The sequence below is a fragment of the Cynocephalus volans genome, chromosome 3 (assembly GCF_027409185.1).
Source record: "Cynocephalus volans isolate mCynVol1 chromosome 3, mCynVol1.pri, whole genome shotgun sequence".
Lineage (NCBI taxonomy): Eukaryota > Metazoa > Chordata > Mammalia > Dermoptera > Cynocephalidae > Cynocephalus > Cynocephalus volans.
Window position 1 is genome coordinate 9,208,438 of NC_084462.1, and position 72,089 is coordinate 9,280,526.

General features: G+C 41.0%; 1 pseudogene; it reads left to right on the top strand.

Moving 5' to 3' along the window:
* Positions 1–16,825: 16,825 nt before the first annotated feature.
* LOC134373837 (leukocyte immunoglobulin-like receptor subfamily A member 6) lies at positions 16,826–23,380 on the top strand (annotated as a pseudogene).
* The last annotated feature ends 48,709 nt before the right edge of the window (positions 23,381–72,089 follow it).

Here is a 72,089-nt window from a genome sequence, read left to right on the forward strand (position 1 = left end):
AACAACTGCAAACAAATCAAAATCATATCAAGTATTTCTTCTAACCATAAAGGAATAAGACTATAAATCAATAACAAGAGAAACTTGCAAAATGAAACAAATACATGGGACTTAAACAAAATGCTCTTGAACAACCAATGGGTCAAAGAAGAGAATAAGAAGGAAATCAAGGGGATCCTAAGATGGCGGTGTCTGCGGCGGTTGGCGCGGAGTAGCTGAGGTGGAAAAGGCGGCCACTGGGCCTTAGGCAGCTGGGAAACTTGTGGACCTTTCTCTTGCCATCTCTTAAGGGAGGACTGCAGCTGGTGGCCGGTCGTGGGGGCTGACCACCACTTTACCCTTGGCAGGAGAGGCTGCCTCATTTACAGGCAACAGCTTTGAAGTGTGGAGCAGGAAAAGAACTGTTTCTTAGCTGCAAAAGCGAGTCTCTAAATAGGGAACACGGCACCGGGGATGCTGTTGATGCTGCCAGGATCCAGGAGGCCGGGCTGCGCTGAAGGCGGCCAGCTGCCCTATTCAGGATTCGAGGTTTCGGGCCAGCATAAAAGAAGATTCCTGGGAGCGCCCGAGCTGCGCTGCGGGACCGAGTAAGCAGCCCGAGTCGGCGGCCGAGAATGGGGATGGTGACAATGCAGAGGCAGAGAGGGAGCTGCCTGGCCCGGCACAGACCCGTGAGTGACCCCCGGCCCGGCCCTGCTTCAGGGGGCGAACGCCCGCCTGGCTTCCGCCTGCCCCACCGGGCCAGTCACTGGCCCTGGGGCTGCCTCCATTTTCTCAGGTGGTGGCAGCTCTGGCCCGGCTCGGCTCCTCACTGAGGCTTCCCACTTGCTTGCCCCAGTGCAGGGCTCCCCGGGGCCTGCGGACCGGCCTCCCCTCCCACTCCCTCCATGGTTCTCTGGCAGCGCTGGTGGCGTGGGGCATCCCCGGCCAGCATTGGGAGGGCAAGGAAGAATGGGCTGGGCCGACTGTCGCTCCACCACACCCTGGGCTCCGGCCCGCGGTAAACTTCCTGTTACCGGGAGGCAGATACCATCTCTGTGGCCACCAGTTTGGAAAACTGCCTAACCGACTTCTGGTTAGGAAGAGTGTGGTTGGAGACTTCCCGAGTTCGCTTGAACCTGCCAGAGAGCTGACTGCGGGCGGACACCAGACCCGGTCCATGCCGGGAGGGTTCAAAGGTGAACCGTGTACTGCAGGCTCCTCCCCCAAGTAGCTCATGCTCTGGTGTGGGAGATAAGACAAGTACACAAATAACCGCGATACCAGGAGGAAGGTGGTAAGTCCCGAGAAAGATCTACACAGTGCTACAAAGGCACCCAGAGTGACCGGTTATCTGCGCCAAGCAGAAACCTGGTAGACTTCCTGGGAAAGGCAGTGCCAAGGAGGGTCTTGAAGGCCCAGCTGATAGACGAGGGCTGCAGAAGACACGTCCCAGCCCAGCCCAGTGCACACAAAGCGGGGAGACGTCTGGCTACGGAGGCGGTGACTCGAAAGAAACCGCACACCCTGTGGGGTCACCACTGCGTGATCCAACAGCGCGGGCCAGAGCACACGGAACAGGGAGAAGTCCTGCCCGGGAAGTGGAAGCTCAGCAGAGACCACACACCCTGCGGTACCACCCCATGATCCAGTAGCCCAGCAGAGTCCAAGCTGACCAGAGAGGTGGCTCCCCGGAGAGGCCCAAGACCCAAGGCAACCACACACACAAGGCACTAGAGGCCAACTGAGCAGTCACGGAGGGAGCCATACCAAATGGGCAACCACAGCAACATCTTAGTCAGTCAATAGTCTCAAACCGATGGACTGTGAAACCCCCTGCCACAATGAATAAACATCAAAAAAAAGATACCAGAAATACAAAAAATCAAGAAAGTACACCACCAAAAGTTAATAAATCTCAAACTCTACATACTATAGAACAAGAAGCCCTAGAAATGACTGATAAGGAATTTTGAGTGATAATTCTAAGGAAACTGAATAAGATACAAAAAAACTCAGCGACACATCATGATGAAACGAGGAAAACTATACAGGACCTGAAAGAGGAAATGTACAAGGAAATCGATGTCCTGAAAAAAAATGTAGCAGAACTTGCTGAACTGAAGAAGTTATTCAGCAAAATTAAAAACACAACGGAGAGTTTAACCAGCAGGCTTGTCGAAGTTGAAGAGAGAACCCCTGAACTTGAAGATGGGCTGTTTCAAATAACACAAGCAGACAAAAAAAAAGAAAAAAGAATCAAAGACATTGAAAAAAATCTGAGAGAGATATCAGACAACCTTAAGCGCTCAAATATCCGAGTCATGGGTATCCCAGAAGGGGGGGGAAACGGAGATTCCATTGAAAACATATTCAACCAAATAGTGGCAGAAAACTTCCCAGGTATAGGAAAAATCATAGATCTTCAGATCCAGGAAGCTCAACGATTTCCAAACATATTCAACCCAAAAAAGCCCTCTCCAAGACATGTTATAGTCAAATTGACAAAACTCAGAGACAAAGAGAGAATCTTAAAAGCTGCAAGAGAGAAGCATCAAATCACCTATAAGGGAGCCCCAATCAGGCTAACATCAGACTTTTCATCACAAACCCTAAAAGCTAGAAAGGAATGGCATGATATATTCAAAATACTAAAAGACAAAGATTGCCAGCCATGAAAACTCTACCCTGCAAGGCTGCCCTTCCGAAATGAAGGGCAAATAGTATATTTCTCAGACAAACAAAAACTGCGGGAATTCACTACCACACGACCACCCTTACAAGAAATCCTCAAAGGAGTACTGGGTATGGTTCATGAAAAATAGCTACCACTGCCATGAAAAGCCAAGAAAAATCAAAACCCACTAGTATAATAAAAATGGCATTCATGAAGAGAAAACAAACAAACAAAAACGCTATCTACAACCTAAGGAACCAACAAACACAGAAAACAAACAGTAAATCAGAAAGCAAGGAACAAAAGACACCTAAGACAACCAAACAACCAATAAAATGCTAGGAATAAATCAACACCTTTCAATAACAACTCTTAATGTAAAAGGCTTAAATTCCCCAATCAAAAGACACAGACTGGATGACTGGATAAAAAAGCAGGACCCAACTATATGCTGCCTACAGGAGACACACCTCACCCATAAAGATTCACACAGACTAAGACTGAATGGATGGAAAAAGATTTACCATGCAAACAGAAAAGAAAAATGAGCTGGAGTAGCTATTCTTATATCTGACAAAATAGACTTTAAACTAAAAACCATAAAAAGGGACTATAAGGGACACTACTTAATGATAAAAGGACTGATCCATCAAGAAGACATAACAATCATAAATATGTACACACCCAATGTTGGAGCAGCCAGATTTATAAAACAAACTCTATTAGACCTAAAGAAGGAAATAGACACTAATACCATAATAGCAGGGGACCTGAACACCCCACTGTCAATATTAGACAGATCATCTAGGCAAAGAATCAGTAGAGAAACACAAGATCTAAACAATACTCGAGACCAATTGGAATTGGCAGATATCTACAGAACATTCCATTCAAAAATCTCAGAATATTCATTCATCTCATCAGCACACGGATCACTCTCCAGGATAGATCACATATTAGGTCACAAATCAAGTCTCAATAAATTCAAAAAAATTGCAATTATCCCATGTATTTTCTCAGACCACAATGGATTAAAATGAGAAATTAATAACAAACGAAACTCTGGGAACTATACAAACACATGGAAATTAAACAGCATTCTACTTAATGACATATGGGTCCAAGAAGAAATCAAGCAGGAAATCAAAAAATTTATTGAAACTAATGAAAACAATGATACGTCATACCAAAACCTGTGGGATACTGCAAAGGCAGTATTAAGGGGGAAATTTATTGCATTAAATGCTCACCTCAGAAGAATGAAAAGATGGCAAGTGAATAACCTAACACTTCACCTTAAAGAATTAGAAGAACAAGCACAATCCAAACCTAAAAAGTTAGCAGATGGAAAGAAATCATTAAGATCAGAGCAGAACTTAATGAAATTGAAACCCAAAAAACAATACAAAAGATCAATGAATCAAAAAGTTGGTTTTTTGAAAAGATAAATAAAATTGACAAACCATTAGCATGGCTAACAAAAAAAAGAAGAGAGAAGATTCAAATAACAGAAATTGGAAATGAAAAAGGCGATATTACAACTGATACATCTGAAATACAAGGAATCATTCGAGACTACTATAAACAACTATATGCCAACAAATTTGAAAATCTGGAGGAAATGGATAAATTTCTGGACACACACAAGCTCCCAAAACTGAACCATGAAGACGTAGAAAATTTGAACAGACCAATAACAATAAAGGAGATTGAAGCTGTTATCAGAAGGCTCCCAACAAGGAAAAGCCCAGGACCAGATGGATTCACAGCAGAATTTTACCAAACATTCAAACAGGAATTGACACCGATTCTTTACAAACTATTCCAAAAGATTGAAACAGACGCAAATCTCCCAAACTCATTCTATGAAGCAAACATCATCCTGATACCAAAACCAGGTAAAGATATAACCTAAAAAGAATACTAAAGGCTGATATCCTTGATGAATAAAGATGCAAAAATCCTCACTAAAATACTGGCAAATAGAATCCAGCAACACATACGTAAAATTATTCACCACGATCAAGTGGGATTCATCCCAGGGATGCAAGGCTGGTTCAACATACGCAAATCAATAAATATGATACACCATATTAATAAAGTCAAATACAAGGACCATATGATCATCTCTATAGATGCTGAAAAAGCATTTGATAAAGTTCAGCACTCATTCTTGACAAAGACCCTCTATAAGTTAGGTATAGAGGGAAAGTATCTCAACATAATTAAAGCCATATATGATAAACCCACTGCTAATATCATCCTGAATGGGGAAAAGCTGAAAGCTTTTCCTTTAAGAACAGGAACTAGACAAGGATGCCCACTCTCACCTCTCCTATTCAACATAGTGTTGAAAGTACTAGCCAGAGCAATCAGAGAAGAGAAGGAAATAAAGGACATCCAGATTGGAAAAGATGAAGTCAAACTGTCCCTGTTTGCAGATGACATGATCCTATATATCGAACAGCCTAAAGCCTCTACAAAAAAACTCTTGGAATTGACAAATAATTTCAGCACAGTAGCAGGATACAAAATCAACACACAAAATTCAGTACCAATTCTTTTCTCCAATAGTGAACATGCAGAAAGAGAAATCAAGAAAGCCTGCCCATTTACAATAGCCACCAAAAAATAAAATACTTAGGAATTGAGTTACCAAGGATGTGAAAAATCTCTGTAATGAGAACTACAAACCACTGCTGAGAGAAATTAGGGAGGATACAAGAAGATGGAAAGATATTCCATGCTCTTGGATTGGAAGAATCAACATAGTGAAAATGTCCATACTACCCAAAGTGACATACAAATTCAATGCAATCCCCATCAAAATTCCAATGACATTTTTCTCAGAAATGGAAAGAACTATCCAGACATTTATATGGAATAATAAAAGACCACGCATAGCCAAAGCAATGCTGAGCAAAAAAATAAAGGTGGAGGCATAACACTACCTGACTTTAAGCTATACTACAAAGCTATAATAACCAAAACAGTATGGTACTGGCATAAAAACAGACACACTGACCAATGGAATAGAATAGAGAATCCAGAAATCAACCCACACACTTACTGCCATCTGATCTTTGACAAAGGCACCAAGCCTATTCACTGGGGAAGGGACTGCCTCTTCAGCAAATGGTGTTGGGATAACTGGATATCCGTATGCAGGAGAATGAAACTAGATCCATACCTCTCACCCTATACTAAAATTAACTCAAAATGGATTAAGGATTTAAATATACACCCTGAAACAATAAAACTTCTTAAAGAAAACATAGGAGAAATACTTCAGGAAATAGGACTGGACACAGACTTCATGAATACGACCCCAAAAGCATGGGCAACCAAAGGAAAAATAAACAAATGAGATTATATCAAACTAAAAAGCTTCTGCACAGCAAAAGAAACAATTAACAGAGTTAAAAGACCACCAACCGAGTGGGAGAAAATATTTGCAAAATATACATCTGACAAAGGATTAATATACAGAATATTTAAGGAACTCAAACAACTTTACAAGAAGAAAACAAGCAACCCAATTAAAAAATGGGCAAAAGAGCTTAGGAGGCATTTCTCTAAGGAAGATATACAAATGGCCAACAGACATATGAAAAAATGCTCAACATCACTCAGCATCTGGGAAATGCAAATCAAAACCACACTGAGATACCATCTAACCCCAGTTAGGATGGCTAAAATCCAAAAGACTATGAACGATAAATGCTGGCGAGGTTGCGGAGAAAAAGGAACTCTCATACATTGTTGGTGGGACTGCAAAATGGTGCAGCCTTTATGGAAAATGGTATGGAGGTTCCTCAAACAGTTGCAGATAGATCTACCATACGACCCAGCTATCCCACTGTTGGGAATATACCCAGAGGAATGGAAATCATCAAGTCAAAGGTATACCTGTTTCCCAATGTTCATCGCAGCACTCTTTACAATAGCCAAGAGTTGGAACCAGCCCAAATGTCCATCATCAGATGAGTGGATATGGAAAATGTGGTACATCTACACAATGGAATACTACTCAGCTATAAAAACGAATGAAATACTGCCATTTGCAACAACATGGATGGACCTTGAGAGAATTATATTAAGTGAAATGAGTCAGGCACAGAAAGAGAAATACCACATGTTCTCACTTATTGGTGGGAGCTAAAAATTAATATATAAATTCACACACACAGCACACACAAAAAAAGAAAACCAGAGGGGGGAAGAAGATATAACAACCACAATTACTTGAAGTTGGTACAACAAGCAAACAGAAAGGACATTGTTGGGAGGGAGGGAGGAAAGAGAGGAGGGAGGGAGGTTTTGGTAAGGGGCAACAATAATCAACCACAATGTATATCGACAAAATAAAAGTTAAAAAAAAAAAGAAGGAAATCAAAAAAAATTCCTTGAAGTTAATGAGCATGGAAACACAGCATACCTGTGAGATGCAGCCAAGGCAGAATTGAAAGGAAAGTTTGTAGCAATAAACACAAACATCAAAAAAAAAAAAAAATAGAAACAGCCTAACAGTGCACCTCAAGGAACTAGAAAAGCAAGGACAAACTAAAACACAAATAAGCAGAAGAAAGGAAATAATAAAAATCCCAGCAGAAATAAGTGTAATTAAGACTTAAAAATGCACTGCAAAAGATCAGTCAAACTAAAAGTTGGTTCTTTGACAAGATAAGCAAAACCTACAAACCTTTAGCAAAACTAAACAAGAAAAAAAATAGAAAAGACTCAAATAAATAAAATCAGAAATGCAAATGGAGACATTACAACTGACACCACTGAAATACAAAGAATCATGAGACTATTATGCAAATCTATTAATGAATAATTGCAAAAACCTAGAGAAAATGGATGAACTCCTGGACACATGTCACCTAACAAGACTGAACCAAGGAGAAACAGAAAACCTAAATAGACCAAAAACAAGTAATGAAATAATTAAATTAAATCCATAATAAAAAGTCTCCTAACAACAACAATAGAAAAAGCCCAGGGCCAGATGCTTTTACTGCTGAATTCTACCAAACATTTAAAGAAGAATTAATACCAATACTTCTTAAATTATTTTAAAAGATTGAAGTGGACAGCATTCTTCCAAACCCATACTATGAGGCCAGCATTACCCTGATACCAAAACCAGGTAAGGGCACAACAAAAAAAAGAAAACTACAAGCCAATATCCCTAATGAACATATGCAAAAATCCTCAATAAAATACTAACAAACCAAATCCAAAAGCACGTCAAATAGATTATACAGCATGATCAAATGGGATGCAAGGGTGGTTGAACATATGCAAACCAATAAACATAATACATCACATCAACAGAATGAATGAAAGAAAAAAATCATCATCTCTATAGATACAGAAAAAGCATTTGATAAAATTCAACATCTCTTCATAATAAAGACTCTCGACAAATTGGATATAGAAGGAAAGCATCTTAATACAATATATGACAAACCAACAGCTAAGATCATATCAAACAGGGAAAAGCTTAAAGCTTTCCCCTGAATAACTGGAACAAGACAAGGATGCCCATTCTCACCACTTCTATTCACCATAGTGCTGGAATTAGGCAAGAGCAATTAGACAAGAGAAAGAAATAAAGGGCATCCAAATTGGAAAGGAGGATGTCAGCTTGACCCTGTTTGTGGATGACATGATTTTATATATACAGAAACCTAAAGACTCCACCAAAAATCTCCCAGACCTGATAAACAAATTCAGTAAAGTTGCAAGATACAAAATCAACATACAAAACTTGGTAGCATTTCTATATATGAACAACAAACTTGCAGAAAAAAAAATCAAGAAATCTATCCCATTTACAATAGCAACAAAAAAATGGAATTAAATATCTAGGAATAAATTTAACCAAAGAGGTGAAAGATCTCTACAATGAAAACTATAAAACACTGATTAGAGAAATTAAAGAAAACACGCAAAAAAATTGAAGGACATCCCATGCTCATGGATTGGAAGAATCAAAAATATTGTCAAAATGACCATATTCCCCAAAATGATCTACAGATTTAATGTGATCCCCATCAAACTACCAATGACAGGGCCGAGCCCGTGGCGCACTCGGGAGAGTGCGGCGCTGGGAGCACAGCGACGCTCCCGCTGCGGGTTCGGATCCTATATAGGAATGGCCGGTGCACTCACTGGCTGAGTACCGGTCACGAAAAAGACAAAAAAAAAAAAAAACTACCAATGACATACATCAAAAAAATAGAAAAGGACAACTCAAAACTTATACAGAACAACAAAAGACCCTGAATAGCCAAAGCAATCCTGAGCAAAAAGAACAAAGCAGGGGGCATCACACACCCTAACTTCAAAATATACTACAAAGCAATAATAATCAAAACAGCATGGAACTGGCACAAAAACAGATATGCAGATCAGTAGAACAGAATAAAGAATTCAGAAATAAATCCACATATCTCCAGCCCACTTATTTTTGAAAAAAAGAGCCAAGAACCAGTCTTCAATTAGTGGTGCTGGGGAAATTGGAGATCCATAAGCAGAATGAAATGAGACCCCTGTCTCTCACCATATACCAAAATCAACTCAAAATGATTAAAGATTTAAATGAATGACCTGAAACTATAAAACTTCTGGAAGAAAACATAGGGGAATCACTTCAGGACATATATCTGGTCAAAGACTTTATCAATAATATTTCTTAAGCACAGGGAACAAAAGCAAAAATTAACAAATGTGATTATATCAAACTAAAAAGCTTCTTCACAGCAAAAGAAACAAGAGCAAAAAGACAACCTGCAGAAAGGGAGAAAATATTTTCAAGCTATGCATAAGACAAGGGATTAATATCCAGAATATACAAAGAACTCAAACAACTTAATAGTAGAAAACCAATAATCTGACTTAAAAATGGGCAAAGGAACTGAGTATGCATTTTTCAAAAGAAGGCATACATTTCATATGCCAACAAGCATATGAAAAAATGCTCAACATAACTAATCATTAGAGAAATGCAAATCAAAACCACAATAAGAAATCATCTCACCTCAGTGAGAATGGCTGTTATCAAAAAGACAAAATAACAAATGCTGACGAGGATATGGAGAAGGGGAAACTCTTATACATTGTTGGTGGGAGTGTAAATTAGTACAGCCTTTATGGAAAACAGTATGGAGGTTTCTCAAAAAACTGTAGATAGAGCTACAATGTTATTGGGCAATCCTACTACTGGGTATATATCCAAAGGAATAGAAATCAAAAAGTTGAAGGGACACCCACACCCCCATGTTTATCACAGCTCTATTCACAATAGCCAAGAGTTGGAACCATCCTAAATTTCCTTCCATGGATGATTGGATAAAGGAAATGTGGTATATATACACAATGGAATAATACTACTGAGCCATAAAAAAGAATGAGATTCTGCCGTTTGCAGCAACTTGGATGAGCTTGGAGAAAATTATGTTAAGTGAAATAAGCCAGGTACAGAGACAGAAATACCACATGTTCTCACTCATATGTGGAAGCTAAAAAAGTTGATCTCATAGAAATAAAAAGTACCAGAGACTGGTGGGGGTGGTGAGGGGAGGGAATGGGGGATGGGAAGAGGGTGGTCAGTGAATACAAAACAGTAGAAAGATAGGAAGAATGGGATCTAGTGTTTTATAGCAATATGGGGAGACTACAGTCAACAACAAGTATTGTGTATCTTTGAACAGCTAGTGGATATGGTTTTGAATGTTCCCAACACAAAAAGGTGACACATGTTTGAGATGATGAATATACTAAGTGCCCTGATATGAAGATTGCACACAGTATGAATGTACCCAAATATCAAATTGTACTCTATAAGTATATACAATTATCATGGGTCAATTAAGAAAAATACATTAAAAAGAGAGAGAAATAGCCAGTAGAATAGTGGTTACCAGAGGCAGGGAAAGGCAGGGGGAAGGGAAGGCTGAGGAAAGGTACTGATCCAAAGTTACAGTTAGACAGGGAGAATAAGTGCTGATGCTTTAGGGTGACAATAGCTAGTGATATTTTACTGTATATTTCAAGATAGCCAAAAAAGATCTTGAATGTTATAACCACAAAGAAATGATAAATGTTTAAGTGATAGATATGTCAACTATTCTGATTAGATCATTATACAATATATGCATGTATTAAAACAACAAACTGTATCCCTCAAGCACATAACAATGAAAAAAATAAATCTTTTTTTAAAAAGAGAGGTGCAAGAAGAAAGGTATGGTTCGCTATAGATTCCTAATGCCTTAAGAAGTTGCAACATGACACAGTTGTTTCTTATATAAGGTAAGATTTCTTTTTTTTTCTCTCTTCTTTACTAAATATATATGTTTCTTAATTGACAAATAATAATTGTATATTTTTATGGGGCACATTGTGATAATTGGGCATACATATGCGATGCACAGTGATCAAATCTGGGTAATTAGCACATCCATCACCTCAAACATTTGTCATTTCTTTGGGTTGGGAACATATAAAATCCTTTGAGAGATGCCCTAAGTCTTATAGCATTAAGCTGACCTTCTCACCTTCACTTGGATACTAATTTGGCTAAGTGTAGAATTCAGAATGAGTACCAGATCATGTCGAAGAGTTACCTACACCCCCGTGTTTATCGCAGCTCTGTTGACAATAGCCAAGAGTTGGAACCAAACTAAATGTCCGTCATCAGATGACTGGAGAAGGAAAATGTGTTATAGATACACAATGGAATATTACTCTGCCATAAAGAAGAATGAAGTATTGCCAGTCACAGCAACATGGATGAACTTAGAGAAAACCATATTAAGTGAAACAAGCCAGGCACAGAAAGAGAAACACCATATGTTCTCAATCATTAAGTGGGAGCTAAAAGAATAAACACATAAAAGAAAGAAAGAAAGAAAGATATAACATTCACAATAATACATTGAAATTTTAAAAGGGCAACGGAGGTTACCAGAAGCAGGAAGGGAGGGGGAGGGAGGAATGGGTAAAGGTCTGTGACTAGCAATGACAGTGTATATTATTGAGTATAATAGTTATTCTGATGTGAGCATCACACATTACACACAAGATGTTCAACTCCGTAACCCACAGATAGATACAATCGACATTGTTACAATAAAAAATAAATATAAAAATTAAAAGAACAAGCACCAGGATTTCTGTATCCAGTAACTTTTCCTGATACTCTACCAATCCACCCAGCATAAAGTACTATTTCTGATTTACCTTTCGTATCATAAGGGCTCCTACACCACATGTCCTAATCTGGTAAAATAAATTACACAGGATTGAGACTTATCCGTATCTCAGGCAACACTAATTCTCAAAACTCCTCTGGTGGAGTCATTATCATCTTCTTACATTGAGGAACACGGGAGGGGGCTGTTAGCTGATCAAGGATACCTGATCAGTCAATTTTACCCCCATGTCTTAAATTGAAACCCTGTTAATTTTTTCCAAGGAGCACTGTTGCCCAAAGCTTGGGGACAGAATCCACAGTATCAGATGAGGTGTCACGGGCAGGAGGAGATGAAGTGAGGAAGCAGAAATGACTCAGAGGTTTAGATGGAAGGTGACAAAGAGAAGTTGCTGCTACTTACAGAAAGAAGGAAGTCAGAGGGAGGAAGTTTGGGAACAACAAAACCACAAACCCAGGCTTTCCTCTGAGTCAGTTAACAGTCTTGTAAACACCTCCCCAAGCCTCTTTCTCCTCCTCCGATTATCCACCCTGCGATGGCCCCGTCGGCCCCTCCATACAATGAAGGCAGAGAGTGGAACAGCCCTCAGATCCTCAATGTCTTCCTCTTCGCATACAGTTAAAAAACATCCAAACAGTTCTTCCCCCTGAGCCCTTCTTTTCCAAGGCCCCTCATCTGTAACAACAATCCAAGTTTGACTGGCTTCCCTCAGCTCAGGCACTGAGTGGCATTTTGGAGTTGGTTTCCACGTTAACATCCCAGCCCCTCCTCAGCCATGAGACTCAGTGACACACCAGACATTCCTCAAGTCAGGCCCCTGGAAGATCTGAATGGAGACTGAGACCCTGAGGAGTTGCTCAGCAATGTGGTTTAACACATCCTTGTGCAGGTAACTTCCAATCTGTACCACCAAGTGGCCATGTCCAATACCTTGGAGTATGGGGTCATGCTGGCTGGTCCCTGCAGTGTCGATCCTATGGTAATCTTGCAGATTCTATAAAGATCCTTCCACTTCTCAATACCTGTGTTTGGAAAATAGTGAGATCCATAAACTTGTGATCCCAGGTCAGGGAGCCTAATGTCAGCACCCTGTTTTCAGAGGGTCCCTAAAGTGGATTGTTAGTACCATATTCCAGAAGGACCCCACATCTCATGTGGCTTCTAGGGACAGTAAGCCACAGAGACATGGGCAGAAAGCAAGAGAATCAAGAAAAAGCAGGGACAACACACACACACACACACGAGTCAGGATTGTAGAGATGACAATGAGATTGAGAGATGCACTAGAAGACATAGAGAGTTTGCTCCCCAGAACGGGTAGAGAGAATCATTTGTTCATGCCCTAAGGAGAGTATAAGTAAGGCTTGTGCTCTAAAAATAAGTTCTCTTTTTCTACGGGTTGATACAAGAAACCTCTCTCAGCCCAGCTGTGCCCCATAGTAAGATTTGGAGAGAATGTGACCTTCTGCAGCTCAGAAAATATCCCATTACTTGTACAGACCTCAGAACCCTGTGACCCCCTGAAGTCTCCCAGTCAGTGTGGAGGCTTATGGAGGTCAAGTGATTAATGGCAGTCTGGCTTCCGTCCCAGAACCCACCCTGTAGTTACTTTGTTAGTTCTGGAATGCTCCAGGGGTACAGACAACCTTAGCAATTGGTGCCGGTTTTCTGACTTGTGGAGGAAGAGATACAATGGGAGGAAAGGCCAGGTGGAAGGTACTAGAAATGCCTCTCCCTACAACAATAGTGAAACAAAAATAATCTTCATTCCTGGAGGGCCTCTACCAAGGATTTCCACATTCCCATTCAACTTGCCTATTTGGCTTGCAAAGAAGAGCAAAAGTTTATTTTCTATGGATCTGTTTGTAAATGATCTCAGAGTCAGCAAAGCATCTTCACTGTCCAACTTCAGGTCTGTAATTAACTCTCCAGCCCTCTGTTATCTATTCTGCAGAAACCATGATCACCCTCTACTACACAGAACATCATACAGGTCCACTACATTCATGATATCGTGCTGATCGGACCTGTGAAACAGGAAGTAGCAACTACTCCAGGCAGTTTGTGAGACTAATGTGTTCCAGAGTATGGGAAATAAATCCTCCCAAAATTCAAGTTCTTACTGCCTTGGTGAAATTTTCAGGAGACCAGTTGCCTGAGGCATGTTGAGAAGTGAAGACATGTCACACAATCTGACTCTCCTACTAATAAGAAAAAATTCCAATGTCTAGTGAGTCTTTTTTGCAATTCAGAGACAGCATTTGCCTTCTTGGCTATGCTACCTCAACCCATTTGTTAAGTACCTTGAAAGGCTGCTGGTTTCAAGTCGGGCCCAGAACAAGAGAAGTCTTTGCAACAGATTCAGGCTGTAGATAGTCTGAGCCGTGGGACCCAGGAGACATAGTCATGTTTGGACAATCTGTGATAGGTAAGGTTTTTATACAGAGCCCTTAGCAGGAAGTGATAGATAAATTACAACATTTATGAATTTGGAACATATAAGAATTTGGACCCACACTGTGCAATTTCTGCAGGGAATCATTCTTCATTTGTGAAACATCTTCTGGATTCCTACTGGGATCAAGTAGAGATTGAACACTTGGACATGAATAGCCAAGTCTCCAAGCAACTTGAGCAGGGTGTTGATTGGCCAATCTAACCTTAAATTGAGCATGCCTACCAACTCTCCTTCACCAAATAGAAGTGGCTTATATGAGATTTGGCTAAAGAAGTTCTGAAGGCATGCAGTAGATAGAATAAGGACCTCTGAAAGATGTGCACATTCTCATCCCCAGAACCTGTGAATATTTACCTTATGGGGCAAAAGAGATTTTGCAGATTGTGATTAAGTTAAGGATGCTATGATGGGAAATTTTTCCTAGATTATCTGGGTGGGCTCAATGTAAAAGGGGGCCTTAAATGGGAAGGAGGCAGGAGGGTCAGAGTCAGAGAGGAAGATGAGAAGATGAAAGCAGAGGTTGGAATAACATGATTGCTGGCTTTAAATATGGAAGGAGATGAAGAGGCAAAGAACGTGGCAGCCTGTGGGAGCTTGAAAAGGTAATAAAACAGTCTCCCCTGGACCCTCTAGAAGGAATGAGACAACTTGATTTTAGTCCAAGGATATCCATTTTGGAGTTCTGACATCCAGTACTGTAAAATAATAAAATCTCTTTTTTAAGTTCTGAGTGTGTGGTGCAAACTTTTGTACAACTATTTGTTATATTAGCTATGAAGGTTAATTCTAGGTGTCAACTTGATTAGATGAAGGAATGCTGAGTAACCTGGTAATGCTATCTTTTTAGGTGTGTCCATGAGGGTGTTTCCAGCAGAGATTAGTATGAGAGTCTGAGTGGACCGGGTGGGAAAGACCCGCCTTCAATGTGGGCAAGAACCATCCAATCTGTTGGGGGCCTGGAGAGAACAAAAGACAGAAAAAAAAGGTGAAGCTCTCTCTATCTGCTGGAATTGGATACACTTTTCTCTCCCATCCATGGACATCAGAGCTCAAGACTTTTCAGCTTTTACTTTCCAAAACTTACACCAATGACACCATCGGCTTCCCCACTTTTGAGGCCTTCTGACTTGGACTAAGCCATGCTATCGGCATCCAGTTTGCAGGCAGCCTATCATGGGACTTTTCTTCATAATCATGTGGGCTAATTCCCCTAATAAATCCCCCTCGTATATTTAGAACTTATCCTATTGATTCTCTTGCTCTGGAGAACCCTAATACATTAGCGATAAGAAGCTACTACACTAGATCTCTGGGGGGGTTTTGTTTTAGTTAGTCTGACTTCTGCAAACTCAGGGTTTAAATCTGCTTTCCCTGCTCCCACAATCAGGCACACGCAGGGACCTGAGGTATGGAGTCGGGGACCAGACCCCCCCTCCCACTACCAGGCATACCACCAGCACCTCGGGGCCCACCTGGGGTCCTGAGGTATGGAGCCGAGGACCAGACTCCCCTCCCACAGCCATGCACACCACCAGCACTTCAGGGCCCACCCAGGACCCTAAGGTATGGAGCTGGGAACCAGACCCCCCACCACAATCAGGCACACCACCAGCACCAAGGAGCATGCCAAAAACATCACCTCCATGTGGGTGGCCCACCACAGCCACCACAGTAACCACAGCTGCTGTGAAAGTAGCTAGATGCCACAACCACCACACAGATGGTCTGCCAGCCACTGGAGTGCATCAACACAAAGAGTCACCAGCAGAGACCAAAGGAAAGAAGAGGATGTCTCTCTCCACAAAGCTCATTCTGGAGTGACAGAAGAAGCACCTATTCTACAATAATATTGGGGAACCTGAACACACCTCTCAGCATTGGACAGATCATCTAGGCAACAAATCAACAGAGTAACCGTTACTGTTTTAGGAGAGAAGAAATCTAGGGTTATCAGAGATGGGAGGAGAGAGGGAGAGGAGGATAGGAAGAGATTGGACAAGGGGCATAAAGAATAAGTATGATTTGTAACAATATTAATGCTAGTAATATTGATTTGATCAATGTATGTCAACGTTAAACCCAAAAAATATGTATAATCAATTATGACTCAATGAAAATAAATAAATAAATAAATAAAATCTATTTTATTCAGTGATGTGTCTCCAGGGTCAGGCATATTACAAATACTCAATAAATATGTGTCAATGCCTGGACAAGGAAGTTCAGGCCAGGAAAAGAGAAGCCAGGGGTCAGGAGAGACAGCATTTCTATCTAGAATGTCTGGAGAGTCTGGCTTCCATCTCAGCCCCAGCTCCGGGCAAAAAAGAGCCAGGCTCCTGAGGATGGTCAGTTCCCCTTCCTGTGCTGACGTGACAGCCCTGCCATGGGAGGACCCATCCTCCAAGTGTCCATATGTGTATCTATCTGTCCTGCCAGACATCATGGTCTCATCCATCTGCAAAGCTGGGTCCCATGGGAGGGGATGCCATGACCCCCACACTCACAGCCCTGTTCTGCCTTGGTGCGATTTGAAAAGGAGGAAAGGAGACACTAGTCTGGGAGGGAACCTGCCCCGCAGCCAGGCTCTGTTCTATCAGGAGATCCCAGGGGCTCAGGAGGCTCAGGGGAAAACGAAGACCTGCTCAGGTTTCATGGGGCAAATCTCTCACAGGAAACTCTCTTCCAGGGCTGAGTCTCAGCTTCAGGAGCCAAGTGCAGGCAGTTGAGTCTGTCCCCAGGTGTTCCAGGTCCCACCCCTCACTGTGGAAAAGGGGGCTACCTCTGGGCAGCTGGGGGATGGAGAATAGCAGTTCTGAGCTGAATGACTGAAATATCCAGGAGGGCCTTGAGGCTGAGAGCTGAGATCTCAAGGATGGAGAATACATAGGCATCTAGTCTCCGATTCCTTTCAGGGACCCTCCCCAAACCCACCCTCTGGGCTGAGCCTGGCTCTGTGATCCTCCAGGGGAAGCCTATGACCATCTGGTGTCAGGGGACCCTGGAGGCCCAGGAGTACCATCTGATTAAAGAAGGAAGCTCGGTGTCCTGGGTCAGACAGAGAACACTGGAGCTCAGAGACCAGGTCAAGTTCTCCACCCATCCATGACAGAGCACTATGCAGGGCGATATTGCTGTTACTATCACAGCCTTGCTGGGAGGTCAGAGAGCAGTGACCCCCTGGAGCTGGTGGTGACAGGTGAGAGAACACTCAGTGGTCCCAGCCTCAGGCTCTGCCCTTCGGAAGGTGGTCTGCTCTCAGGGGTGTCCCCATCTCACAGTCTAGCCCTGGGGTATAATGTGGGAGGTGTGAGGCCCATTTAACAGAGCTGCCTCCTTCTCTTCTAGGAGCCTACAGCAAACCCACCCTTTCAACCTTGCCCAGCCCTGTTGTGACTTCAGGAGACAATGTGACACTCCAGTGTGGGTCATGGCTTAGATTTAGCAGGTTTGTTCTGTTTAAGGAAGGAGAACAGAAGCTCTCTTGGACCCTGGATCATGTGGGCCCCATGACCCCCAGCCACAGGTGGATATTCAGGTGTTGTGGCTATTACAAGAACAAATCTCAGGTGTGCTCGGATTTCAGTAATATTCTGGAGTACCTGGTCTCAGGTGAGGATGACTCATCCTTGCCCCATTTATTCTTTGAGGCATCAAACATATTCCTGAAAGTTTTTCTCTCAGAAGTGCCCCAGGAGGGAGTGTGAGGTAAGAGGAGTTCAGAGCTCTTGGGCCAGAGACAGAGTGTGAGAGACATTGAGACCTGCAGGGCCAGGATGGGAGAAGGGAGGTGTTTGGGAGGAACCTGCTTGTCTTTCCCTCCAGGTGTGTCCAGGAAGCCCTCCCTCCTGACCCAGCAGGGCCCTGTCGTGGCCAATGGAGACAGCCTGACCCTCCAGTGTCGCTCTGATGTTGGCTATGACAGATTTGCTCTGTCCAGAGAGAGGGGACGTGACCTCCCCTAGCACCCTGGCTGACAGCCCCAGACTGGGCTCTCTCAAGCTGACTTCTCTCTGGGCCCTGTGAGCAGCTCCCACAGGGGCCAGTACAGACGCTACAGTGCACACAACCTCTCCTCTGAGTGGTCGGCCCCCAGTGACCCCCTGGACATCCTGATCACAGGTGAGGAGCCCAGCAAGTTCAGTCAGGGACCCAGACTCTGCACAGGCCCTGCTGGGGGAGAACCAGGTGAGGTGTGGGGGTCTCTGAAAAGGGAGACAGAGAGAGACAGGGGATGGAAAAAGACTCAGAGAAAACAGAGACAGAGAGAATGGGCATCCTCAGAGAGAGACCCTTGTGGTGTCTCAGCTCAGAACAAGGTTGGGGGAAGACCCTCACCCATCCTTCTCTCTAGGACACCTCCCTCTCAGTGCAGCCAGGCTCCACAGCAGCCTCAGGAGAGAATGTGACCCTCCTGTGTCAGTCATGGAGCCTAACAGACACTTTCCTTCTGGTAAAGGATGGGAGAGCCAATGCCCCTCTGCATCTTAGATCCAAGTACCAAGCCCAGCAGTACCAGGCTTAACTGTCCATGAGTCCTGTGACCTCAGCCCATGGAGGGACCTACATGTGCTATGGCTCACAAAGCAACTTCCCCTACCTTTTGTCACACCCCAGTGACCCTCTGGAGCTCATGGTTTCAGGTGAGAAGCCCCTGACCCTGTCTTGTCTGAGCTCAAAGGGTCAGTTCAGGGCCCTGCCCCCAGGACAGCTCTGGCTGGGATGGGATTATGGGGGGCTCGGAGGGAGGGTCAGCCAGACTGGATTAATCTTTCAAAGAGAAGGCCAAAGGGGCCCTCCAAGTCATGCCACACTACCGTTTTCACCTGGAGCTGAAAAATGTCAGATGGGCAAAGGAAGGGTCTTGGGGAAGCCACAGGGCAGATATAGGAGAAGACTTTGAGTGGAGGTTGGAACTCCCAAGACAGCCCCAGCCCCTTACCCACTTCCTGTGCTCATTCCCAGGATCCTGTGAGGCCCCAGCCCGTCCTTACCCCTCACAGAATTCATCTCAACAGCTGGTAACTGAAGCCTCTTTGCTCAATGGGTATACACTCCCCCAGGGCAGTTTTGAGTCTCTCAGAGGATCTAATTTCCCCTTAAATACTTAAGCTTGTCTTCCAGGGAGCTGAGAGTCAAGGAGAGATACAAGCAGGACTCCCAGGGGCTCTGCAATCAGGCTGGATGGGGGAGGGGATCAAGGCAGACGGAAATGTTGGGAGCCCAGCCTGGGGGAGGATCAGCCAGGATGAACTGGGGAGCACAGCGGCTCTGACCCCTTACCCTGCCCCAATTCTGATTAACTAAAGACGTTAAAAATCTTTTCCTCCTACCCACACAGGCGGATCCCCAAGTGGTAAGGGAGGAAGCCTGGGGTGGCTTTGTATGTGTGAAGTGAGGTTCATTGGAAGAAGGCTTAGAGATCTCTGAGGAGCCCTTGACGCTGTTCTCTCTGAGCTCAAAGCATCAGCTCTGGGTCTGGCCCCCAGGAGAGCTCTGAGACAATAACAAATGAGGGGAAGAAAGAGGGAGAGTCTGCTGGGGGTAGGTCCAGCCCATGAATAGACAGGAACTTTTCACCCTCAGGCACCCCACCCCTGGAGTCTCAGTCAGGTTAAAGAGTAGGAAGGATTGGCATGAGACATGGGTGACCTCAGAGGAAACATGATCAGACTGAGGGTAGAAGACAGAGGCCTCCACCCATACACCTCCTGATGTTTCCCTCTCAGAATCAGAACCTCTGGGTGACCCAGCCCATCACCAGCAGGTCCTGACACCATGGGTGGTGGAAACATAGACACCCTGACCCTATAGAAACTTCTATAATCATGTCAGTCCTATTTCCAATATTCAGGGAAGGGTTCTTTTCCCCAGAGGAGAATGGAAAAATGTGGACAATAAGGTCATGGTCCATGTGGCTTTTGAGGGCACTGGGGATGGAGCAGTTGTTACCTCTGTGGTGGTCACAGGAGAAGGAGATGTCCAAGGTCAGGTCCAGGTAGGAAGGAGGGGACCAGAGTTGATAGGGTGGAGGAATTGGATCTGTCCCCTCCCCATCCCTGAGCAGGATCCTCATTATGACTCACCAGGGAGCCAGGACCAGGGGGAGAAAACTAGTCGGGCACTTAGTCTAAGAATCAGGAGTGGGAGGGACGCCTGGGAGGTGGGGCTGAGTCTTTGTTGGCTCAGCCTCTCCTTGGGAGGTTGACCTTCTGAGGAAGCCTTTTCACTTCCTGCCTTGCCTTTCCCCATCTGGATAAGGGGGAGCTGCCTGGAAGTGACCTCCAAAGACCCTTCATTTGTGACCTTCTGGGGCATCTGGGATGTGGCTCATCCTAGACCCGCTCTGGTCTCCAGCCCTCTCTGGGCCTGTCCTGCTTCTCCCAAAAACTCTGACTTGTAAGAATGAAAAAGTCTAGGGAGACAGGGACAGGTGAAAATGATTTCTATCCATCAGTCCCGGAGTCTCAGGATAAAGAAGTCACAATATTATGGAAAAAGCAAAGATTTATAAAATCCCACTGGTTTACGATCTCTCCTCTTTCATGTATCACACAAACTTTTTCAGATTTTCTACTAAAAGCCACCACCCACCACAGCTCTGCGTGACTCCCAGGCTCCTAACCTGTTTCGGAGAATGTGTGTTGAGTAGAAGAAGGAAAAGTGTCCAGGTTAGCAGGATTTGGTGTCAAGACCTGACTAGACAGAGAAGATGCTGGGGCTGATGGAGGAGGAAGAGAGGCTGGGAAAGTTAGAGGAAGGACAGACAGATCATCCTTTAGCAGCTCTTATTTCTCTTTTCCAAGAGACCCTTAGGATAGAGCTTCTCACCCACACATGTGGGGAGTCCTTGTGCCCTCTCAGACCAGGATAGAAGGCTGCTCACGCCAAGATAGGATCTGGTTGTGGGTGAGGGTGGAGTTCACACTAGACACGCTCCTTTACAGAGAAGCACACCAGGCTGAGATTACCACTGCACATGGCCTGTCCTGTGCTTAGCTGGAGGCCTCTATACTCAGTGCATACCTGAGACCAAGGAGGAACTGTGCACCTGCTCACTGAAGTAAATTAGGGGATCATTGCACAGAACGTCTTCTGTGTAATTCATTTCTAATCTGCTTTGTTGCTCTTTTTCTAAAACTTTGGAAGTAATACTTACATACATTTAAGATATATAAATTTTTAGTTTAAAAATAAGTAGTTTTACTCCCATTTTCATTGGGATAGATTAAATTTATATATTTGTTATAGAAAGTAACTGCTTGTTAACATTAAATCTTCTCATCCAATGTGTTTAAAATCAAGGTTTGTCCAACAGAAGAACAGTTAATCTATCAGACGGAGAGAACAAATCTATGCTTATTAGAGGGGGGAGGGGAAGAAGGATGGAAAGGGAGGGGGAGGGGAGAGACTGGGTAAGGGGCATAAAGAATAAGTATGATTTGTAACGATGAATATGCTAATAAAAAATAAAACAAAATTTAGGTTTGTTAATGAACTTCAGAAGTGTTTTCATGTTTTATTTATAAAAGTTGTGTACATTCGTAGGAAATTTTAAGAATTGTTCAACTACAATAACAACGTTTAAGCGTAATCTTTGATTCTTTCATATTTTCTAAGTAATAGTTAAGTATACAAAACAAAGCTATTGTTTCAGGTATATTAATTTTATTTCTCATTAACAGTACAGATTCTCTCCCCCTTCCAACTGCTTTTCAGTTGATGTCTTCTGATTTACTTATAATTTATATTGACCAGAAGAAAACGGAAATTTCAATTTTTTATTTCCAAATTGTATGCCAATTTTTCTAGCTTGAAATAAAAATATGTTTATAGTTACACATAGATCTATTATGTGAATATTTGAAATTATGCATATACATATGTATCTATGGTTATATACATTATATATAAACGTATGTATGCACACCTTTCTAAACATAGTTATATCTACAAATATTTATTCATATTCTTAATATTTTTATCACATATGGTTTTGCATGTTATGTTTTTAGTCTTCCCACCTAGATTCACACTTCAAAAAAAAAGCATAAATACTGTTTTTATAAACCACTGGCACCACCACCATTTAGAAAATACATATTGGTATGTTTCCGTGCATGTGTGTGTGAGTGTGTGTGTATCCCATTATAGGTATTCCTAACTATACAATAAATGAAATAATAAAAGAATAAATGAATGATGAAACACCAGGTGGACTGGCTGAGGTGGAATGAAGGAAAGGCAGCTTTAGACCTTCACCCCTTTGTATTCCTGACACTCGGGAGCCCCTGAGGAGCCACCCCTTATCCACGGATCCTGGGTCCTCAGCTGTCAAATAAGTGGAAACTCTCATCTCCAGGGGAATTAGCTTCTATGGTCCTGTGTCCCAGAATGAACAGAGAGCATACACGGGCTCAATTATTTCTGAATGGAATACCATTTTTCTCACTAATCCCGAGATCTCGGGGTTCAGCTAAACTTTGTTTCAAAGCAAATTGGATTTAAGCTCTGAATTCATAGAACACACAGAGGCTGAAGCATCCCATAAAGAAACCAGAGTAAAGCCTGCTACGGCAGAGAAAGGTTCCTTGAGGGACTCCATAAAAGTTCTTCATGAGAAGCGGGGTATATAAGAACACAGAATCCAAGGGAAAGTCTCAAGTGTCTTCACCTCTTCACCAACACTCTTGTTTTTAGGTTCTCAGTAGCAGCTGGTATCATCAGCTCATCACAAAACCAGTCAGACTCCAAGAGTGGTGAATAAGGAGATACTATCAGTTACGGGACTGGGCTCAGAGGGTTGAGTCCTGTCAAGGGAAGGTGGGTGCCCTGGGTGGACCTTCAGGGATCCTGGGGTGATTTTGGTCTTTCCTGACATCTGCGACCTCTTTGTTCAAATGCCTAGCCTTACTCAATCAGGATCACTCAGTGGAGAATGTCATCCGGATGAGCATGGCTGGCTTGATCCTGGTGGTTCTTGGGATTCTGCTATTTGAGGCTCAGCACAGCCAGAGAAGCCCCCAACATGCAGCCAGGAGGTAAACATGATAGAGAACAATGAACTATTCAGAATGGTAGAGCCTTGGCAATAAATACAATGATCCCAGGAGGTTCTGGAAGAAAATCTAGGGTATATGCTATCTGCACTGTCTGCAGGTTACTTCTAAAGAGAGGAATCAATGTTTCTGTCGGGAATGTTTCTGTAGAGGTCCATAAAACTGTGATACTTTTCCCCTCTACAGTTGTTGACTTTCCCTGACTGAATCTCCTTCTTTTCTCACCCCTAGACATGAGGCTACATCATTGTAGTTTTGGGTTCACACCTCTACATGCACCTTCATTCTCTGGTCTACTGCCATGTGATAGTTTTGTTTTTTTTTTTCTAATTATCAGATGCTCTGATTATTTTATTGAGTCTACATCTGTACAGTTCAGAATTATAATCCTGGTTCAGTAACTAAATAAATGGGAGAAAATCTGATTTCAAGCAAGAAATGACAAATCTAAAACAATATCTAAAACCTTGTCTGGACCTTACAAGCCCTTCACTCTTTATCAGATGCTATCTGTGCAGTTGTTCCTGAAATATTAACACTTGAAATAAACACATTGATGTTTGAAGTGACACCCCAGCAGTATGCTTTTTCTGGAAAGGACATTTTTTTTTTACCTTTAACCTAAATTTATTTTTTCTTCCAAATTTTATTTTATTCTGTCAATATACAATGTGGTTCATTATTTTGGCCCATTACTGAAACCTCCCTCACTCCTCCCTCTCCCCTCTCCCTTCCAACAATCTCTTTTCTGTTCACTTGTCCTATCAACTTCAAGGAATTGTAACTGTTGTGTCCGCTTCCCTCCCCCAACCCCTGTTTTTTAGTGTATTTATTTATTTATTTTTAGCTCTCACAAATAAGTGAGAACATGTGGTATTTCTCTTTCTGTGCCTGACTCGTTTCACTTAATATAATTCTCTCGAGGTCCAACCATGTTGTTGCAAATGGCGGTATTTCATTCGTTTTTATAGCTGAGTAGTATTCCATTGTGTAGATGTACCACATTTTCTGTATCCACTCATCTGATGATGGGCATTTGGGCTGGTTCCAACTCTTGGCTATTGTAAAGAGTGCTGCGATGAACATTGGAGAACAGGTATACCTTCGACTTGATTGATGATTTCCATTCCTCTGGGTATATTCCCAGCAGTGGGATAGCTGGGTCGTATGGTAGATCTATCTGCAATTGTTTGAGGAACCTCCATACCATTTTCCATAGAGGTTGCACCATTTTGCAGTCCCACCAACAATGTATGAGAGTTCCTTTTTCTCCGCAACCTCGCCAGCATTTATCGTTCAGAGTCTTTTGTATTTTAGCCATCCTAACTGGGGTGAGATGGTATCTCAGTGTGGTTTTGATTTGCATTTCCCGGATGCTGAGTGATGTTGAGCATTTTTTCATATGTCTGTTGTATATCTTCCTTAGAGAAATGCCTACTTAGCTCTTTTGCCCATTTTTTAATTGGGTTGCTTGTTTTTTTCTTGTAAAGTTGTTTGAGTTCCCTGTATATTCTGGAGAATAACCCTTTGTCAGATGTATATTTTCCAAATATTTTCTCCCACTCTGTTGGTTGTCTTTTAACTCTGTTAATTGTTTCTTTTGCTGTGCAGAAGCTCTTTAGTTTGATATAATCCCATTTGTTTAATTTTCCTTTGGTTGCTCGTGCTTTTGGGGTCGTATTCATGAAGTCTGTGTCCACTCCTACTTCCTGAAGTGTTTTTCCTATGTTTTCTTTAAGAAGTTTTATTGTTTCAGGGTATATATTTAATTCTTTAATCCATTTTGAGTTGACTTTAGTGTATGGTGAAAGGTACGGGTCTAGTTTCATTCTCCTGCATATTGATACCATTATCCCAACACCATTTGCTGAAGAGGCAGTCTCTTCCCCAGTGTATAGGCTTGGTGCCTTTGTCAAAGATCAGATGGCTGTAGGTGTGTGGGTTGATATCTGGATTGTCTATTCTATTCTATTGATCAGTATGTCTGTTTTTATGCCAGTACCATACTGTTTTGGTTGTTATAGCTTTGTAGTATAGTTTAAAGTCAGGTAGTGTTATGCCTCCAGCTTTATTCTTTTTTTTGCTCCACATTGCTTTGGCTATGCGTGGTCTTTTGTTATTCCATATAAATGTCTGGATAGTTCTTTCCATTTCTGAGAAAAATGTCATTGGAATTTTGATGGGGATTGCATTGAATTTGTACATCACTTTGGGTAGTATGGACATTTTCACAATGTTGATTCTTCCAATCCAAGGGCATGGGATATCTTTCCATCTTCTTGTATCCTCTCTAATTTCTCTCAGCTGTGGTTTTCAGTTCTCATTATAAAGATTTTTCACCTCCTTGGTTAACTCAATTCCTAAGCATTTTATTTGTTCAGTGGCCAAGCTTTCTTCATTTCTCTTTCTGCATGTTCACTGTTGGAGAATAAAAATGCTACTGATTTTTGTATGTGGCTTTTGTATCCTGATACTTTGCTGAAATCATTTATCAACTCCAAGAGTTTTTTTGTAGAGGCTTTAGGCTGTTTGATATATACGATCTGGTCTTCTGCAATCAGGGACAGTTTGACTTCATCTTTTCCAATCTGGATGCCCTTTATTTCCTTCTCTTCTCTGATTGCTCTGGCTAGTACTTCCAACACTATGTTGAATAGGAGTGGTGAGAGTGGGCATCCTTATCTAGCTCCTGTTCTTTCCCCATTCAGGATGATATTGGTAGTGGGTTTACCATATATGGCTTTACTTATGTTGAGATAATTTCCATCTATACCTAACTTATAGAGGGTCTTTGTCATGAATGAATGTTGAATTTTACCAAATGCTTTTTCAGCATCTGTAGAGATGACTATATGGTCCTTGTGTTTGATTTTATTAATATGGTGTATCACATTTATTTATTTGCGTATGTTGAACCAACCTTGCATCCCTGGGATGAATCCCACTTGATCGTGGTGAATAATTTTACGTATGTGTTGCTGTATTCTGTTAGCTAGTATTTTACTGCGGATTTTTCATCTATATTCATCAAGGATATCGGCCTGTAGTTTTCTTTTTTAGTTGTATCTTTACATGGTTTTGGTATCAGGATGATGTTTGCTTCATAGAATGAGTTCAGGAGATTTGCCTCTGTTCCAATCTTTTGGAATAGTTTGTAAAGAATCGATGTCAATTCCTCTTTGAATGTTTGGTAAAATTCTGCTGTGAATCCATCTGGTCCTGGGCTTTTCTTTGTTATGAGCCTTCTGATAACAGCTTCAATCTCCTTTATTGTTATTGGTCTGATTAGATTTTCTACATCTTCCTGGCTCTGTTTTGGCACCTTGTGTGTGTCCAGAAATTTTTCCATTTCCTCCAGATTTTCAAATTTGTTGGCATATAGTTGTTTATAGTAGTCTCAAATGATTCCTTGTATTTCAGATGAATCAGTTGTAATATCACCTTTTTCATTTCTAATTTGTGTTATTTGGATCTTCTCTCTTCTTTTTGTAGTTAACCATGCTAATGGTTTGTCAATTTTATTTATCTTTTAAAAAAACCAACTTTTTGATTTGTTGATCTTTTGTATTGTTTTTTGGGTTTCAATTTCATTAAGTTCTGCTCTGATCTTAATGATTTCTTTCCATCTGCTAACTTTGGGTTTGGATTGTTCTTGTTTTTCTAGTTCTTTAAGGTGAAGTGTTAGGTTGTTCACTTGCCATCTTTCCATTCTTCTGAAGTAAGCATTTAATGCAATAAATTTCCCCCTTAATACTGCTTTTGCAGAATCCCACAGGTTTTGGTATGATGTATCATTATTTTCATTAGTTTCAATAAATCTTTTAATTTCCTGTTTGATTTCTTCTTGGACCCATATGCCATTAAGTAGAATGCTGTTTAATTTCCATGTGTTTGTATAGTTTCCAGAATTTCATTTGTTATTGATTTCTCATTTTAATCCATTGTTGTCTGAAAAAATATATGGGATCAATCCAATCTTTTGAATTTGTTGAGACTTGTTTTGTGACCTAATATGTGATCTATCCTGGAGAATGATCCATGTGCTGAATAGAAGAATGAATATTCTGAGATTGTTGGATGGAATGTTCTGTAGATATCTGCCAATTCCAATCGGTCTACAGTATTGTTTAAATCTTGTGTTGCTCTACTGATTCTTTGCCTAGATGATCTGTCTAATATTGACAGTGGGGTGTTCAGGTCCCCTGCTATTATGGTATTAGTGTCTATTTCCTTCTTTGGGTCTAATAGAGTTTATTTTATAATTCTGGTGGCTCCAACATTGGGTGCGTATATATTTGTGATTGTTATGTCTTCTTGATGGATCAATCCTTTTATCATGTACTTGCCCCTCATTATCTCTTTTTATGGTTTTTAGTTTAAAGTCTATTTTATCAGATATAAGAATAGCTACTCCAACTCGTTTTTCATTTCTGTTTGCATGGTAAAAATTTTTCCATCCTTTCACTCTTAGTCTATGTGAGTCTTTATGGGTGAGGTGAGTCTCTTGAAGACAGCATATGGTTGGGTCCTCCTTTTTAATCCAGCCAGCCAGTCTGTGTCTTTTGATTGGGGAATTTAAGCCTTTTACATTAAGAGTTGTTATTGAAAAGTGTTGATTTAATCCTAGCATTTTATTGATTATTGTTTGGATGTCTTAGGTGTCTTTTGTTCATTTCTTCCTGATTTACTGTTTGTTTTCTGTATTTCTTGGTTCCTTGGGCTGTAGATAGCATTTTTGTTTGTTTGTTTTCTCTTCATGAATGCTATTTTTATTATACTTGTGGGCTTTGATTTTTCTTGGGTTTTTATGGCAGTGGTAGTTATTTTTCAGGTATCAAACCCAGTACTCCCTTGAGAATTTCTTATAAGGGTTGTCATGTGGTAGTGAACTGACACAGTTTTTGTTTGTCTGAGAAATATTCTATTTGCCCTTCATTTTGGAAGGATAGCCTTGCAGGGTAGAGTATTCTTCGCTGGCAATCTCTGTCTTTTAGTATTTTGAATATATCATCCCATTCCTCTCTGGCTTTTAGGGTTTGTGATGAAAAGTCTGATATTAGTCTGATTGGGTCTCCCTTATAGGTGATATGGTGCTTCTCTCTTGCAGCTTTTAAGACTCTCTCTTTGTCTTTGAGTTTTGCCAGTTGGACTATAACATGTCTTGGAGAAGACCTTTTTGGGTTGAGTACGTTTGGGGATCTTTGAGCTTCCTGAATCTGAAGATATGTGTCTTTTCCAATAACTGGGAAGTTTTCTGCCACTATTTTGTTGAATATGTTTTCAATTCAATCTCCTTTTTCCTCCCCTTTTGAATACCATGACTTGGATATTTGAATGGTTAAGGTTGTCTGATATCTCTCAGATTTTCTTCAATGCCTTTAATTCTTTTTTTTCTTTTTTTTTTTTTTTTTATCTGCCTGTGTTATTTCAAACAGCCCATCTTCAAGGTCAGAATTTTTTTCTTCTGCCTCTGCAAGCCTGCTAGTTAAACTCTCTTTTGTGATTTTTATTTCATTGAATGAATTCTTCAGCCTGGCAAGCTCTGCTACCTTCTTTTTCAGGGCATTGATTTCCTTGTACATTTCTTCTTTCAGGTTCTGTATACTTTTCCTCATTTTATCACGTTGTCTAGCTGAGTTTTCTTTTATCTCATTCAGTTTCCTTAGAATTATCACTCGAAATTCCTTGTCAGACATTTCAAGGGCTTCTTGTTCTGTAGGATCTAGAGCTTGATAGTTATTACCATTTGGTGGTGTACTTTGTTGATTTTTCATATTTCTGATACCTTTCCTTTGATGTTTAGTCATTGTGGCAGAGGGTTTCCCAGTCCACACGTTTGACACAATTGTCTGGCTAGGATGTTGCTGGGATTGCCAATTTGGTATGGCTACCTCAGTGTCTGCTCGGTTGGCCACTAGTGCCTTGCATGTGTGGTTGCCTTGGGTCTTGGGCCTCTCCAGGGAGCCACCTCTCTTGTCAGTATGCACTCGTCCATGCTGCTGGGTCACTTGGCAGCACCTCAGGGCATGTGGTCTCTGCAGAGGTTCTGCCTCCCCTGCTGGACGTCTCCCTGCTCCACGTGCACTGGGCTGGGCTGTTGGGTCACGTGGTGGCACCGCAGGGTGTGTGGTCTCTGCGGAGCTTCTGCCTCCCCTGCTGGACATCTCCCTGCTCTCTGCACACTGGGCTGGGCTGCTGGATCACGCAGCAGTGGCACTGCAGGGCGTGTGGTCTCTGCGGAGCTTCTGCCTCCACTGCTGGACTTCTCCCTGCTCTGCACACACTGGAAATGACGTTTTTTTAAATGCTCTGATTTGTAGCATTTTCCAGTCTGTTCCTGTGATGTAAACACTCTCTTCATGGCCAAACTCAAGGTGCCAATGAGCCATCACTGAATGCACAATTGGGAACCAATGGACATAATTGTCTTTCACAAATGAGTGTGAACCACCTGCAGCACTTCTCACTGACAGCTCCCACATACACCCGTATATCCTTCTTTCTTAGTGGTATTGATAATTTCTACTTCATTGTTATAGCACAGGTTTAATGAAATTATGACACCATAATCCTAGCATATCTACATGAAAGGCAAAAAACAAAAACAGCAAAATCAAATGTGGGGGATAATAAGGCTCACTTAGTGGTAAGAGTATAAATAACAACAATCAGTCTTGGGAGTATATTGGAAGTATCAGTCAAAAGAAAGAGACACACAGCTATGACCATAAAGCACATACCCTAGAAGAAGTTGTGTTCAAATACATGAGATCACATTCACAAGGACATTGATAGGAGTGATGCTCATATTAGACAACGGTCATGAAACAAAGAAAAAATGCATCTAAAAAAATTAAAATGCATGGTGTATGTCCACCATGGTGTATTATAGGGCAGTGCAAGTGCACAAAACTAAATCTACAAAGAGCAATGCATATCAATCTTCACACATAATGTTGAGTAAATAAAACAAGAGTATAAAAAGAAGGGATGCAGGGCAATTCCATTACATAAAGTTCAAACAGAGGCAGCATTTATTGTTTATGGAGGCATGCCTAATAAACCCTATAAACAGATGAAAGAAATAATCCTGTATAATCCAGGATGGTGTTTACATATAAAGCAAAACTGGAAGGTTTTGCTCAAGATGAAAACACAGGGGCTCCTGGAATACCAAAAATATTGCTCTTGACTTTGATTTGGTGACTCATAAGTCTACTTGTCATTGATAAATAGTGCATTTTTATTTTATTACCTATCTTTATTTGCCATGTAATTTGTTGAGCTGGAATTGAATGTGATGGTGAAAGCCACGGGCTGCACTAGACACTAAATATCAAACAAGGTGGCTCTTGATCTCTTATGGAAAATTCTTCACAGGTTGGCATCATGTTTCCCTCACAACATGACCTCCATCTGCCCAATCAGACTCACCAGAGTCTAATCAGTGAGCCACTGCCCAGATATGAAACAGGGCCTCAGTGGAGAAAACACTTTGACCAATATCAAATAACATGCAATTTTTAAAAACTATGCTATCTACCTACCCTGAGTAATTCATTGTGCAGTACATGCATGTTTTGAACCCAAATACATACAAGTAAATGTTTTAAAAATTGACAGTTTTTTATTGAAAGATAATCTATTATATATATTTGTGGGGTACAGAATCGAATATCAAAACATGTACAATATGTGGTGATCAAATCAAGATAATTAGTATACTCATGTTTACAAAACATAATCAATCTTTGTGACCCTTTACTAGTTTTTCACACCTCCCTCCTCCCCCTTTCCTACCTCTAATAACCACAGTTTTGTTCTTTTTTTTTTTTTTGAATGTTTAATGTATTATGGTGATTCTTTCTTCCTTTCTTTTTTACTTTATTTTAGCTTCCACTTATGAGTGAGGACATGCTGTATTTCTCTTTCTGTGACTGGCTTATTTCACTTGACATAATTTTCTCTAAGTTCATCCATGTTGCTGTAAATGGCAGAATTTCATTCTTTTTAATGACTTCCATTCCTTTGGGTATATACCGAGCAATGGGATTGCTGGCTCATATGGTAGTTCTCTCTGTAGTTGTTTGAGGAGCCTCCATACTGTTTTCCATAATGGCTGCACTAATTTACAGTCCCACCAACAGTGTAGGAGGATTCCTCTTTCTCCACATCCTCAACAGCATTTGTTATTCTCTTTTTGATAACAGCCCATCTAACTGGGGTGAGATGACATCTCAGTGTGATTTTTGATTTGCATTTCCCTGATGCTGAGTGATGTTGAGCACTTTTTCATGTGTCTGTTGGCCATTTGTATATCTTCACATGAGAAATGTCTATTCTGCTCCCTTGGCCATTTTTTAATAGGATTACTTGTTTTTTCACTGTTGAGTTGCTTGAGTTCTTTGTGTATTTTGGATATTAATCCCTTATTGGATGCATAGGTTGCAAATCTTTTCTCCCATTCTGTATGCTGTCTTCTTGCTCTGTTGTTTCTTTTGCTGTGCAGAAGCTTTTTAGTTTGATATAATCCCACTCGTTTATTTTTTTAATTGGTTATGAATATTCATGAGATACAGAGTTGATTGTCATCCCTCCTGCCCAGGATGTGAAGGCCAGATCCATACTAGCCGCATGCCCATTACCACAAATTGCATTTATACCCAGTGTCCCCTACCAATTATCCCAGGGTGTGTTCTCTCCCTCTGTAAGTCCAATGCACCATTGTGGTCTTTCTTTCCTTCCTTCTTTCTCTCTTAGCTCCCACTTATGAGTGAGCACATGCAGTATTTACCCCTCTGTGTTTTGCTTATTTTGCTCAACATAAGTTTCTCCAGACTCATCCGTGTTGTTGCAAATGGGAGAATTTCATACCTTTTTATGGCAGAGTAGTATTCCATGGTGTATACATACCACAGTTTCCTTATCCAATCATCCATTGATGGACATTTAAAATAAAAATAAATGTCTTTTCGAAAATTTAAATGGCCACATGTGTTTCTGATCCCATTATGTTCAAACAATCTAAATTGGGAAGGAGGACGCCAGTATGGACTTAGGTGCTATTTCAAAGATGAGGTTCAACTCCATCAGGAAGTGGTTTAGGGATCACACAATGTTTGGCTCCAGACTTAACAATACTCAGTGTGCCTGATCTCTTTCTAGAATCCATTGAGGAGAAAATCAGAGAAAGGCAGCTATGTACAGGCTGTGATCATTTGGGGGTCAGGCTTGTCCAAGTTGGAAATTTACTGGATGCTTGACCTTGAAGAACAGACACAGTATTGCTAACACTTGGTGTTGTCATCTTTAAAGAGGAGATGCTATTTGAATCACTTTAACTCCAGTTTTCAGTAAAATTTTTCTTATTTTTTCCAAGGCCTCATCAGAAGCACCTTACTGTCCATATTTATACCAATGATCTCTTCAAGGCAATCTAGGCTTTGTCTATTATGCACATCAAAATTCTTCCAGCCTCTACCTATTACACAATTCTAAAGCCACTTCATATTTTAGGCAGTTGTACAGAGCACACTTCCTCCAATACAAAAGCCTGTATTACTTTCCTATGATTGCTGTCACAAAGTATTACAAGCTAGGTGTCTTACAGCAATAAAATTTCATTCTCTTACAATTCTGGAGGCTAGAAGTCAGAAATCAAAGTGTCAGTAGGGCCATGCTGGTTCTGCAGTCTCTAGGAGAAAATCCTCAGTTGACTCTTCCTACCTCCCTGTAGCCCCAGGCACTTCCTGACTTGTCACGGTGTAAATTCCATCTCTGTCTGTCTCCATCTTCACAAGGCTGGCTTCTCTACTAGTATTCCCATCTTCATACAGCACCTCCCTCCCTGTGTCTCTTCTTTAGATAATGATATCTGTCATATTAGATTAGAGTTCATTCTGATTAATATCTCATCTTTACTTGATTATATCTGCAAAGACCCTATTTTCAAATAAGTTCAAACTTATAGCTAATGGAACTTAAAATTTCAACATGTCTTTTTGGGGGCAATTCAACTCACAACAGCATCTAAAAGAAAAATATACACAGGAATGAATTTAACCAAGGAGGTGCAATACTTATACACTGAAATATAAAAACACTGCTAAAAGTAATTTTAAAAGACTTATATAAGTATAAAGTCATCCCAGGATCATGGCTTGGAAAACTTAAAGTTATGTAGATGGCCATATTCTTCTAGGCAACCTATGGAATCTGTGCAATCCTTATCTAAATTCCAATAGCCTCTTTGCAGAATCGGGAAATTCATATGGAATGGCAAAAGACCCAAAAGAGTCAAAACTTATTTGAAAAAGGTCAAAATTAGAGACATCACTCTTCCTGATTTCAAAACTTACTACAAAACCATAGTAATCAAGTCATGATATTGGCATAAAAATAGACATACAGATGCATGGAATAGTACTTAAGGATGGGAAGTAAACCCATACTTACTACAAAATTTGACAAGAGCAAGAAGATCTTTCAATGGAAAAAGAATTGCCTCTTCAACACTTGGTGTTAGGAAATTGGATATCCCCATGAAAAGAATGAAAGTGAACACTTACACACACTATACACAAAAATTAACTCAAAGTGGATCAACATAAGAGCTAAAATTATAAAAGTTAGAAGAAAACATAGGGATAAATCTTCATGACCTTGGACTTGACAATATTCTCTTAGATAAAAGAGCAGTAGCACAAGCAACAGAAAAATAGATAAACTATACTTCATCAGAATTTAAAATTTGCATTAAACAAAAGACACAGTCAAGATAGTAAAAAGACAGCTTACACAATTGAAGAACTATTTGCAAGTTATGTGTCTGGTAAGGATCTAGTTTCCTGACTATACAAAGAATGCCATCAATTAAACAACAATAAAAAGACGACACAATTACAAAATGGTCAAAGGACTTAAATAGATATTTCTACAAAAAAGATACACAAATGAAAAGCAAGCACATGAGGAGTTGCTCAGCATCATTAGTCACTAGGGAAATAGTGAGACTCATGAACTTGGTTGGGAAATAGTGAGACTCATGAACTTGGTTGGGAAATAGTGAGACTCATGAACTTGACTGGGAAATAGTGAGACTCATGAACTTAACTGGGAAATAGTGAGACATAAACTCGTGGTTCTAGGCCTGCACCATGTTTTCTGAGGGTACCCAAAGTGGGTAGTTAGTTCCATGTCCCAGGAGGACCCCACATCCATATGGCTTCTAGGGGCAGTAAGCCACAGTGACATAGGCAGAGAGCAAGAGAATCAAGGAAAAGTGGAGACAAACGGACAAAGATAAACACACACACACACACACACACACACACACACAAAATGAGTCAGAATTGTACAGATAACGATGAGATTGAGAGAGGTACTAGCAGAAATACTGAGTTTGTTCCTCAGAATGGCTACAGAGACTCCTTTGTTCATGCCCTAAGATTCCTGTGAGTGCTCTAAAATCAAGGTCTCTTTATCTCCAGGTCTATGCAAGAAACCTTCACTATCAGCCCAGCTGTTTCCCATAGTTTTTGGAGAGAATATGACTTTGTCCTGCAGGTCTGAGAGCTAATTTGACATGTAAAATTTACCCAGGAAGGGGGAAGCCCCTGGGTGCTGGCTCCGTGCAGTGCAGAGCCACATTGGTACATTCCAGGCTGACTTCCCTCTGGGCTCTACAACCCCAGCCCATAACAGGACCTATAGATACTACAGTTCTTTTAATGGCTCTCCCTGTGAGTGAGCAGCCCATACCTGCCACAAGCCTTAAGATACACTAAATCACAGAGCTATATCTGAGAGACTTCCTGCTGAAGGTGTGAGATCATAGGGATTCCATATATAAAGAAACCATGTGAAATATAGAGAAGAAAAAAGAGTCTGAGTATGAGAGGGGCTTTCAGGTTGTAGGGTGGTAGACAGCACCTCTCCAAATTGCTGTATGGAAGCCCACTTTGGGTTCTATGTGTCCAGGTGAATGAAGAAAGAGGTCAGGAGGCGGCCACTGGGCCTCAGGCAGCTGGGAAACTTGTGGACATTCCTCTCGCCATCTCTTAAGGGAGGACCGCTGCTGCTGGCCAGTCGTGGGGGGTGACTGCCACTTCGCCCCCGGCAGGAGAGGCTGCCTCACTTACAAGCAACAGCTTCGAAGTGTGGAGCAGGAATAAAACTGTTTGTTAGCTGCAAAAGCGAGTCTCTAAACAGGGAACATGGCACCAGGGCTGCTGTGGATGCAGACAGGATCCCGGAGGCCAGGGCTGCGCTGAAGGCGGCCAGCTGCCCTATTCAGGATTCGAGGTTTCAGGCCGGCATTAAAGAAGATTCCTGGGAGCGCCCGAGCCGCGCCGCGACTGAACAGCCCGAGGCGGCAGCGGCCGAGAACTGGGAAAGGCGGCAAACCAGAGACAGAGAGCGAGCACCCGACCTGGCACAGCACTGTGAGTGACCCCTGGCACAGCTATGTTCGGGGGGTGGATGCCCACGCAGCTCCCGCCTGCACCACCAGGCCACTCACCGCCTGGTGCTGCCTCCATTTTCCCAGGTGCGGGCAGCTCCGCCCTGCTCGGCCATCACTGAGCCCTCCCACTTGCTGGCCTGGCGCCAAGCTTTCCGGAGCCTGCGGACTGGCCTCCGCTCCCACTCCCTCCACGGTTCTCTGGCGGGGCTGGTGGCGGGGAGCGTCCCGGGCCAGTGTCAGGAGGGCAAGGAAGTACGGGTGGGCCGACTGTCACTCCACCATACCCTGGACTCCGGCCCCAGGTAAACTCCCTGTTACTGGGAGGCAGATACCATCTCTGCGGCCACCAGTTTGGAAAAAAGCCTAACGAATTTCTGGTTGGGAATAGTGTGGTAGGAGAGTTCCCAGGTCCGCTTGAACCTGCCGGAGACCAGGCTGCAGGTGGGCGCTAGACTCGGTTTATACTGGGGGGATACAAAGGTGAACAAGACCCGAGAAAGATCTACATAGTGCTACAAAGGCACCAAGAGAGACCGGTCATCTGTGCCTAGCAGAAACCTGGTAGACTTCCTGGGCGAGGCGGTGCCGAGCAGGGTCTTGAAGGCCCAGCTGATAGACGAGGGGTGCAGAAGACACGCCCCAGCCCAGCACAGTGCGCAAAGAGTGGGGAGACGTGCGGCCAGGGAGGCGGAGACTCGGCAAAAAACACACACCCGGTGGGGTCGCCACTGCACGATCTAACAGCCTGGGCCAGAGCACATGGAACAGGGAGAAGTCCTGCACAGGAAGTGAAAGCTCAACAGAGATCACACACCCTGTGGTACGTGATCCAGCAGCCCAGCAGAGTCCAAGCTGACCAGAAAAGTGGCTCCCTGGAGAAGCCCAAGACCCGAGGCAACCACAAACACAAGGCACTAGAGGCCAACTGAGCAGTCATGGAGGTAGCCATACCAAATTGGCAACCACAGCAACATCCTAGTTAGTCATTAGTCTCAAACCGGTGGACTGTGAAACCCCCTGCCACAATGAATAAACATCAAAAAAAAGATACCAGAAATACAAAAAATCAAGAAAGTACACCACCAAAAGTTAATAAATCTCAACCTCTAGATCATATAGAAAAAGAAGCCCTTGAAATAACTGACAAGGAATTTCGAGTGATAATTCTAAGGAAACTGAATGAGATACAAGAAAACTCAGCTAGACATCATGATGAAATGAGGAAAAGTATACAGGATCTGAAAGAGGAAATGTACAAGGAAATGAATGTCCTGAAAAAAAATGTAGCAGAACTTGCTGAACTGAAGAAGTTATTCAACGAAATAAAAAAACACAACGGAGAGTTTAACCAGCAGGCTTGTCGAAGTTGAAGAGAGAACCTCTGAACTTGAAGATGGGCTGTTAGAAATAACACAAGCAGACAAGAAGAAAGAAAAAAGAATCAAGGACATGGAAGAAAATCTGAGAGAGATATCAGACAACCTTAAGCGCTCAAATATCCGAGTCATGGGTATTCCAGAAGGGGAGGAAAATGGAGATTCCATTGAAAACATATTCAAAAAAATAGTGGCAGAAAACTTCCCAGGTATAGGAAAAAATCACAGATCTTCAGATCCAGGAAGCTCAACGATCTCCAAATGTATTCAACCCAAAAAGACCTTCTCCAAGACATGTCAAAGTCAAATTGGCAAAACTCAAAGAGAGAATCTTAAAAGCTGCAAGAGAGAAGCGTCAAATCACCTATAAGGGAGCCCCAATCAGGTTAACATCAGACTTTTCATCACAAACCCTAAAAGCTAGAAAGGAATGGGATGATATTTTCAAAATACTAAAAGACAAAGATTGCCAGACAAGAATACTCTACCCTACAAGGCGATCCTTCCGAAATGAGGGGCAAATAGTATATTTCTCAGACAAACAAAAACTGCGGGAGTTCACTACCACACGACCACCCTTACAAGAAATTCTCAAGGGAGTACTGGGTTTGGTTCCTGAAAAATAACTACCACTGCCATAAAAACCCAAGAAAAATCTAAACCCGCTAGTGTAATAAAAATGGCATTCATGAAGAGAAAACAAGCTAACAAACACACTATCTACAACCTAAGGAACCAACAAACACAGAAACCAAACAGTAAATCAGAAAGCAAGGAACAAAAGACACCTAAGACAACCAAACAACCAATAAAATGCTAGGAATAAATCAACACGTTTCAATAACAACTCTTAATGTAAAAGGCTTAAATTCCCCAATTGAAAGACACAGACTGGCTGACTGGATAAAAAGCAGGACCCAACTATATGCTGCCTACAAGAGACCCACCTCACCCATAAAGATTCACACAGACTAAGAGTGAAAGGATGGAAAAAGATTTACCATGCAAACAGAAAAGAAAAACGAGCTGGAGTAGCTATTCTTATATCTGACAAAATAGACTTTAAACTAAAAACCATAAAAAGAGACAATGAGGGACACTACTTAATGATAAAAGGACTGATCCATCAAGAAGACATAACAATCACAAATATGAACGCACCCAATGTTGGAGCAGCCAGATTTATAAAACAAACTCTATCAGACCTAAAGAAGGAAATAGACACTAATACTGTAATAGCAGGGGACCTGAACACCCCACTGTCAATATTAGACAGATCATCTAGGCAAAGAATCAGCAGAGAAACACAAGATCTAAACAAGACTCTAGACCAATTGGAATTGGCAGATATCTACAGAACATTCCACCCAAGAACCTCAGAATATTCATTCTTCTCATCAGCACATGGATCATTCTCCAGGATAGATCATATATTAGGTCACAAATCAAGTCTCAATAAATTCAAAAAAATTGGAATTATCCCATGTATCTTCTCAGACCACAATGGATTAAAACTAGAAATTAATAACAAACGAAACTCTGGAAACTATACAAACACATGGAAATTAAACAGCATTCTACTTAATGACATATGGGTCCAAGAAGAAATCAAGCAGGAAATCAAAAAATTTATTGAAACTAATGAAAACAATGATACATCATACCAAAACCTGTGGGATCTGCAAAAGCAGTATTGAGGGGAAAATTTATTGCATTAAACGCTCACTTCAGAAGAATAGAAAGATGGCAAGTGAACAAAGTAACACTTCACCTTAAAGAACTAGAAAAACAAGAACAATCCAAACCTAAAGTTAGCAGACGGAAAGAAATCATTAAGATCAGAGCAGAACTGAATGAAATTGAAAACCAAAAAACAATTCAAAAGATCAACGAATCAAAAAGTTGGTTTTTGGAAAAGATAAATAAAATTGACAAACCCTTAGCATGGCTAACAAAAAAAAGAAGAGAGAAGACTCAAATAACAAAAATTAAAAATGAAAAAGGCGATATTACAACTGATTCATCTGAAATACAACGAATCATTCGAGACTACTATAAACAACTATACGCCAATAAATTTGAAAATCTGGAGGAAATGGATAAATTTTTGGACACACACAAGCTCCCAAAACTGAACCATGAAGATGTAGAAAATTTGAACAGACCAATAACAATAAAGGAGATTGAAGCTGTTATCAGAAGGCTCCCAACAAAGAAAAGCCCAGGACCAGATGGATTCACAGCAGAATTTTACCAAACATTCAAAGAGGAATTGACACCGATTCTTTACAAACTATTCCAAAAGATTGAAACGGACGCAAATCTCCCAAACTCATTCTATGAAGTAAACATCATCCTGATACCAAAACCAGGTAAAGATATAACCAAAAAAGAAAACTACAGGCCAATATCCTTGATGAATATAGATGCAAAAATCCTCACTAAAATACTAGCAAACAGAATACAACAACACATACGTAAAATTATTCATCACGATCAAGTGGGATTCATCCCAGGGATGCAAGGTTGGTTCAACATATGCAAATCAATAAATGTGATACACCATATTAATAAACTCAAACACAAGGACCATATGATCATCTCTATAGATGCTGAAAAGCATTTGATAAAGTTCAGTACTCATTCATGACAAAGACCCTCTATAAGTTAGGTATAGAGGGAAAGTATCTCAACATAATTAAAGCCATATATGCCAAACCCACTGCCAATATCATCCTGAATGGGGAAAAGCTGAAAGCTTTTCCTTTAAGAACAGGAACTAGACAAGGATGCCCACTCTCACCACTCCTATTCAACATAGTGTTGGAAGTACTAGCCAGAGCAATCAGAGAAGAGAAGGAAATAAAGGGCATCCAGATTGGAAAAGATGAAGTCAAACTGTCCCTGTTTGCAGATGACATGATCCTATATGTCAAACAGCCTAAAACCTCTACAAAAAAACTCTTGGAGTTGATACATGATTTCAGTACAGTAGAAGGATACAAAATCAACACACAAAAATCAGTAGCATTTCTTTCTCCAATAGTGAACATGCAGAAAGAGAAATCAAGAAAGGCTGCCCATTTACAATAGCCACCAAAATAATAAAATACTTAGGAATTGAGTTAACCAAGGAGGTGAAAAATCTCTATAATGAGAACTACAAACCACTGCTGAGAGAAATTAGAGAGGATACAAGAAGATGGAAAGATATCCCATGCTCTTGGATTGGAAGAATCAACATAGTGAAAATGTCCATACTACCCAAAGTGATATACAAATTCAATGCAATCCCCATCAAAATTCCAAAGACATTGTTCTCAGAAATGGAAAAAACTATCCAGACATTTATATGGAACAATAAAAGACCACGAATAGCCAAAGCAATGCTCAGCAAAAAAAATAAAGCTGGAGGCATAACACTACCTGACTTTAAGCTATACTACAAAGCTATAATAACCAAAACAGTATGGTACTGGCATAAAAACAGACACACTGACCAATGGAATAGAATAGAGAATCCAGAAATCAACCCACACACTTACTGCCATCTGATCTTTGACAAAGGCACCAAGCCTATTCACTGGGGAAGGGACTGCCTCTTCAGCAAATGGTGCTGGGATGACTGGATATCCATATGCAGGAGAATGAAACTAGATCCATACCTCTCGCCGTATACTAAAATCAACTCAAAATGGATTAAGGATTTAAATATACACCCTGAAACAATAAAACTTCTTAAAGAAAACATAGGAGAAACACTTCAGGAAATAGGACTGGGCACAGACTTCATGAATACGACCCCAAAAGCACGGGCAACCAAAGGAAAAATAAACAAATGGGATTATATCAAACTAAAAAGCTTCTGCACAGCAAAAGAAACAATTAAGAGAGTTAAAAGACAACCAACAGAGTGGGAGAAAATATTTGCAAAATATATATCTGACAAAGGATTAATATCCAGAATATATAAGGAACTCAAACAACTTTACAAGAAGAAAACAAGCAACCCAATTAAAAAATGGGCAAAAGAGCTAAATAGGCATTTCTCTAAGGAAGATATACAAATGGCCAACAGACTTATGAAAAAATGCTCAACATCACTCAGCATCCGGGAAATGCAAATCAAAACCACATTGAGATACCATCTAACCCCAGTTAGGATGGCTAAAATCCAAAAGACTATGAACGATAAATGCTGGCGAGGCTGCGGAGAAAAAGGAACTCTCATACATTGTTGGTGGGACTGCAAAATGGTGCAGCCTCTATGCAAAATGCTGTGGAGGTTCCTCAAACAATTGCAGATAGATCTACCATACGACCCAGCTATCCCACTGTTGGGAATATACCCAGAGGAATGGAAATCATCAAGTCGAAGGTATACCTGTTTCCCAATGTTTATCGCAGCACTCTTTACAATAGCCAAGAGTTGGAACCAGCCCAAATGCCCATCATCAGATGAGTGGATACGGAAAATGTGGTACATCTACACAATGGAATACTACTCAGCCATAAAAACGAATGAAATACTGCCATTTGCAACAACATGGATTGACCTGGAGAGAATTATATTAAGTGAAACAAGTCAGGCACAGAAAGAGAAATACCACATGTTCTCACTTATTGGTGGGAACTAAAAATTAATATATAAATTCACACACACACACACAAAAAAAAAAAAAAAAAACGGGGGGGGGAAGAAGATATAACAACCACAATTATTTGAAGTTGATACGACAAGCAAACAGAAAGTACATTGTTGGGGGGGAGGGGGGGAGGGAGAAGGGAGGGAGGTTTTGGTGATGGGGAGCAATAATCAGCTACAATGTATATCACCAAAATAAAATTTAAAAAAAATAAAATAAAATAAAATAAAATTATTGATGGAAAAAGTGAGACAGAGAAAAAAAAAAAAAAAAAAAGCAGGCGCCCTGCAGTGTGGAGCCAAAATGGTATATTCCAGGCTGACTTCCCTCTGGGCCCCGTGACCACAACTCACCGTGGGACCTATAGATGCTACGGGTCTTTCAGTGGCTCTCCCCATCAGTGGTTAGCCTCAAGTGACACAACGCACCTTTCTGTCACAGGTGAGGAGCCCTGAACCTGTTCTGTGTCTTGTGACTCAGTCTAAATCCTAAAGCCATATCTCAGGAACATTCTGCTGATGAAGGAAAAAAGCCTAGAGGAATAGAGAGAGAAAAAAAGAAAGACTATGAGAGGAGATATCAAAATATACAGGATGGTAGACCGGGCACTTCTAAAACCCTCCTTCACATTTTGTGTGGAGGCCCCCATTGGGGAGTCTATGACAGGCAGAGTCAGGACAGGCCCAGAGGAGGGGAGACTGGGCTCATGTCGGGGAATCAGACGTTGTGTCAGCCCCTCACCATTCTCCATTTCCCAGAAGCCCCTCCTGACCTCTCACCGTAGAGAGATTTCATCACCAGCATCTTCATCACCCTAACTCCCATTTCCTCTTCATACCTTGAAGTCTCAGGAGGGGAGTCATCTCCTCCAAGGGTTGTCGGGAAGGAGATCTCAGGATCACAGGGCTCAGTGTTAGATGACAGAGTGTTGGCCACAGATCAACCTCAAAGGCACTTCAGTAGGGTGGAAGACAGGCAGCCTCACTTCCCCACCTCTCTCCCGTCCTGTGTTCTAGGAAACTCTTCAAGCAGTTGCCCTTCACCCACAGAGTCGAGCTCCAAAAATGGTGAGTGAAGGATCTCTCTTATCTCTGCTTGTGAAAACCTGGGGAGACAGGAGCCTTGGATTTCAGTGTTAGTTCAGCCACCTCCCAGCACTGTGATTTGGGACTTGTCTTTCCTCTCTGATCCACTCTCTGATCCTTGATGCTACAACAGCTCATGGGATTTGGGGTCAGCATGGGGCCCAGTAGGGACACTTAATCTCTAATTTTCTGCAGCAAAGACCTCCTCCAAGCAGGAAGGATGAGAGTCACCCTGACAGCCTTCCCAGCAAAAATGTGGTCTTCATTCTATCCCTAATACTGATGCAGGAGAGATCATGGGAGCTTGAGCGAGGGCAGGGAAAAAAGCAACTGGTGGGGAGTTCTTCTTAAAAATTCCATCTGCCAGAGAATGAGCTCTTGTCTGTCAAGACGCAACCCTGGTGCAGGCAGAAAAGCAATAGCCCTGCAGTAAGAGAGGACTGAGTTCTGCCACACTTACGACACCTTCCTTAATTTATTCATTCAGGCGCTGTTCAATATGCTGGAAATGCTGTGTGCATGTTTTCCTTATTGCTGCTATGAAGATTTCCCCAAGCTCAGTAAATTAAAACAGCTACTTGTTAAGATTATCTTACAGTTCTGCAGTCAGAAGTCTGAAATGGGCCTCACCGGGATTAAATCGAGATGGCAGCAAGGCTGCATTCCTTCTGAAGGTTCTGGGGGAGAACCCACTTCTTTCCTTTTTCCAGCTTCTAGAGGCGCCCATGTTTCTGTGATCATGCGAAAACAGCAATGGTTGGTCCATTGTTTCTAACATTGCATCACTCTGACCCTGTTTCCTTCTTATCCTCTCTCCCTCACTCTTCTCCTGGCTCACTCCTCTCTTAAGAACTCCTGTGATTACATTGGACCCACCAGATAATCCAGGGTAATCTCTCCTATTTTAAACCCAACTGATTACCAACCTTAATTTCCTCTGCAACTTTAATTTCTCCCTGCCATGTAATATAACACAATCACAGGTTATGGGATTTCGGCAATGGTCATCTTTTGTGGTGGGCATTCATCTTCCAACCACAAACAGTGAACAAGATAAATCTGGCCTCTGCTCTTGAGAAGCTGATATCACCGTACTATTAAACAGGAGAGCAGAAAATTCATATACCAATGGATGAATGAATGACTAATTAATTATGAAGCATTTATACATGAAATTTTAAATAAAGGTAACTGATAGGTAATGCTTAATGGACAATTTAAAGTGAGTGGTAGAAAATCTCCCACTGATCAGTCAATATTTAAGCTGTGACCTTAATGACAAAATGGATTCGACCCTTAGAAGATTAGCAAAATAATATCCCAGACAGAGCTATAAGCCATGAAGCTATTAAGGTGAGAATAATCTTAATTTCAAGAAAGAGTCTATACCTGAAATGTTGTGAATAAGATGGAGAGACGTGTGAGATAACTGTAGAGATATAGGACCCAGAATATATAAAAGGATTACATAAGAACAAGGAATTCATGTTTTATTTTAGCTGCTATTGGAATTCATCTCTGGAATCCATATATGATTAATAATGACTGACGTGAGAGTATAGGATGCTCAGGCACGTAACTGTGAGCCAGGAGACCAGGGAGAGACAGTTGCCTTCTCCTGGTAAAAATGGCGGTGACTTAGACACTAATGAATGAAGTAGATAGATACACATTCGCAAGGTAGAACCATTTGGAGAGAAGTCCTGTTGGATCTGACTTCTGCTAGTTGCTTGATCTTGGCTTTATTAATGTCTTTCTGAGACTCACTTTCACTACATCAAAATTCATACTTCCCAGGAGAGAAAAAATTGTGGGGTTGGGGGAAGGGGGTGAAAATGCACACAACTGTGGTTTAACATACCAGAATGACAAGGGCACTCAAATTAAAATCATCTTTGTTCTACTTTGTATGATTACCTCCTTGATCCTCTATGTTATCCACAATAAACTAGGCTAAAAGCACCTCCCTTTTAGACTTTGTGTAAGCATGAGAACAGTTTGAAAATGTGAAAGCCTGGGCTGGCCAGTTAACTCACTTGGTGGGAGCACAGTGTTGCACGACCAAGATCTGATCTTGAAGACAGACTTTGAAATAACACAAGTAAACAAACAAAAAAAAGGAGAAAGTATTTTTACCAGCCAGCCACCAAAAAAAACAAAAAAATGTGAAGGCGCTCCCTCCCCACCAACATACATGGGTACTAGAATAGAGAAAGTGCTGAAGACGTGGCATAAATCTGGTCGTCCTCCATTCCCCTCACCCCTACTTTAAATCACATATGCAGATACAGACAGATCCCTGGGAGGCGAACACCAGTGTTCTATTGAGGGAGTTCAGATCTTGAACTCAGAGAGCAGACAGAGCACTGTCTGCTGGTCGACTTTCCTCCTCATTCACAGAAGGACAAGCTGTGTTGGGCCAGGCAACAGCAAAATAGGTTCAGCAATAGCTGACGCAGGGCATGGTCTTCTCCCTGTGCCTCCCAGAAAGAGCACACACCTCACAGGGACTCATGAGACAACAAAAAGGAACACAGCACACTCTGCAGCCCTCAGGTCACATACCTCATCATCATTTCCTGGGCATAGGACACAGGACAAGTCCACTTCACTTCTTCTGATCTGGATTTCACTTTTTTCCTTTTATTGGAGAAATTAATTTGGTTTTGTTTTTTTTTTTTTTTGGAAGAGGACATCGATTTTTTTTTTTAATTTTTATTTTGTCGATATACATTGTGGCTGATTATTGTTGCCCATCACCAAAACTTCCCTCCCTCCTCCCTCCCCCCCTCCCCCCCAACAATGTACTTTCTGTTTGCTTGTCGTATCAACTTCAAGTAATTGTGGTTGTTATATCTTCTTCCCCCACCCGGTTTTGTGTGTGTGTGTGTGTGTGTGTGTGTGTGTGTGTGTGTGTGTGTGTGTGTGTGTGTGTGTGTGTGAATTTATATATTAATTTTTAGCTCTCACCAATAAGTGAGAACATGTGGTATTTCTCTTTCTGTGCCTGACTTGTTTCACTTAATATAATTCTCTCAAGGTCCATCCATGTTGCTGCAAATGGCAATATTTCATTCGTTTTTATAGCTGAGTAGTATTCCATTGTGTAGATGTACCACATGTTCCGTATCCACTCATCCGATGATGGGCATTTGGGCTGGTTCCAACTCTTGGCTATTGTAAAGAGTGCTGCGATGAACATTGGGGAACAGGTATACCTTCGACTTGATGATTTCCATTCCTCTGGCTATATTCCCAACAGTGGAATAGCTGGGTCGTATGGTAGATCTATCTGCAATTGTTTGAGGAACCTCCATACCATTTTCCATAGAGGCTGCACCATTTTGCAGTCCCACCAGCAATGTATGAGAGTTCCTTTTTCTCCGCAACCTCGCCAGCATTTATCGTTCAGAGTCTTGTGGATTTTAGCCATCCTAACTGGGGTTAGATGGTATCTCAGTGTAGTTTTGATTTTCATTTCCCAGATGCTGAGTGATGTTGAGCGTTTTTTCATATGTCTGTTGGCCATTTGTATATCTTCCTTAGAGAAATGCCTACTTAGCTCTTTTGCCCATTTTTTGATTGGGTTGCTTGTTTTTTTCTTGTAAAGTTGATTGTGTTCCTTGTATATTCTGGATATTAATCCTTTGTCAGATGTATATTTTGCAAATATTTTCTCACACTCTGTTGGTTGTCTTTTAACTCTGTTACTTGTTTCTTTTCCTGTGCAGAAGCTCTTTAGTTTGATATAATCCCATTTGTTTATTTTTCCTTTAGTTGCCCATGCTTTTGGGGTTGTATTCATGAAGTCTGTGTCTAGTCCTATCTCTCTCCTATGTTTTCTTTAAGAAGTTTTATTGTTTCAGGGTGTATATTTAATTCTTTAATCCATTTTGAGTTGACTTTAGTGTATGGTGAAAGGTATGGGTCTAGTTTCATTCTCCTGCATATTGATATCCAGTTCTCCCAGCACCATTTGCTAAAGAGGCAGTCTCTTCCCCAGTGTATAGGCTTGGTGCCTTTGTCAAAGATCAGATGGCTGTAGGTGTGTGGGTTGATTTCTGGATTCTCTATTCTATTCCATTGATCAGTGTGTCTGTTTTTATGCCAGTACCATACTGTTTTGGTTATTATAGCTTTGTAGTAGACTTTAAAGTCAGGTAATGTTATGCCTCCAGCTTTATGTTTTTTGCTCAGCGTTGCTTTGGCTATGCATGGTCTTTTGTTATTCCATATAAATGTCTGGATAGTTCTTTCCATTTCTGAGAAAAATGTCTTTGGAATTTTGATGATTTTATAAGAGGAAAAAGAGCTCTAGTGAGGAGAAGCCTGGCCATCTTATGGCCAGATAGACGACGTCCAGCATGAGGAGTGTGGGTGAAATGCAAAAATTACCAAACATTCTTTCCTCCTCCTTTTCTGTGATGTATAAAATACGCTTTTCTTCTTGCAAAATAAAACTATGCACCCATTAAACACTAACTCTGCATTCCCCCCTTCCCCCAGCCCCTGCCACCCATCCTTCTACTTATTGTCTTTATAAATTTGACTGCATTAGGGACCTCACGTCATTGGATCATACAATAGTTGTCCTTTCGTGACTGACTTATTTTACTTAGCATAACGTAAAGAGTTCTGGAGATGGAAGGTGGTGATGGCTGCAAAACAACGTGAATGTACTTTATGCCACTGAAATGTACACATTATAATGGGAAAATGGTAAATTTTGTTATGTATATTTTGCCATAACTTTTAAAGGTCATGTAAATTGAAAAATACACTTTTTGTATCTTCCCCATTAGAAAAGTAGACATAAACATATTGGATAGAAATGCTTTACTATTGCTTGTGAGAAAGTTTTTCTCCAAGTGTTAAAAAAATATTTATCCCAAAGTCCACTGTTTGGGGCTGAATTGTGTCCCCCCAAAATGCATATGTTGAAGTCCTAACCTCTGGAACTTCACAATGTGACTATGTTTAGGATAGGGACTTCAAAGAAGTAAAGAAGTTAAATTAAAGCCATTAATGTGGGCCCTAATCCAATCGGACCCATATCCTTATAAGAAGAAGAACTTAGGACACACACAGAGACACCAGACATGGGCATGCACTGAGCAAGGGCCATGTGAAGACAGCCAGAAGGCAGCCACCTACAAGCCAAGGAGAGAGGTCTCAGAAGCACCAAACTGCCAACACCTTGATTTTATACTTCCCCAGAACTGTGAGAAAGTAAATTTCTGTCGCTTAAGCCCACCCACTCTATTTTTTCTTTTTAGTTCTTTTTCTCATTTATAAATCCAACAATTTTCAGAACAATTTCCTTAATTTTTCAAAGCATTCAATTTGATTTACATGAAAACGCTTTCCCGCCCATTTTTCATCAGTAGTTTTTTTTAATTTTTAATTACGAAATTACAATAGTACTGGCATAAATAGATCCAGACAATCCATCTTTAGTAAAGAAAAAACTCAACTGGTTGGGTGTTTACAGCCCCACCGCGCTGCCGACATTGCTCTCTAAGCGATGCCAGCGCCACCTCTAGCTAGCCAAGCTCCAGCGGAAGAAGAAGGTTGAGTGACAAGGTCTCAATACCACGCCTGCAAATCGACCGCAGACTGCAAAAGCCGCTTGCAAGAGTGCGCCCTCTACTGGAAGAGGAAGACACTTCATTGTAACTTGGCACTCTGTGAAATTAAATATTTTCACAAGTCCACTGAACTTCTGATTCCCAAACTCCTCTTCCAGGGTCTGGTGCGAGAAGTTACTCAAGACTTCCAACTCCATCTACGCTCCCAGAGTGCAACTCTTTGTGCTTTTCAGGAGGCAAATGAGGCCTATCTGGCTGGCTTTTTTGAAGACACTAACCTGTGTGCTGTCCATCCCAAATGTGTAACAATTATGCCAAAAGACATCCAGCTAGCACATCACATTCATGGACAACATGTTTAAGAATCCGCTATGATGGAAAACATTTCATTCTCAAAACTAATTTGTTTTCCTCGTCTTCCTGTTATTCGTGGTTAAGAACGTTAGATTTTTTTTTTTTTTCCCCTGTGGGTCGGAAAGGTACCTATGTATATGATTGCGAGTGGAAATATAGGGGAAAGAAATCAGATATTGGCAGTTTTTCCGTTTTCAATTGTGCGTGGATTTTTAATATACATGCGGGGATATAAAGCATTAATGCAAGTCAAAATATTTCAGTGAAAAGTTTCAGCAGTTCAACTTTATAATAATTATAAATAAACATAAAAATTTTCTGGACAATGCCAGCATTTGGATTTTTTTTAAAAACAAGTAAATTTCTTATTGACAACTAAATGTTGTTTGTAGCATTTTTATTACACAGTAGATTCCATCCCTTCACTATACTTTTCTGAGTTGTCCTACATGCAAGTACATGTTTTTAATGCTGTCTTTCTGTGCTGTGCCTATAAGTTTCCTATTAAAATACATAAGGGGGAGAGGGGAGAGGGAGAGGGAAAAAGGAAGAGTTGGTAAAGGGACACAAAATTCATCTACATTGTATACTGATAAATCTAAAAATTTTAAAACATACAATTAAATTTTAAACCTTGAAAAATTAAAAATTATTACGTTAAATAACTTTTTTAAGAATTCGATTGGTTGGAGCCATATGGATTCAGTATGCCTGGGTACCAGTCAAGATATTTTACTAGGAGAGTACAGAGCCTCCTTTATTCATAGACTCAGAGCTTTATTAAGACAACTTCTACTCTAAAAGGTGAAATTTACTGTGACAGACCAAGCAAACTAATATGCCACCAAAATTTCAGACATGTTCATGCTACAGCTGATAAGCATGCCTTATTTGTAGATGTTTTTGAGCATGCAGAGATAAGTATTTGACTATCATCCCCCAAAAAGATAAATACCCACGCCATTGGAAATCACCCCAAAGTTCTGAAGTGTGCTGATAAAGAATAAAGAAATGATGAAATGTTTTTGAGGGTAAAAAATCAACATTGACGCTGCAAAAGAATGGAAGGGCAGCTTAAGCAACCAGGCACTCGCATTAGTATATATGCCTGGGCCACCATGGCATGACCACACTGGGCAACAATAGAGCATTGATTCTCTGCATCTCTCTGGAATGCATTGATCCAGTTGATGAAGCACTACATACTGACCACAAAACACTTACAACCCCTCATGCAGATCAGGACAAAACTACCTGCAAGTATGGGCCACTGGACATGCCAGCTGAGAGTGAGCAGAGGTGAAGGCAGGGAGAGAGAAGCTGACTAACCCAAGCACAGGAAGCATGTCCCTTCTCCCCCTCCTTGTTACTTACTCACTGGTCCACTTCACTTATTGAAGGGACCAATGAGAGATCTGTTGGATCCAATCCATGCTCATTTGTAATTGTTCTCTGTATTGTTTTCTTGGTGACATCCCAAACTCAAGGTTTGATTTCACCTTATTCCTCATATTAAAACAATATTTATCACCTGTATAGCTTCCTAACCATGAATCTGAGATGTGTCATGATATTCACTTGGACCAAGAGAGCTTTGGTGAAAATTAACACACCAATGGCTTTAAAAGGGCTTGTACCGTGGACTGTGTTATGTCCTGCTACTCTTGGGATCTTCTACGACATGTAGAAGCCCAGGCTTGCTTTCTGGATGATGAGCAACTGCATAGAACAGAAACAACTCGTCCCAGCTAAACACAAGAGAGGCAGATCCAGCTCATGCATGGGAGGATGCAGCAGAGATCTGTGGAGAAGAGCAGAGGAGACTCCCAGGTGAGCCAGCCCAAATTATCAACTGCAGAATCATAGGCGGAACTGGTGGTTGGTGCAGGCCACTGATTTTGGTGTAATTTATTAGGCATCAATAGATAATTCTACAGAAACTGGTATATACATCAAGGGGCTATCATCACAAAACCATAAATCTTCTGGTATTGGATTTAAAAATGGGAAAGGTACAGACAGAAAAACCGGAGAGAAAACTGTTAGAAAAGACGGGAAAACAGGCAGTAAATATACTAATAGAAGCTGGAATAGCCATGAGACAATAGCTATAGCAATTGAGAAAATGTAATGTATGTTTATAGACATGTGTCAATTCTTAAACTCTTACCTACATTAACTTGGAGGACAGAAAATGTAGCTAATGAAACTGTCACCTAGGCAATATGACATTAAGGAAGAATGCAGAAAAGGTCAATTGACTTTTCTTAGCTGCCTATAAAAGGTATGAAAAAAGAAAGATAACCTAAAAGAAAAAAACTTTCCTCTTACCAAATATAGGTTTGAGAAAACATAGAGGAGGTGGTTGGTCAGAATTTTTTGATTAAGAAAAAAAAAAGTGTTTTTCACACTCAATATTTATATCTACTAAAATATTCTCACAGTGAAATGAGACCTAAACTGAAGGGGAAAAAAAACCCAATAGTGTAACTCAGTGTTTCTGTACTGGAGCCATTTTTACCCAGCAGGGGACATTTGGAAAATGGAGACATTTTTTGTTGTCATAGCTGGAAAAGGATGCTACTGGCATCAAGTGGGTAGAGGCCAGAGCTGCTGCTAAACTTCCTGTGATGCACAGAAAAGCCTCTCACAAGAAAATATTATCCAGGCCAAATTTCAGTGCCTCAGTAGAGAAATTCTGGACTAACTGTCTGACTGTTAAGAACTGGGAAAGATTTAAGATGATGTCAAGTAGACCTTCTCAGCTAGACTTAAGGTCATATAAGAATTTTAATGGCATAGTTCCACAGTACAGTATCCTTAAATGCCCAAAAGGTAGAGAATGCTGTATTGCCAAAATAAAATTAGGAGTGTATCTTTTTTCTAATAGAGAAAAATAAAATTTTTTGGCACATGGCCAGTATGCGGATCTGAACCCTTGACCTTAGTGTTATCAGCACCATGTTTTAACCAAGTGAGCTCTGGCCAGCCCAAGAGAATAATGTGATACATAAAAAACCCATGAAGTTTTAAGGCAAAAAGGCCGTCGTTTGGGGATAAATGAGACTAATGCTCACATTACAAAAGCCTTCTTAGCCCCCAGATTTTAAAGAACAGGAAGCAGTCTGAGACATGCGCTCATGATCTGTCGATACAGATCATCTCTCAGAAAAGAAGGACTTCCTGCAAAGTGGAGCCAAGAGCCTTGATGGCAGAACCAAGGACACTGGGGAACAATGGACTGAGAAGCAAATCCCAAAGAGCTGAAAGGGACCCTAATCAGAGCACCGTCCCCACCTTCTCGGTTGGGGGCTTGGCAATGTGAGCCCAGCTACATTTCATCGTTGCAGTGGAGCAGGGATTGCTAAGTGCTTCCCATTCTATCACCTTTTTGCCTCTATTTTTTATTACATTTTAAAATAAAACAAATACAGAAAGCCACAGTCCAAAAAATGTATAAATTATTAAAATATTTCAGGCAAACTCCCTTGTAACCATTATCCTGGTCAATAAATAGAACTTTTCCTACAAACAAAAGCCCCTCCATGTCTCCTAATGAAAGCCCCACCATCATTCTAAAAGTATCCTGACAATTCAAGTGATCATCGCAACCATTTCTTGCAGATTTTAAGGCTTTGTAACACAAGTGTTCACTCCTAAACACTACACTATAGTCTTCTTTGCTTTTTAACTTGATTTATCTTTTAAGTCTCCTTTAATCTACAAAAGCTCCCTACATTCCTTTCATTTCCAAAAAAAAAAAGGAAATGCTAGAATAAACCCTGTGGTGTTTAGTTGGGGTGAGAGATATCAGTATGAACTGATATCTCGAGTGTGATAGAGCTGAGAGTTGATATACAGGTAGGTAGATATATAGATATAAATAGGTAGATAAATGTGGATGTGTATATACACACAGGTTAATATGAATACGTATATTTCCTATCTCTGTCCACTGAGAGAACCTAGAAGTAGTGGCATTTCATTAATAATGAACACACACATCACCTGAATTTTAGTATCTAAATACCATTCTCCAATAACTGAAATTAGGACTCCCTGGAAAAGTGGCGTATTCATTGCTGGGGCAGAGAATACCTGAGATGGGCCTGAAGTATCTTGTGGTGTGACAAAGTGAGGAGGCACTCAAAAAATTGGGGACTTGTCAAAAAGACACAGGAGCCAAACCTAAAATATCTTCCAATGGCAGCATCTGGAACAATTTGAGAAACAAAATAAACAAGGATGATACTGGATTATAACCCATAGAATAAAATAACACCTGTGAGTCCATATGGATAAAAATAAATGATTTAATAGATAATTATAGAAGAGACAACTCTTTTGGACAAAAGAATTACAATTAATAAATGAATAGAGAAGGAGGGAAATAGAAAATCACCGTTAAATACCACAGTAATCATTGCTGCGGTCAAGACTCACTAATAAATGCTAAAATTGGTGGGTGAAAGATTAAGGAGGAAACAGAACATTTGCATATTCTCAAAGCATTTCCCCCCAAATATTTATTAACTGCAAAAGGAAAAATTAGTAATTTTACAATAAAGAAACCTAGCAGTCATGTCCTTATCTAAGTGATCAAGGTTACCAATGGTAGTTAGACAATGAGTCACATGTAATCCCAAATAAGAGATTATTATTAGTCACATGTAATTCTAATAAGGGCATAATATCCCTTCCTAAAAATTCACAATCCCAGTTTAATTGTGAAAAATCATGACACAAACCTAGACTGAGCGGCATTTTGCAAAATACCTATCTAGTTCTCTTTAGAAGTGTTGAAGACAAAAAAACTGTTGGAATTGATAAATGATTTCAGCACAGTAGCAGGATACAAAATCAACACACAAAAATCAGTAGCATTTCTTTTCTCCAATAGTGAACATGCAGAACGAGAAATCAAGAAAGCCTGCCCATTTACAATAGCCACCAAAAAAATAAAATACTTAGGAATTGAGTTAACCAAGGAGGTGAAAAATCTCTATAATGAGAACTACAAACCACTGCTGAGAGAAATTAGAGAGGATACAAGAAGATGGAAAGATATTCCATGCTCTTGGATTGGAAGAATCAACATAGTGAAAATGTCCATACTACCCAAAGTGATATACAAATTCAATGCAATCCCCATCAAAATTCCAAAGACATGGGCCGAGCCCGTGGCGCACTCGGTAGACTGCTGCGCTGGGAGCGCGGCGACGCTCCCGCCGCGGGTTCGGATCCTATATAGGAATGACCGGTGCACTCACTGGCTGAGTGCCGGTCACGAAAAAACGACAAAAAAAAAAAAAATTCCAAAGACATTTTTCTCAGAAATGGAAAAAACTATTCAGACATTTATATGGAACAATAAAAGACCACGAATAGCCAAAGCAATGCTCAGCAAAAAAAATAAAGCTGGAGGCATAACACTACCTGACTTTAAGCTATACTACAAAGCTATAATAACCAAAACAGTATGGTACTGGCATAAAAACAGACACACTGACCTATGGAATAGAATAGAGAATCCAGAAATCAACCCACACACTTACTTCCATCTGATCTTTGACAAAGGCACCAAGCCTATTCACTGGGGAAGGGACTGCCTCTTCAGCAAGTGGTGCTGGGATAACTGGATATCGATATGCAGGAGAATGAAACTAGATCCATACCTCTCGCCGTATACTAAAATCAACTCAAAATGGATTAAGGATTTAAATATACACCCTGAGACAATAAAACTTCTTAAAGAAAACATAGGAGAAACACTTCAGGAAATAGGACTGGGCACAGACTTCATGAATACGACCCCAAAAGCACGGGCAACCAAAGGAAAAATAAACAAATGGGATTATATCAAACTAAAAAGCTTCTGCACAGCAAAAGAAACAATTAAAAGAGTTAAAAGACAACCAACAGAGTGGGAGAAAATATTTGCAAAATATACATCTGACAAAGGATTAATATCCAGAATATATAAGGAACTCAAACAACTTTACAAGAAGAAAACAAGCAACCCAATTAAAAAATGGGCAAAAGAGCTAAGTAGGCATTTCTCGAAGGAAGATATCCAAATGGCCAACAGACATATGAAAAAATGCTCAACATCACTCAGCATCTGGGAAATGAAAATCAAAACCACATTGAGATACCATCTAACCCCAGTTAGGATGGCTAAAATCCAAAAGACTATGAACGATAAATGCTGGCGAGGCTGCGGAGAAAAAGGAACTCTCATACATTGTTGGTGGGACTGCAAAATGGTGCAGCCTCTATGGAAAATGGTATGGAGGTTCCTCAAACAATTGCAAATAGATCTACCATACGACCCAGCCATCCCACTGTTGGGAATATACCCAGAGGAATGGAAATCATCAAGTCAAAGGTATACCTGTTCCCCAATGTTCATCGCAGCACTCTTTACAATAGCCAAGAGTTGGAACCAGCCCAAATGCCCATCATCAGATGAGTGGATACGGAAAATGTGGTACATCTACACAATGGAATACTACTCAGCTATAAAAACGAATGAAATACTGCCATTTGCAACAACATGGATGGACCTTGAGAGAATTATATTAAGTGAAACAAGTCAGGCACAGAAAGAGAAATACCACATGTTCTCACTTATTGGAGGGAGCTAAAAATTAATATATAAATTCACACACACACATACACACACACACACACAAACCGGGGGGGGGGGGAAGAAGATATAACAACCACAATTATTTGAAGTTGATACAACAAGCACACAGAAAGGACATTGTTGGGGGGGAGGGGGGGAGGGAGAATGGAGGGAGGTTTTGGTGATGGGGAGCAATAATCAGCTACAATGTATATCGACAAAATAAAATTTAAAAAAAATAAAATAAAAATTAAAAAAAAAAAAGTGTTGAAGAACTTAACAGTAAAATACAAGTAACCCAAATTTTAAAAATGGGCCAAGAAGCTGAATAGATCCTTCTCAAAGGAAGGGATACAAATAGCCAACAGACACATGAAAAAAATGCTCAGAATCACTAAGAATCAGGGAAACACAAATAAAAACCATGTTGAGGTATCATCTCACTCCAGTTAGACTGGCTATTATCAGAAAGACAGAAAATAGCAAATGCTGGTGAGTATGCAGAAAAAAGGGAACCCGCCTACATTGTTGTCGGGTCTATAAATTAGTGCAGCTGTTATGGAAAACAGTATGGAGTTTGCTCAAACAACTATAGATAGAATGGTCATACCATCTGGCAATCAGAGTACTGGGTATATACCCAAAGGAACGGAAATCATCATGTCAAAGAGATACCTGCACTCCCATATTTATTGCAGCTCTATTTACAGTAGCCAAGAGTGGAAACCAGCTTCAATGTCCATTGACAGACAAGGGGGAACTATTGTATTTTTTAATTAAAAAGTAGCATTTTATCATAGCTTTATAACAAATCGTTGAAGAAAATAGTGTTATAATCCCATTCTGATAAAACCAATTAATTTATCTAAGCATACACTGTATTTTTTACTTAAAAGTAGCATTTTATTGAAACTTTATAACAGATCTTTGAAGAAAATAGTGTTATCATTCCATTCTGATAAAACCAATTAATTTTTCTAACTGTATGCCTGCTGTACACTGGCGAGCCAAGGTTAAAACTCCAAGGTGAAAGTCATATAAATCATTTTTATATGATCTTAAGAGGTTTTTTGCTTTTGTTTTTGTTTCTGTGGTTCTGTATACTGCCTCATGACTTCCATGAGCATGACTTCCATGTTGCAAAACTTAGAGGTTGACCCAGATACAAGTTTCAGGCTAGACAGAAAATTGTCAAGGAGCAGGTTAGACTCAGGTGAGGTAAGATGTGTCAGGCAGACCATATCCTTTCCTTAGGTCCATGGTCAGAAGTGGAGGGAAGAGCCTGCAAATAGAAGAGGAAATCTTTATCCTCATAGCCAAGCCCACAGTAACAGAAGCAGCAAGACCTATATCAGATGACCAAAAATCAACAAAAAAATACTAGAACTGCAAACAAACAAGAAGATATGACACCACCAAAGGAACACAGTCATGCTCAAATTCCCGACCCCACAGAACAGGCAAAAGTCTGAAAAGGAATTCCAAGCAATGATCTCAAGAAAGCTCAAAGAAAAAAAAGAAGACAATTAGAGAACACAAAGGAAACAAGAAAAAATACCCAGAATATGAAGGAAATTTGTGAAGAGATTAATACCTTAAAAAAGTGTGCAGCACAACTCCTAGAAATGAAAGATTCACTCAATGAAATAAAAAACACGACAAAGAGTTTGAGCAGCAGAATGGAGCAAGCAGAAGAAAGAGTTTCAGATCCCAAAGATGGTCTTCTCGAAATAGCCCAGGCAGACAATAAAATGGAAAAAAGGAATTTAAAATAATGAAGAAAATCTAACAAAGATAGCAGACAACCTCAAGCACTCTAACATCTGAATTGTGGGTACTCCAGAAGGAGAGGAAAAAGGAAAAGATATTGAAAACCTATTCAAAGAAATAATAACAGAAAACTTCCCAGGTGTAAAGACAGATGCCAACCTTCAGACCCAGGAAGCTCAAAGATGCCCATACAGATGCAATCCAAAAAGACCATCTCCAAGACACATTACAGTTAAATTTACAAAGCTCAAAGACAAAGAGAGAATTCTAAAAGCAGGAAGAGAAAAGCATCAAGTCACCTATAAGGGAACCCCCATCAGACTGACAGCAGACTTTTCAGTTGAAAACCTACAGGCCAGAAGGAAATGGAATGCTATATTCAAAACACTAAAACAAAAAACTGTCAGCCAAGAATTCTATACCCAGCAAATCTCTCCATCAGAAGTGAGAGAGAAATAGTGTATTTCCCAGAAAAACAAAAGTTGTGGGAGTTCACCACCACAACCAGCCCTGCAAGAAATTCTCAAGGGCGTTCTGCATCTGGAATCTGAATAATGATGACCACTGTCACAGATACACAAGAAAGAGTAAAACCTGCCATCAAAACAAAACTGCCAGTGAAAAAGAGAAAGAAGCGAAATCATGCCACCTCAAATTTCCAACTAACATTGAAGAAGAAAATTAAAGGGGAAGTAATAATCAAAAGATAACTAAAACATCTAAACAAAAAGTACCTAAATGACAGGAAATAAATAATACCTGTCAATAACTACCCTAAATGTGAATGGATTAAACTCGCCATTCAAAAGGCACAGGTTGACGGATTGGATTAAAAAGCTAGACCCAAGTATATGCTGTCTCCAAGACACGCATATCACCTATAGAGACACACACAGACTAAAAGTGAAGGGATGGAAAAAGATATACCATGCAAATGAAAACCAAAAAAGAGAATAGTAACTGTTCTTATATCAGATAAAATAGACTTTAAACCAAAATATATAAAAAGATACCAATAATGCCAGTATATAATGATAAAAGGATCTATCCAGCTAGAAGACATACCAATCATAAATATGTATGCACCCAATAATGGAGCATGCAGATATATAAGGCCTATAACACTCTTAGATCTAAAGAAAGAAATAGGCCTAATACATAAATAGTGGGTGACCACAACAACCCTATCTCAGTATGGGACAGATCATCCAGGCAAAAAAATCTGTAAAGAGAAACAGGATTTAAACTACATCTTATACCAACTAGACCCAGCACAGATACACAGAACATGTCACCCAACAAATAAAGAATATACTCTCTTCTCATCGGCACATGGAACATTCTCCAGACAGACCACATATTAGGTCACAAATCAGTCTCAGCAAATTTTTAAAAACTGAAATCCTTCCAAGTATCTTTTCAGACTGCAGTGGACTAAAACTGGAAATCAATAACAAGCAAAACCCTCAAAAATATACAAATACATGGAAACTAAACAATAGGGTCCTGAATTAACTATGCTTCCAAGAAGAAATTAAACAAGGCATCCAAAAATTTCTAGAAACTAATGAAAATAAGGATACAACATACCAAAACCTGTGGGATACTGCAAAAGTAATACTATGAGGCAAATTTATTGCAATAAACACTTCAAAAGAATGGAAATACTTCAAATAAACTATGTAACACTGCCTCAAAGAATTAAAAAACAAAAACAATCCAATCCTAATGGAAGTGGAAGGAAAGAAATAATGAAGATCAGAGCAGAACTAGGTGAAAGAGACCCAAAAAACAATAGAAAAGATCAATGAAGCAAAATGTGGGCTTTTTGAGAAGATAAATAAAATAGACAAACCATTAGCTAGGTTAACAAAAAAAAAGAAGAGAAAAGACCCAAATCAAAATCAAAAATGAAAAGGGAGACATTACAACCAATACCAGAGAAACATGAAGAATCATTAGAGACTTAAACATAAACATTTAAACATAAACAGCTGTGTGACAACAAATACGAAAACCTGGAAGATATAGATAAGTTTCTGGACAGATACAAACTACACAGGCTGAACCAAGAAGAGATAGAAAATCTGAACAGACCAATAGCAAGCAATGAGATTGAAGCAGTAATCAGAAATCTTCCAACAAAGAAAAGCCCATGTCAGGATGGCTTTACAGCTGTATTCTACCAAACCTTTAAAGAGGAATTAATATCAAATGTTCTCTAACTATTCAAAAAAATTGAAAAAGAAGCCATTCTCCCAAAATCATTCTATGAAGCCAACATAACTCTGCTACCAAAACCAGATAAAGACACAACAGAAAAAGAAAATTACAGGCTTATATCCTTGATGAACATACATTCAAAAATCCTCAACAAAATATTAGCAATCAGAATACAGCAACACATTAAAAAATTTACACACCATAATCAAGTAGGATCCATCCCAGGGAGGCAAGGAAGTTTCAACATACAAAAGTCAATAAATGTGATACATCACATCAACAAACTCAAGGACAAAGACCATATGAATAGATGCTGAAAAAGCATTTGACAAAATTCAATGTCCCCTCATCATAAAGACTCTCAACAAATTAGATATAGAAGGAGAGTATCTCAACAATAAAAGCCGTTTATGACAAGCCCACCACCAGTATCATTCTGAATGGGAAAAACTGAGGGCCTTTCCCTTAAGAACAGGAACAAGACAAGGATGCCCACTCTCACCACTTCTATTTAACATACTACTGGAGGCACTAGCCAGAGCAATAGGGCAGAGAAAGAAATAAAGGGCATCCAGATTGGAAAAGATGAAGTCAAACTGTCCCTACTTTCAGATGATATGATACTATATATAGAAAAGTATAAAGACTCTATCAAAAAACTCCTTGAGCTGGTTAATAATTTCACTAACATTGCAGGATACAAGATAAATGCCCCAAAATCAGTTGCATTTAAATTCTCCAATAATGAGCTAACAGATAGAGATATAAAGTAAGCCCATTTGCAACAGTCACACAAACAAACAAAATACCTAGGAATCAGTTTAAACAAGGAACTGAAAGATCTCTACAATGAGAACTCCAAACCACTATTGAAAGAAATAGAAGAAGATACAAAAAGATGGAAAGACCTTCCATACTCTTGGATTGGAAGAATTATAGTTATGAAAATGTCTATACTGCCCAAAGCAATTTACAGATTCAATGCAATCCCCATCAAAATATCAATGACATTCTTCACAGAAGTGGAAAAAACAATCTCAACATTCATATGGAACAACAAAAGACCCTGAATAGCCAAAGCAATCCAGAGCAAAAAAAAAAAAAAAAAACCTGGAGGCATAAAACTAGCTGACTTCAAATTATACTTCAAAGCTATAGTAACCAAACCATCATGGAAATAGAATAAAAATAGACACTCAGACCAGTGAAGGAGAATAGAGTACCCAGACATCACCCCTCGGGCTTACAGCCATCTGATATTAGAGAAAGGCAAGAAAAACATACTTTGGGGAAAAGACCACCTCTTCAATAAGTGGTGCTGGGAAAATTGGATATCCATATGCAGAAGAATGAAACCAGACATGCACCTCTCACCATATCCTAAAATCAACTCAAAACGGTTTAAAGACTTAAATATAAGACTTGAAACTATAAAATTACTCAGGGAAAATATGGGTGAAACATTTCAGGAACTATGTCTGGGCACAGACTTTATGAACATGAGCCCAATAGAACAAGCAACAAAAGAAAAAATAAACAAGTGGGACTATATTAAACTAAAAAGCTTCTGCACAGCAAAGGAAACAATCAACAGAGTGAAACAACAACCTAAAGAAAAATTTTGATAACTATACATCTGACAAGGGATTAATATTCATCATGTACAGGGAACTCAAGCAATTACACAGTAAAAAAAACAAATAACCCAATTAAAAAATGGGCAAAGGAACTGAATAGACACTTTTCAGAGGAAGACATACAAATGGCCAACAGGTACATGAAAAAATGCTCAACATCACTAGTCATCAGGGAAATGCAAATTAAAACCACATTGAGATTTCATCTCACCCTGCTTAGAATGGCTGTAATCAAAGAGATGGAGAAACACAAATGCTGGTGAGGATGTGGAGAGAAGGGAATGTTCTCACACTGTTGGTGGGACTGTAAATTAGTACAACCACTATGGAAAACAGTATGGAGGTTTCTCAAATAACTACAGATAAATCTTCCATACGATCCAGCAATGCCACTTCTGGGCATATCCCCATAGGAATGGAAATCATCATGTCAAAGGGATACCTGCGTCCCCATGTTCATTGCAGCTCTATTTACAATAGCCAAATATAGAACCAACCTAAGTGTCCATCGACAGATGACTGGATAAAGAAAATATGGTATTTATGCACAATGGAATACTACTCAGCCATAAAAAAGAATGAAATTCTGCCATTTGCAGCAACATGGATGAGTTTGGAGAAACACATTGAGTAAAACAAGCAAAGCACAGAGGGATAAATAACATATGTACTCACTCATAAGGGGGAGCTAAGAGAGAAAGAAAGAAAGACACACGGGTGTGTTGGACTTGCAGAGGGAGAGAACATACCTAGGGATACAAAGTGGAGTGGGGAAAGGGGGATGGGGAGGGATCTCGTGGATAACTGGGAGATAACCGGGTGGGGACATAGGGTATAATCGCAATTTGTGGTAATGGGCATGCTGCCAGTATGGATATGGCCACCACATCTTTGGCATGAGTGGAGACAATTTGCTTTGTACCCCATGAATAATCATAACCAATAAATAAATAAATAAATAAAGAGATTTTTAAAAGATACCTCAAAAGATTCTGTGAAATATTGTTCTCACATATAAGTTTATGTACGATTGGCGAGAATAAAGCAAAATCATTATCTGCCATCTATACTGCTGTATACACACTACTTACAAAAATGCTTTGCAAGCAATAGATATTCAATAAAAACTTGTTAGCATAGTAAAAAATTTGTTCACTTAATAGTATTCCACAAATCTGGTAGGATTTTTTTCATTCTTTTTTATTCTATGTTGCTCCTGTTGCTGTTGTTTTCCTGTGTTATTTCAAAACTGCTGCATCCATGATTAGAAACTCTTTCTTCATTGTAATCCAGTCTGCGTTAAGACTCTCTGGCATATTTTTTTAATTTCATAAAGTGAATTCTTCCATTCCAAGATTTTTATTTGATATTTTTATGATATCTCTGTCTTTGTTAAATTTCTCATTCATATATTGAAATGTTTCTCTGATTATCTTGTAGTGTTTGTCTATATCCTCTTGTATCTCCATGAGTTTCCTTAAAATAATTTGAATTCCTTTTCTGTCAAGTCAGCAATTTCTGATTCTTTGAGATCAGTAACTAGAGCATTATTGTGTTTCTTTGGTGGTTTCGTGTTTCTTTATTTTTTCGTGTTCCTGTTTTCCTGCATCTAGTAGAACAGTCACCTCTCTGAGTTTTGTAGAGTGGCTTGCATGGGGAAAGTCTTTCACCTGTAAATGCACCTAGGGCATCAATTGAGTAGACTGCAATGGCTTTCTTCAGCATGGATGCAGTAGTATAGACTCTGTGCAGTTTCTTTAGCTGTAACCCACCTTCACTATATCTATGAGTGACTCAGTAACTTATATTTGGGAGGTTTGTGGCAGGAGTGGCACAGCTTCGCTCCATTGCTTAATAGGCTGGGGGTGAGAACATGCACCATGTAGGTCAGTCATCTCAGGAGCTGGCTCACTGGGGGTTGGGTGGCTAGATTAATTCTCATAATGGGGGTGTAGGTGTGTGGGATATCAGGGATACTTGAACTGGTTCACCATAAGGCAGTGTTACCATGCTAATTCTCTGACTGGGGCTGGGCCTGCTAGGGCCCTGTTTCTCACTGAATGTGTATGAATGTAATGGCTCAAAGAATCAGGGGCGAGCCCATGGTGGCATGACAGCTGGCCTGTTTCTGTGAGGTAGGGGCATCAGCATGCTTTGCCTTGGTGCAGGCCTGCCAGGGGCTGGTCCACTGTACCACTTCTTGGGGCCAGGTGCAAAGTTATGCTTCTCTCAGGATCAAATTTTCCAAGGGCAGGGCTGCTGAGCTGCTTCTTCGGTAGAAGGTGAAGCAGTACATGGGCCTACAGAGAGGAAGGCTGGGCCACTACTTCTTCAGAGTTGGTCAAGACAGCGAGGCAGAATTGCAAGGTGGGGTGCAGCCAGCCAATTATTGTGTGGTGTGTGAGGTCAGGAAGTGGGCTATCTTAGAGGGGGTCCAGATAGTCACTTCTTGAGTCATGGGTGAGGTCAGGAAGTGGGTCTGCTAAAAGGCAGCCCAGCCAGCTGCTTTTTGATTAGTGAGTGAGGCCTTGAGGCACAGTTACAGAGAAGGGACCAGGCCAGCCACCTCTCAGGCAGTGGGTGCAGCTGCTAGGACAGACTGTTGAGGGAGAACCCGCTTGACTGCTTCTCTGAAAGGATGTAAATGTGCTTTATATCTCACTGACTCACCACCAGAAGCCCCACAGGGCCCCCCAGCTGGGGTCAGGATGCTGAGAGCCTCAGCCATGCTCCCTGATATTCATATCCAGCCCAGTGACAACCAAGCCACCACCAGAAACACCCCAGGCCCCTGAGCCACAGTGAGGGTCCTGTGGGCCTCAGCCATAACCCCCCCCACACACACACACCCTCACAACCAGGTCAGCATCCTTTAGGACCCAGGCTACTGCAACACAGTGCCATTTTGAGATTGGAGCCAACACCAAGACTATATTGTGCCCTAGAACCCAGGAGCCCCAGCATCTCCACATTTGTAAGGCCCCATATAAATCCCACCATATTCACCAAGACTGCAGTGCTGCAACACCAGCTGGATCCAGAAGTGCAGCCATGACACCAGCACCTGAACCCACACAACACCTTACACTCCAGGGAGCAGGCAGTACACTACAGTGGAGAGACCACCCCCCACACAAGACAAAAGGTGCCGGTGTGCATGCTTTCCAGAGCCTAAGAGCCAACCACTCAGGGACCTCTGCTAAACTCCAGCAGAGTGCACAAGTACCTTTCCCAGGAACCCAAGCTCCTGCCCATGGCCCTGGCCACCCTGCCCTAAGTCACCTGCTCCAGCCGAGGAGATGCAGAGTGGCCCAGTTCCCCTCCGTAAGGTCAAGCCAAGAAGCTGCAGAGTGGCCCAGCACCTCTCCGAGTGGCCCCAGAAATCCCACTAAAGGTCAACCACTCCAGCTAAAGAGCTGTAGAGTGACCCTGTGCCACTTGCAAGGGCCTGAGTTCTGACTTGGAGCCCCAGTGACCCTGCCCAGAGTCATCCACTCCAGCTGGGGAGCTTCAAAGCACCCCAATACCTCTCCCCAAGATCCAAATTTTCACTCACAAGACCAGAAGCCCTGCCGAGGGATGCGCTCTAGAGCTGGGAAGCTGAAGAGTGACACAGCATGTCTTTCAAGAGCCTGAGTTCTCGCCCACAGCACCAGCATCCCTGCCAAGGGTTGTCCACTGTTGCAAAGGAGATTCAAAGCAAGCCAGAGTCTCTCACTGAGATCTGAGCTCCCACTCAAGACCCCTGTAGCCCTGCCCAAGCTCACCCCCTGAGTAACTGTAGCACTGCCTAGTGCCCCTCCCAGATGACCAAATTCATGCCTGAGACCCCAACAACCACTCAGGGTCACTCGCTCAAGTTGAGGAGCTGCATCCCAGCATCTCTCTCATAGTTCAAGGTCCCATCTGTGGCCCCAGTGGCCCCTCTCAGAACATCCCACTCCAGCAAGAAGCCCCAAGCACTTCAACACTACTCCTAGGAAACAAATAACTAACACCAGCATAGGAGCAGCCAACTGACCCAGAACTTATGTCAAGGGCTTGAAGTCCTACCCACAACCCTAGTAGCCCTGCCTAGGGTCACCCAGTTCAGCTGAGAATTTGCTGAGTGCCCAAGCACCCCTCCCAGGGGCCTGAGGCTCTGCCTGCCCTCCTGGAGAGCCCCATCCACTCAAGCAGAGGAGCAGCCAAATGCCCTAGCACCTCTCTTGGGGGACTGAAGTCCTGCCTGCCCCCAGGCAACCCTGCCCACAAAAAAGCAAGAATATATGACACCCCCAAAGGAATGCAATATTTCTCCAGTAACAAACCCCAAAGAAAAGGACACATAAAATGCCTACAAAGAAATTCAAAATAATTATCTTTTTAAAACTCTGCAAGAAGGAAGAAAATACAGATAAACGATTCAACAAAATGAGAAAAACTATTTGTGGTATCAATTAGACACTCAACAAAAAGAGATATTTTTTATTTTAAAAAAGTAGAAATCTTGGAACTGAAGAGTTCATTGAATGACATAAAAAATATAACCTAAAGCTTAAGAAACAGGCACGATCAAGCAGAAGAAAGAATTTCTAAACTTGAAGGCAGGTCTTTTGAAATAACCCACTCAGATGAAAAATATTTATACAACAAAATAAAAGAATGAGGAAATGTTAAGCATACATTCTATGAAGGGAGTTCAAGAAGGAGAAGAGAAAGGAAAAGGAATCAAAACTTATTTAATGAAATGATAGCCGAAAATGTCATAAGTTTTGAGAGAGATATAAACTTTCAGATTCAAGAAGATCAAAAATCCCCACACAGATTAAACCCAAAAAGATCATTTCTAAGGCACATCACAGTAAAACTGTCAAAAGTCAAAGAGAGAATTCTAAAAACAGTAAGAGAAAACCATCAAGTAACATATAAGGGAATCCCCATCAGATTAACAGCAAATTTCACAACAGAAAACTTACAGGCAAAAAGAGAATAAAATGATATATTCAAAGTGTTAAAAGAAAAAAACTGTCAGCCACAAATATCGTACCAAGAAAAGCTATGCTTCAGAAATGAAAGTGAAACAGTATCTTTCCCAGACAAACAAAACCTGAGGAAATTCATCACAACTAGACTAGCTTTACAAGAAATCCATAAGTAAGTCCTACATCTGGAAGCAAAAAAATGATAGCTAACATCATGAAAACAAGGCACAGTATAAAACTCACTGAGAGAACCATAAGCAAATGAGAAAGAGAAAATTATATCTTATCACTACAGAAAACAGTCAAACTGCAAAGACAAACAACAAAAGAGAAATAAGGGAACAAAAGATATACAAACAACCATAAAACAGTTAACAAAACGTCAGGAGTAAGGCCACACATTTCAATAAAAACTCTGAAAGTAAACAAATTAAATTCCTCAATTAAAAGAGATAGACGAGCTGAAAGAATTAGAAACAAGACCCAACTACAAGCAGCCTATAAGAAACTCACTTTACCTGTACCGACTCACGTAGACGAAGCATAAAAACATGGAAAAAGATATTCCACACAAATCAAAACCAACAGCAAGAAGGTGCAGCTATACTTACACGGAATTGAATAGACTTTAAATCAAAAACTATAAAACGAGGAGTCAACACGGCAGACTAAAGGTGCCTGATGTGCAATGCTCCCACAGAAAGGGACCAGAGTAAGAAATGGACAGCTATTGATGGGGAAAGCATAGGTGGGAGAGCATGGGGGGGCAGCAGGAGCCTGGTGAGAAGCCTATGGAGCATGAAATCCAAGGAGGGTGGTGTAGAGGAGAAAGAGACATGCAGCTTCAGCTGCCGCCATGTCTCCAACACTAGGATCAGCACAGGACGAATTTTTCCTTGCAGCACAAGAAAAAACTGCTCACTCATGATCACTTTCTAGCACTAAACCTCTCTTGCCTGTGCCGCTACCCCACCACTGCCACAGTCACATGTGCCATGGTCTAGTCCCAGAGCTGTGACACTTCTCCCAACACAGGAGTTCATCATATGCAGTGCACCTCACCACACAGCCTAAATTGCTCACACATCTTTGCCTGCCTCCTGTGTAGCCCAACCCACCTGTGCAGGCCCAGAGCCCCCAGCTGCCCAGTGGGGCCTACCTGCCCAGCAGCCCATGCAACCCCACCCACCTTTGTGGGCACAACCATCTAGCCACCTAGAGGGCTTCAGCTGCCCCACCCAACTACATGGTCTCAGCCACCCAGGCACCTGTACAAATCCCACAACTGAATGGGCCCAGTTATCCACCTGCCCATGTGGCCCCAGCTGCCCCAGCCACCCATGCAACAACAACTGAACAGCAGCCCATGCAGGACAAGCCTCATGGCCCCAGACATCCAGCTGCCCACACAGCCCTAAATGCCCCAGTTGTCCCAGCTGCCTACATGGCCCCACCTGCCTCACTGCCCACATGACCCCACCCACCTGTATAGACCCAGCTGTCTAGCTGCCTGTGCAGCTCCAGCCACCCCAGCCACCCATACAGTCCTAACCATTCAGCTGACAAACAACAACATCTGCCTGCATGGTCCCAGCCACCTGTCTGGGCTCAGTCATCCAACCTCTCATGTGGCCACAGCCCCCACAGCTGCCCATGCAGCCCAAAAAGCCCAGCCACCTGTGCAGCTCCAGACGCCCATGTGGGTGCAGCCATCCAGAAGCCCATGAGACCCCAATTGGCCAGCTACCCACACAACAGGAAACCACCCGGATGCCCACACAGCCCCACCAGTGCTGGCCTGTTCGTGCAGCCCCAACTGCAGAAGCAGCCACCAATGCTTTCCAGAACTACTGAGTCTACCAAAACAACTGAGACTACTGAGTTAACCTGGAAGCAAAACTGAAACACCTCATCCAATGGGCAATATAAAAGAAATCTACAGGAGGCAATCTCTCTTCTCAAAAGCCACCCCAGAGTAATAGAAGAAGCAATTGCTCCACCAGATGACCAGAAATCAACATAGGAATACTAAAATTATGAGAAAAACAAAAAATATGACACCACCAAAGGAATACTATAATTCTCAAATGCCAGAACCCAAACAACAGGAAACCCTTGAAATGTCTGAAAAGAAATTCCCAGTAACAATCTAAAAGAAACTCAGTGAGATACAAGAAGACTCATATAGTGGACAAAATGAAATGAGAAAAACAATCCAGGACATGAAGTAGGAAATTTACAAAGAAATAAATGCCATGTTAAAAAAAAAAAAAAAGAAGAAGAAGAAGAATGTAGCAGAACTGCTGGAATTGAAAGATTCATTCAACAAGATAAAAACTACAATTAATAGCTTAAGCAGCAGGCTAGAGGAAACAGAAAAAAGAATTTCTGATCTTGAAGACAGACTGAAATAACACAAGCAGACAAAAAAAAAGAAAAAAGTATTTTTAAAAATGGAGACAATCAAAGAGAGCCAGCAGATAATGTTAAGTGCACAAACATCTGAATCATGGGTGTTCCAGAAATGGAGGAGAAAGGAAAAGTCATTGAAAACCTACTCAATGAGATAATAGCAAGAAACTGCCTAGGTTTGGTAGAGATGTAGATGTCCATATCTGGGAGACTTAACGATCCCCCAACAGATTCAAACCAAAAAAGTCCTCTCTAAGACACATTGTAGTCAAACTGTCAAAATTCAAAGACAAAGAGAAAATCCAAAAAACAGCAAGAGAAAAGTATCAAGTCACCTGTAAGGGAGTACCAATCAGAATGACAACAGACTTCTAAGCAGAAACCCTGCAGGCCAGAAGAGAATAGGATGATAGACTCAAAGTACTAAAAGAAAGTCACTGCCAACTAAGAATACTATACCCAGCAAGACTATCATCAGAAAAAAAGGAGAAATAGTGTATTTCTCAGACAAACAAAAGCTGCAGGAGTTCACCACCAAATGAACAGCTCTACAAGAAATCCTTAAGGGAGTCTTGCACCTGGAACTCAAAAAATGATAATCATTACCATCAATCCATGAGAAAGACTGGTAAAATAGATATGCAAATGAGAAAGAGAAAGAAACTATATCACACCACCTCAAAAAACCAACAAACAAGTTCCAGTCAAGATGGCGAAATAGACACTCCTCAGTGTCACTCTCTCACACAAATCAACCAATTTACAACTATAAAAATGTAACATCAGCCAAGCCGGGGGTTGGGGGCACTAGAGCTCAGGGGAAGAGGAGGAAAGACCTACAGAGTTCATGAAGTGGGGAGAAACCACAATGAGCAAAAGAAAAAACTGCTCTGAGCATTTCGGGCTGCAGCGGCTTTAAGGCTCCAGCTGCTGAGCGCATGGAGAAGGAACCGGCAGAAGCCACAGCTTTGCCCTTCAGATGGAGTTACTTAGAGGCAGCAGGCAAGAAGAGAGCCTTGGTGGCCCCCAGGACAGCGAGACCACTAATAGGGTTCCCATGGACCCACACAGGAGCAAGGAGGCAGAACAGCTCTAAAAGGGGAGCCATTCAGAGGTCAGTGAGTCATCGCAAGGGACTGGTGCAGGGCCTGTCCCATGGGAAGTGTTTGGAGCATGGGCAGCAGGGTAGATGGGCCAACATGGAGAACACTGGGACACAGCAAGGACTGCCAATCCACCCCCCAATCAGCACAGGACCACTCAGAGAAGACTGGTTGGGAATGCAGAATTGCATGGGGTGCAGTTTGATGAAAAAATTCAGGCCCAGATCAGAGTTTCCACGAAACCCAGGTGCACCAAGTATCTGGAGAGCCAGAAGTACCTATAAGGTCAACCATTAAACCCTGAGCTGCACAAAAAGCCTTTCCTAGGGAAAAAGCATAAAGCAGCAATTTAGCTCAACCACACAGCTCAAGTACTGGTTCCCACAGGAAGTTCCCCCATTTTAGAAGTAAGTAAATGACAAAAAATTATTTCTGGCCCAGGCACAGCACCAGTGCCTTGGCATCTGCCAGGAGACATGAGGTATGGAGCTGGGGGCCGGACCCCCAACCACAACCACTCATACCACCAGTGTCTTGGGGCCTGCCTGGGAACCCGAGGCAGGGGGAAAGCGGACCAGACCCCCCCCCTCCCACAATCAGGCACACAGCACCAGTGCCTCTGGGCCTACCCATTGTCCCGAGGCATGTAGAAGGGGACTGGACCCTCTCCCATAACAAGGCACTCTGTGGCAGTGCCTTGGGGCCCTCCCAGGGACTCGAGGTATGGAGCCAGAAACTGTACCCCCTGCCCACAACTAGGCACACTGCCAGCACCAAGGAGCATGCCAAAAACATCACCTCCATGTGGGTGGCCCAACACAGCCACCACCATAACCATGGCTGCCATGAAAGCAGCTAGATGCCACAACTACCACACAGATGGTCCACCAACCACTGAAGTTCATTGACACAAGGAGACTCACCCGCAGAGATAAAGAAGAGATGTCTCTCTCCACAAAGCCCATTTCAGAGTGACAGTAGAAGCATCTGCTCTATGGTAATATTAGGGGACCTGACCACACCTCTCAGCATTGGACAGATCATCTAGACAACAAATCAACAGAATAACCATTATTCTTTCAGAAGGAGAGAAGAAATCTGGGATAATTAGAGGGGGGAGGGGGAGTAAAAGGGGGATAGGGAGAGATTGGACAAGAGGCATAAAGAATAATTACGATTTGTAACAATATATATGCTAGTAATATTGATTTGATCAACATATCTCAATGTTGAACCTCAAAAATATGTATAATCAATTTCAATTCAAAAAAAGTTTTTTTAAAAAACCAACAAACACTGAAGACAAACAATAAAAGGTAAAGAAAGAAACAAAAGGTATTTAAAACAATCATACAAAAAGAAATTAAATGCCAAAAGTACCAACCCTAAATGCAAACAAATTAAATTCCCCATTCAAAAGACTGGTCAAATGGATTTTAAAAAACTAGACACAACTATATGCTGCCTACGAGAAACCCACCTCACCTGTAAAGACATGCACAGACTTACAGTCAAGGAATGGAAAGAGATGGGTCATGCAAATGGAAACCAAAAATGATATATTCTTATGTCAGATAAAATAGACTTTAACTAAAACTTTTAAAAAGCCACAAATAAGGGCATTATGTACTGACAAAGGGATCTATCCACCAAGAAGACACAGCAATCATAAATATATATGCACCCAATATCAGAGCACCCAGATATGTAAAGCAAACACTATTAGACCCAAGGAGAGAGAAAGACCCCAATACAATAATAGTTGGGGAATAGAATACCCCTCTCTCAACATTGGAAACATCATCTAGGCAAAAAATCAAAAGAGAAACACAGGATTTAAACTACGATTTAGACAGTTTGGACTGGGAAGACACTTAGAATTCGTTCAGTACAACAACTATTTCAAGAATATTGATTCCTTCTCACCAGCCCATGGAACATTCTCCAATATAGATCACATGTTAGGTCACAAATTAAGTCCCAACAAATTTTTTTAATTGAATTCATTTCAAATATCTTCTCAGACCACAATGGATTAAAACTAGAAATCATTAACCAAAACTTTGGAAACCATACAAATACATGGAAATTAAACAACAGGCTCCTAAACAAGCTAAGAGTCAAAGGAGAAATTTAAAGATTTCTTCAAACTAATGATAATAAAGACACATCATATCAAAACCTATGGGATTCTGAAACATCAACACTAAGAGGAAGTTTATTGCAGTAAATTCTTGCATCAAAAGAATAGACATACTTTAAGCTAACCACTTAATGTTAACCTCAAATAACCAGAAATCAAGAACAATGCAATCCCAAAATTAGTAGATGGAAAAAAATAATTAAGATCAGACCATAACTAAATGAAAAAGAGACCCAAAACATGATACAAAAGATCAATGAAACAAAGAATTGGTTTTTTTAAGAAGATAAGCAAAACAGA